This window comes from Propithecus coquereli, unplaced genomic scaffold, assembly GCF_000956105.1.
Source record: "Propithecus coquereli isolate 6110/MARCELLA unplaced genomic scaffold, Pcoq_1.0 Scaffold3, whole genome shotgun sequence".
Classification (NCBI taxonomy): domain Eukaryota; kingdom Metazoa; phylum Chordata; class Mammalia; order Primates; family Indriidae; genus Propithecus; species Propithecus coquereli.
The window spans coordinates 14,191,609-14,262,693 of record NW_012148618.1 but is presented as its reverse complement, the minus strand read 5'-3'; the positions used below and the strand labels follow the sequence as shown (position 1 = coordinate 14,262,693).

At 46.2% G+C, this 71,085-nt stretch overlaps 2 protein-coding genes across 3 annotated transcripts; both read left to right on the top strand.

The window, feature by feature from the left end:
- Nucleotides 1-15,523: 15,523 nt before the first annotated feature.
- On the top strand, nt 15,524-37,817 carry TGM7 (transglutaminase 7). Its single transcript, XM_012649257.1, has 13 exons — nt 15,524-15,538; nt 22,802-22,984; nt 23,473-23,718; nt 24,586-24,704; nt 26,657-26,785; nt 26,866-27,043; nt 29,127-29,265; nt 30,656-30,759; nt 31,189-31,431; nt 32,766-33,092; nt 33,477-33,637; nt 37,106-37,239; nt 37,485-37,817. The coding sequence occupies exons 1-13, from the start codon at nt 15,529-15,531 to the stop codon at nt 37,642-37,644; spliced, it is 2,133 nt and encodes a 710-aa protein (XP_012504711.1). The 5' UTR covers nt 15,524-15,528; the 3' UTR covers nt 37,645-37,817.
- Nucleotides 37,818-41,816: 3,999 nt separating this feature from the next.
- On the top strand, nt 41,817-69,425 carry TGM5 (transglutaminase 5). 2 transcript variants are annotated; one of them, XM_012649232.1, is made up of 13 exons: nt 41,817-41,828; nt 48,162-48,341; nt 48,455-48,700; nt 51,291-51,409; nt 52,554-52,682; nt 53,262-53,439; nt 62,534-62,672; nt 63,302-63,405; nt 63,510-63,749; nt 66,267-66,632; nt 67,566-67,726; nt 68,801-68,934; nt 69,142-69,425. In XM_012649232.1, exons 1-13 carry the CDS (start codon nt 41,819-41,821, stop codon nt 69,293-69,295), a joined length of 2,160 nt encoding a protein of 719 aa, XP_012504686.1. In that variant the 5' UTR covers nt 41,817-41,818; the 3' UTR covers nt 69,296-69,425. The 2 variants fall into 2 exon arrangements, with proteins under 2 accessions (XP_012504686.1, XP_012504687.1); XM_012649233.1 differs by lacking the exon at nt 48,455-48,700.
- The last annotated feature ends 1,660 nt before the right edge of the window (nt 69,426-71,085 follow it).

Here is a 71,085-nt window from a genome sequence, read left to right as displayed (position 1 = left end):
ACCTGAGGAAAAATAGTGTTCAGATGAAGAATGAAAGCACTGCTACTCAGAGTGGAAGAGAAGTAAAATATATGCCTGAGAAGCACAATGTGTAGTTAATGGCAACCTAAACTAATGTTCACTCATCCTGAAGAGCTAACTAGAAAGAATTGTGAAAAAGCTCACACTGGACAACTGAACTAATGGTGGCTATGTAAGTAGTAGTTTAAGTTCATGGGATTTGGAATCAGATAGACCTGGGTTGGAATTCTGACTTGGTTCCTTACTATTGTGTGACCTTAAGAAAGTTACTTAATCTCTCTAAATCATATCTGTAAAATGAGTATAATAATGGTACCGTATTATGAGTTGATGAATTGTGTAGGACAATGTAAATAAAGCATTTAGCACAATGTGAGGCACATAGTAAGGACACAGTAAGTGTTAGCCAAGGACATGACAAAGGAAAGATGGGATAGTCTTTGACCTCCCACAAGTAGTTTATCTTCAGGGTTTAGCCAGTCAGTCCATTTTTTTTTCCCCTATGAACAGTTGACACAGGAAGTCCAATAGTTAATGACTGTTTAACACAGTGCTAGGTCTTATGGAGGAAAACATGGTATCTACCCTCAAAGAAGTTAACAATCTAAAAAAAAATTAATGCACATGAAGCAACTGGAGAACAATTGGTATGGACAGTGTAATGTCCAGAGACGCATAGAATAGCTTAGACTTAGAAGAAATCAGATAGAGTTTAATTGAGAAAGGTTACACAGCTACATAGATGATTCTTGGAAAAATGGGTTTTGATTGGAGCATGAGGGAGTAGTGGAAGAACACCTCAGGATAATGTGGGATGAATGCCCTGCGTGGAAAGAATGAATAAAATATAGATGAACTGAGACAAGAAGCAAGCACTTCCCAGGTATAATTGGGACAATACCTTTGAAATGCTTCCCATGAACAGATTTTCCCTTCTTGATAATTTTTATTTGGTTCCCTTAGATCATTTATTCTTTAATTCAAGGCCATGAGGCTGGACTACAAAAGAAAAGATAAAACATATCAGAAGGACCTTCTAGACAGGAAGGGGAACTGAAAGCCCTCATGGTCCTGGAAGAGAGAGAAAAGAAAGTATGGCAAGACTTGAGATAAGAGTATCCTGATTTCCTACCCTCCTGCCTCCACCTCTAAAGTAAGTAAGTGGTGGTTGAAACATCCAGATGGATTTAGTTAACTCTGAATTCAAGGCTTTCTTCTTGATTCTCAGGGGAAAGTCCGGAAGTACTATAAATCTCTCAGAGAAGCTCCATATTAAACATGGCACAAGAGCAATATGGGGCCACCCAGGAGGTAGATTAGAAATTGCTAAGGATATGAGGATCTGAAATAGCACCACAGTTTCCTACTGCCTGTGTGTGGCATGTAATGGAACCAGAAGTTCCTTCACAACCAGCACAATATGAAAGTACTGAACTATCCAGCAGACCAACAGAGGCCTGGAGTCAGGCTAAGAAAAGCCACAGGGGAGGGACAATGGACTTCGGCAGAGGAAAGAAGGATTCAGCATGAGTTTCAGAGAACAAGGTGGGCCCACCTGAACCTCAGCAGAGACCAACATAGGACATGGCAGGACCAGATGAGACCACACGACATCCAAGACCAGAGAGGAGCCAGAGGTCTGTGCTCCCAGCCCCTGTGAGGGATATGTAAGCTCCTGCTACACTCAGAAGCCATCTTAGGAAGAAGGCAGGGAGTGAGAAAGTCTTGCGAGTGGAGATGCAGTCTGAATAGGCAATTTAAAATTTTGAAATGACCAAAGACACACAGTTACTTAAGGTTATACAGTTAGCTAATGGTGAGCCCCAGAGCCTGTGCCCTCAGTCACTACACTACACCTGGACAGGCACTGAGCAGGGTGAATTCTTGAGGGCCTTAGAAGCTGCCCAGAGGATTGTGTATTGGAAACCATAGGTATTAGGAAGCCGTTATGGAGTCTGAGCTGGAAACTTACATGGTGTTTAAGGAAGACCAGTCTGGCAGAACCCTGCAGGAAGGGATGAGGAGAGGAGAGTCTGAAAGCAGAATAAAATTAAACAGCCGTATCTGTAACCCAGGCCAAAGACGATAAATGCTTAAAATAGAGCAGCTGCAATAAAAATAGAGAGAAAGGAGCACATCCTAGACTATTATAAGAAGAATAAAATTAGTAGCAGAACTGGATCAGAACTGGCACTTACTATGTACCATCACTGTGCTAAAAATTATCTCCTTTAATTATCACAGCAACAGTTATTTTTAGTCTCTTATTTGGTTATTTTTGCTATTTTACAGATGAGGAAATAGAAGCACAAGGAAGTTAAGTGATGGGCCCGATGTCATGTGGATGTAAAGGGTAGCGCCAGGCATCAAACCCAGGATGTCTGGCGATGGAGCACAGGATCTTAACCTGTCTGCTTCACCATGATGCAACAACAGGACCAGATGACTCCTGACCACAGGAGAAAGGAGGTGGAAAAATCAGAGATCACTTCAAGATCTCCAGCTGTGGAGATTAGAAAACGGTAACACCACTGACAGAAATGGGTAGTTGGAAAGGAGAGGTAGTTTAAGAGGAAATGAATTCACAGAAAAGTAATGTAGTTTGGGATATGCTGAATATGTCAACATGGCATGCACACATCAATTTCCTGAGGGCTAGGATGGGATGTAATGGGACACAAGTGAGTTTTTTTCAAGGTCCAATCTGTAAATTTAAACCTTTAGTTAACAGAGGCAATAGTCAAGCCAATCTTCAAATTTAAGGGCATATATTATTAATTTTTAACTTGAATCCTCTGTATTGTACTTATACTAAGATAAATAAGAAAAAGGTAACATTTTTCTCTCCATAACATCAGGGAGATTCACTCAATCAGGTGACAGGTGAATTTAGAAATCTAGAACAGAACAAAAATTATCATCATTGTTCTACATTTCAGCAGAAAACTTCTATGGTAACTTGAGTCCTTTGAGAGGCTCAGCTACTTCTAGATGCTAGACCCAGCCTTGTGATTACTCAACAAACACCTTCACTCTTCCTTATTTATCATATTAAATAAGGTGTCAACAGGCCATAGTCTTGCTTTCTTCACCACCAAAGAACCTGAGTCATTTGCTGAGGTAATCACCATAGGTAATCACCTTTGGACAGACAGTGAACTATCTGGAAATGGAATGGGACAATGGGTAATGAAGCACATTACCAACTGGTCAACCTCTGTAGTGCTTCAGCAAAAATAAGTAAGGCCAAGCAAAGAGGGGGACAGACATATGATTTTTAAATAGTCATAACCACTTCTATTCATGGAGAGCTGACTTTGTGCCCAGAACTGGGCCAAATGCTCCTCACAACCCTGTGAAGAGGTACTACTATCATATCCTCTTTGAAGATCAGGGAACTGAGGATGATGAGGAGAAGGGATGTAATTTGTTCATGGACCCAAACTAATCAAGACAGTATTCAAACTCAGGATCGAGAATCCCATAGTAATCCAGTGTCAAGGTAGCTGAGGCTTGGACTAAATCCAAACCTATTACACTAATCTTCCTTGTAAGAATAACCACCACCACATCTTATAGAGCCAAACTAGAAGAGTCAAGCTGGTACTTGCGGGAAATACCTCTGAGAACATGTTGCTGGTCAGACTGGCCATACAGGCAGCATTGACTCTGCCCCTGAATTGCCAAAACTCCCTTCTCTGCATTGTCAATGCAGCAACCTGAAACCCATTTCTGTTGACTTTGAGAACTAAACCTTACACAACCCTTTACTGCCTCTACTTCTTTTATAGGTCCATGATTTCATGCCACACTGAAATCAAATAATCCAGGCATTGGTTTCTGTCACAGCAGTTAAACACAAGCTATTAAGGGAAACCATTGTCCTTTTGTCCAGAACACCAAACCAAGCATGAAACTATGACAGAGATGTGTGGTATTTCCTGGGGCTGGTGTAGTGCAGACCCGCCCCAGGTGCCTAGTTCTTATCTCAACTTGAAAACTACCTGGGATGATGGTTTGAGGACTGGTGCTGGGGAGTGAGTTAACCTGGAAGTCATTCTCTCATCCAGAAATTTTGCTACTGTTCTACCAAGTAACTTAGAAACCAGACTCCTTTTAGCTTCTCGTTTCCTATCTATGGCCTTGTTTGCTACAGATCAAAAGTTCAGAGTGGGCACTAACTTTCAGATCCTAGGATAACCACGCACACATAGAAGAAATGATGTATTTCCTGATATTAGACCCCTCTATGAGGCATCTTCTTTGCCTCTTCTCGAGACCACTGGAAAGTGTCATTTTCTAGAGGATTGAGTGAATCTCTGGCTTAGGGTTGAGTGGAAATAGCTGCTGCTTTGAACCTTGGAACCTTGCTTAATTGCTCAATGGTTATCCTCAGTGCCTTACCCACCTCAGCCTTGAAGTGTTGCCAAAACCACAGGACACCCCAGGATACCTCGCCTCATTCTTAAATACTGTACAGATGTTCTCTTCCAGGATGCTGTGTTTATATTTTTAAAAAATAGGGCTTCTCATTTCCCTTCCTCTGATGAAAATCCTGACTTTCCACCTTCACAGAAGCTCTATTTCACTGATTCATTTGCAGTTATTAGTGGGGTTAGAAAGGATGGGTCAGGGGAAAAGATGGGTCAGACTCAAGAGAAGGAGACCAAGGTGTCTGTAAAAGTAGGGATGCTCTTCCCTGACCCCTAACCAATACCTCTCAGGAGATGACTCCATCTCTCATCCAGGGCTTCTGGTGAAAGTGTTGAAACATTGACTCAGCCATGTAGCCATCCTTAAATTCTGGCCTGGCCCCTTGCCTAAGTGTAAGGTTGCATCAGTCGACGTTAGAGAAACAGCCACACCTCACCTTAATGATTTTTGCCCAAAGTCTGTTCCAACCAATGAGAATCTAAGCCAGAATAATCATTAACAACAACACCACAGACTGATGCAGAAGGATCTTTTTTTTTGAGACAGAGTCTCACTCTCTTGCCTGGGCTGGAGTGCCGTGGCATCAGCCTAGCTCACAGCAACCTCAAACTCCTGGGCTCAAGTGATCCTCCTGCCTCAGCCTCCCGGGTAGCTGGGACTATAGGCACGCGCCCAGCTAATTTTTTTTTCTATTTTTAGTTGTTTGGCCAATTTCTTTCTATTTTTAGTAGAGATGGGGTCTCACTCTTGCTCGGGCTGGTCTTGAACCCCTGAGCTCAAACGATCCGCCCACCTTGGCTTCCCAGAGTGCTAGGATTACAGGCGTGAGCCACCGCGCCCAACAAACACAGAAGGATCTTAATCTGAATTCCCGTCAGATTCTGAATCAACTTTCCATCACCCATTCTGATTGCTCTTCCTCTGGTTTCAGAGTTGTTCAGGGAGTTGCTCGGGTTCATTCCACATGTGAGCTGGACCTTCCCCAAACAACAGGTAGGGAATTGTCAGGCACAGGTAGAGTCCTAGGGCCTGTGACCATGGGACGCAAATCAGGCAAGGGTATTCCCTATCCTTTTGCTTGTCAAGAGATCAGAGTGGGCTTTGGGCCATGGCCAAAACCTAGTCACAGAAACTCAGCGTGGAATGTACTCAGTCTGAGAATGTCCAGCAACAAGAGAGAAGATCAGAGTGCCATACTCCTTGTGGAGAAATGGTACATGTCCTTTTAATAAAGGTGGAAAAGATAAGCCCCTTCATAGAAGTCACTGGGGGTATAGAAAGATAACACATTTTAGAGCCTGGACCTGAGGGAAGTCACACAGTCTCCCTGGGACACAGTTTTCTCATCTGTAAAATGAGTTTGGTAGTATTACCTACCTCACAAAGTGCTTGTGAGGGTCAAATGAAGCAAGCATCTTGCATGTGCTTGGCAAGTAGGGCACACGCAAAACAAATGCTGGTTTCCATCTCTTATTCTATTTTCTTTTTTTTTTTTGAGACAGAGTCTCACTCTCTTGCCTGGGCTAGAGTGCCATGGTGTCAGCCTAGCTCACAGCAACCTCAAACTCCTGGACTCAAGCGATCCTCCTGCCTCAGCCTCCCAGGCAGCTGGGACTACAGGCACGCACCACCATGCCTGGCTAATTTTTTCTATTTTTAGTTGTTTGGCCAATTTCTTTCTATTTTTAGTAGAGACAGGTTCTCACTCTTGCTCAGACTGGTCTCGAACTCCTGAGCTCAAACTATCCACCCACCTTGGCTTCCCAGAGTGCTAGGATTACAGGCGTGAGCCCAGCCTCTATTTTCTTAAATTCACATTAATCCCAGACCATCTGGGAACTACCATCGTTAGACCTGGGTGCACAAGGCCCTGTACCTCAGAGGGCCCCGTACTTTGGAGTGTCTTCTTCAAAGTTTTCTAAACCCCTTACCAGGGGGGCTGGCAGCACAGTCCAGCCTGGATTTCATCCTACATGGACCCCAATTCCTGTTTCACCTCTTTGGGGCACTCTGACTCTCAATCCCTCTCCCCAGCTCCCACATGTGGGGTTGACCAGATGCCCTGTGAGGCTCCAAGACTCACATCTATGGGTTTGTCTCTGGGCAGTGTGATCAGGAGCAGGTTCCAGGAGGGCACCCTGGTGAGTAGATCACTCCCACTGGCCAACATATTTCTTTGAAAGATTGAGCCACCAAGATTGGTGCTGACGGATTTGGTAGATTCTTGTCTCCCTGATCATCACTTGAGCTTCAGGCTGCCACTGTCTCATCTCCTCATAGCCTAACTTCTCCTTTCCATGATCTCCTGTAGCACAAGCTTACCCATTCAATTTCTTCCATGGGAGCATTTCTTCCACTGCATCAGGATGCCCAGGGAATTAGGTCTCTACCTTCTCTCCGTACATCAGCTTCCTCCAACCCTCACTCTTCTCCCAAACCCAGTTTAGAATCCATGGTCCATCATTTTAATTACTCTCTCGATAGTTCTAGACTCTTGCCAATTAGCACTTTCATATCAGTCATTTGATAAAACTCCAACCCCTGGTGAAATCAACTCCTGGGTTTCTCCATGGCCACATCCTGAGATGAACCCCAGTGGAGAATGAAAAGCACACAACAGGGCAGATCACTGTGGTGGAGAGTACAAGCTCCGTACTCTAATGTATATTCTTTAATAATAGAACCATTATGTCTAGTTGGACACCTTGCTGCCAGGGATAAAAGACTGCATTTTCCAGCTGCTCTTATATGCAGGTATGGTCGTGTGACTAAGGTCCAGCAAATGAGGGAGAATGTTGAGGGTTGCTGCAGGAAAGCTTAAAGATACAGTTGACTCGGCAAGAAGATCCCCCTTTTTCTGCCTTCTGATGCAGCTCCTGTGGCCATCTTGAACTATGAGGTAGGTGACTTTAAGGATGGAAGCCACAAGCCAAGATGCTGAAGCAAAAAGTAGTAGTTTGGATCCCTGATGTAATTATACACCACCTGTACCTTCATAATTCTTTTATGTGAAAGAGAAATAAACTTTGAACTTATTTAAGCCACTATTAGTTTGCTTTTGTTTTCTGTTATATGCAGTGGAACTCAATCCTAATAAATATAATAAATATAATCACCAACCTTGGCAGGGATTGAAGTACTACCTAACAATCCTACCTCCTTTTTCTGGTCAATTCATTCTTGTGTTCTCCTCTGTGGCTGTATCAAACCTTCACCACTCTCCTCAAATAGCTAACTTTCCACTTCCTACTTTACAGTCAGCAGATGACCTGGTCTTCTGCTTCACTGGTAAAATGGAAGTCATTAGATCGGGACTCCCCCCAATGCCTGCCACAAACTTCCCTGCCTTCCTTCACCCCCTCACTGCCTCTCTTCTTGTCACCACAGAGATTGTATCCCTCTCCATCTGGGACAAAGCTCTTCACCTGGGGTCTGGGTCCCATCTTTTCAGAAGTCTTAGACTCTCAATTATCATAGAGGCCATAGAAAGAGATGTTTATGTGCAGATATGCCCCATAGACATGTTTTATTTGGCCCACATAGGTTTTTAAATTTTTTATTTTTATTGTACTTAAATTAAGGAATAATTTTCATATGGGTAAAATCCACTAAAAATAATGTACAATTCTGGAAGTTTTGATGAACATACACATTTGTGTGTATGCTACCACCACAATCAAGAACAACTGCATCATCCCCAAAACTCCCCTGTGCCTGAGCCAAAATTTAGAGGGAACCTGCACTCTCCAACCTCTTGCAGTCCCTGCCACTCTGTTTCTTTTTTAAATATATTTTTATTTTTAGAGACAGGGGCTTGCTTTATCACCCAGGCTGGAGTGCAGTGGTGTGATGATAATCTCACTCCAGCCTCGAACTCCTGGGACTCAAATGATCCTCCTGCCTCACCCTCCTGAGTAGCTGGGACTACAGGCTAGTGCCACCCTGCCCAGCTGATTTTTCAAAATTTTGTGTAGAGATGGGGTCTTGATATGTTGCCCAGGCTCCTGGCTTCAAGCAATCCTCCTGCCTCAGCCTCCCAATACTCTGTGTTTCTTGCATCCCACTACCTCACTCATTTAGGTTATCTGCCTGTCCCCTTGGACATTTGAGTTTGAGGTCCCTGGCTTTTCCTTCTCTTTCCAGTATCTTTTAATCAATCCTTTCCTACTCATTCTTTCCTATCAACACTTAATCATGCTTAATTCTCAGACATTAGGGAAAAGTCTCTCCTTTGACTTCTGCAGGTACCTCCCTTCCCTCACAACCAAATCCCTTGAAAGAGTTGTTATTTGGGGACACTCTTGGTCAAATTCCTTCTTATAGGCCTGAAGTTCTCCTGATGCTCACCATATAGGTAAGAAGTTTTCTCTATTTCTTTGGGGGAAAAAACAAAATAAATAAATAAAAGCACATTATGCCAAGATCTGCCACATCTTTCTCAGATGGTAATTTTCTTATGTTGCCACAAATGGAACATGTAATGCTTCAGAATTTTGGTAAGAAAGTTCTCTCCAAATCATGCCAACTTGCTCTTTTAAGTTAGAATTTTAAAATAGTGCAAGACCTGTCCAGTGAGATGGTCTCCAGTGAGGGAATGGGGTTTAAATCCAATGTTACGGCTACACATCATATCATCGTCTCTTTGAAGGAATTGCCAAGGTATGAGAAACTCTGTGGGTCTTTTCTCCCATAAAGTGAGGGATCCAGACCCACGCAGACATTTGGAAAAGAAAAGAAGGAGAAAAAAAACAACAACCCTGAAACCTCATTCACAGAGGGTTGAAACAAAGATGGGCAATATTTAAATATTATTGAATATTTTAGTAGAAAATAAAGGGACAATAAAACGATTCCCTGCAACTGGCCTCTGCCTCTTGGTATCCTGAAACTCTCCCTTCACTGGTAATTTTTAAAAGAAGGAAAATGAAGCCCAGCAAAAGGAAAGGAAGTCAATCCTCAACTTTGCCTAAATTCACCGTCTCTTTCCTCCTCTCCAAAGCACTCCTCAACTCTGTCCGATATCTTTTCCTATCCTGCCATCACGCCATCAAAATCTCCCTCACTAAGGCACCAATAGTCTCAAACCACAAGCTGATGAATACTTATCAGACTTTGTGTTATTTGGTTGCTTGGCAGCACTTTATACCGATAAGCTCCCTGTTTCTCGAAGCACTATCTTTCTTTGGCTTCTTGGGACAATTGACCCCTGGTTTTCCTGCTACCTCTCTGGCCGCTGTTCAGCCTCCATTGCCTACTTACCCTCCTCTACCCAACCTTTAAATGCTGGAGTTTCTCAAGGATCCATTCCAGGTTCTCTTCTCTTCTCACTCTGTAACCCCTCCCCTGGTGCCCTCACCCAAACCCTTGGCTCCCAAGACTATTTGTCTCTAACTCAGACCTTTCCTCTAAGCTCCAGATCCATCTGTTCAGCAGCCTAATCAACCTCTCTGCTGTGTGTCTCATGTGCCTCTCAAACTCAACCACTCGTCCTGAACCTGGTCCATGATCTGTCTCCCCTATTCCCCAAACGTGGTCCTCACCCAGTGTTTCCTATTTCAGAGGAAAGCATCACCCAGAGCATGGAGCTGGGAACCTGAGACTCATGACATCTTCTTCTTCCTCACTCCACATATTCAATTAATCACCACAGCCTGTCAATCTTACCTTCTGATGCCTCTAGAATCTTCCACTGAGAACACCTCTAATGCCGCTACCCTGGCCCAGGTCTCCCTTGTTTCTTACTGGATACAGCAGAAATCTCCCAACAGTCCTCCCTATCTACAGGAATAATGAGAATATTTGGCCAGAAAAGCTCATGGGGTTGTTGGTAGCAGAATTAGGCATTAACCTCTATCTCATTAACCTCTATCTCTGTTTTAGATAGAGAAGCTGGGAAAAACTCCTCTATTATTCTTCCTCCATCGTTTTTAAGGGGCAGAAGAGCATCCTAGAAAAAAAAGGGATTGGGGGATCAACCATGGCTACCCTCCGTGGATATTGTGTTCTTTACTTTTTTAAAAAAGAGAGAGCCTCGCCATGCTGCCCTTGCTACAGTGTGCAGTCGCTAGTCATAGGCGCAATCATAGCTCAGCCTCCAACTCCTGGGCTCAAGAGATCCTCCTGCCTCAACCTCCCGAGTAGCTGGGAATACAGGTGCTTGGCACCATGTGTGGCCACCTTGAGAATTTAGTTATTAAAACAAATGTGATGGTCCTGGGAGTTCCAGGCTGAGGTCAGACGGGCAGGTGAGGACAAGACGAGTGTGGCTCACCACCAGGAAGGGCTTTCTGGATAGGAACTCATGACTCGACAGCAGGGGTTTGGGAGCTGATCCTAGGCACAGGGTGTGGCTGAACTCATCGACCCCTCCTGCCTCACCCTCCTGGCTATATAACTGAAGGCCTCTGTAATCCTCCCAAGCTTATGGAGTTGGTCAAGAATATCTAGCCTGGCAGAGCTGGTCAACCCATCCTTGAAGAGTGCAACTGAGTTTTCCTTCTCCAAGCAGGTACCAATTGGTTACAAAAGCAGGAACCAATTTGTGGACAAAAGTAAGCAACCCTGGGGATTCTCTGGGACTTCTGGGGAGGAGACCCCAGGAAATACTCAACTTCTAGCTAATTTCCTAGGGGAAGGATTGATGATGTTGTAATTCAGATATTCTGGAAAATTGGCTTTATTTTGTAGATGGCTTAGCCTGTTCATGTGTCATCTGACTGACACATAGAAAACAGGGAAGACAAATTATATAAATGACTATTTAGCGTCTGATGAGTGCTGTAGAGGAGAATTGCACCATTCCAAGAGAGTAAACGTGGGGACCTCAGCTACTAGGGAAAGCTATGAGGAAGTGACATCTCAGCTGAGTCTGATAAGAGGGTAGAAAGAATGGCCAGGAAAGGAAATGCCTTGGGGAAAGATTTTAATTTGGGAATTTTGTAATTGGGCAAACAAACAAAAGATCATCAGCAAGCTAGTGAGTGGGAGTTACGGGTGACGTGGCCAGAGACGTTGTAAGGGTAAAATAAGATGGTAGAACCTGTGGACCACGTTAAGATTCTAGACTCTGGAGCAATGTAAGCTGTCAATGAGTTTTAAGTAAGGGCATGACCTAATCAGTTTACATCGGATATGATGTTATCAGTTCCCCGGGAATAATCAGGCCAGGAGCACTGACAATGAATGAGAATAAGGCCGGACTCTATGAATGTCTTCTTGGGCAGCTTAGCAGCAAGTCTTGACATATGTTCTTTCACTCAACATGAATCTCACCTTCTGAAGGATCATAAATATTATCATTATTGCCAATGAAAGTGGCTCATGTTTGTATATCATTTTAAGGCTTCTACAAACATTATCTATTTGATTCTCAAAGCAACCTTGTGAAGTAGGCATTACTATCAGCCCATTTTACATGGGAAGAAAGTGTGACTTAGCAAGAATAACTTGCTTCAGATCAAACAAGTATTAAAGCCCAAAGGGTCAGAACAGAGTCCCGAACCAGGTTCTCTTAACTTAGAAACCTGTGCTCTGTCCATTTGGCTGCACGACCTTCAAATAATAGGTTCTAAACAACTAATGAAGTTTTGTGATGTTTGTAACGATGAGTGAAAAATAACATGAATGAAGGGGTGGAGTTTGTGAGTTTAATTTTGAACATGTCGAATTTGAAGCGACTGCAGAATCTTTAAGTGGAGAAGCCAGTAGGCACATACAAGGGTGTGGAGCCAGGAAAGGATTACAGTGTGTCTGCATTTACTTTACAGTTAAAGGTCCTCAGAGAATGCTGTCTAGTTGTGGAACAAATTGAGTGGATTAATTCACCTACCAGAGCCTGGTCTATAATCAACATAGAGATGATTCTATAGAAGAAGGCCCTTTTTGTTCTGGAAACTAAAATTAAAACTTGACTGTATCAGGCATTGCTCTTACAGGGAAAATTTATAGAGCACATTGAGTATAATAAGAACAATTAAAGGATGTGATTTGTAATGCCAGGATGGGTATCGATCGTAAGCAATTGATCATAACTTAATTAAAAAATTAGCTGACCAATCGAGCAGAATAGCTAGAGTGCCAGGTAGGGAAGACAATAATGGGTAAGAAGCCAATGTAGGGTAGTGGTATGAAAAAAATCTAGGGGGTCATAAAAAGCTCAATTTGATCAGTGATGTTTACGTTTTAAAACCAATCACCCACAGCTATAAAATTCTAATATCTAAAAGCAGTATAGGACAAATAGCTCTGATTTTGCAAGTCTGAAACTCTCAAGCCTCTGACTCTTTCTTTTTCTCCCCGTTGAACACAGTTGCTTTATAAAGTGAGTTTTGGTAGCTGCAGGCAATCTTGTGACAGTTTCAGAAGCCCTGGTTGTCCCACCATCGCTGCTTTGCTCATGCTGTGCCTTAGGCCTGGAATGCCTTTCTCATTCCATTCCTCATCCTTCAGGGGCACATCACAGATCACAAGGCCTTTCTGGTGCTTCTCCCTGGAGGAGCAAACTGAATGAAGAAGGAATGAAAGCAGCAGTGGAAATTCAGACACTCAGTCTTATAATGGGGGCCTTAGGATTGATCAAATGGAATTTCTCCAGTTAACCTGGATGATACCAATAATATTGTGGCTACTTTTATTTTGACATGGAGAAAACTCTCCTCCCATCTAAGCCCCTAAATAAAAATTGAGGGTTGAAATAAATACATAATATTTGAGATGTGAATGCTTATTTTCACAAGGCAAAAGTTGTGACATTGTCAAACCTATATTTTCAAATAGGATGGCAAATTGTTTTATATGGAAATTCTCACTTTAAAGAAATACTGTCTTCAAGACACAGTATGATTGCAGCTATGGGAAAAAATCCCACCAGTGCACAGACAAAATAACAGGAAGGAAATTTACCAAAATGTACACCCTTCTGTACCATTAAAAAAAAACTACGTTCAAAGTATTTTTAATATGATTAGGACTTGTATTATAAAAAAGTTGTTTTAAATAATTCTGCCTTTCTCAAAACAGCGTATATGTCTACTACAAGAGATTCTTGGCACCAGTAACCAGTTATCTTTCTGAGCCGAAGTACAGTAACTTTAGTAAAATAAGGCTCACAGGGTGCTCAGTAAACACTTCGCAACGAGCGAGTTTAATGTGTCAACTGAGGACCATTTCCCAAATACACTGAACACATTAAAAAAGGCAGAGGATGTGACAGTAAGTTTTAGTCACAATAGGTGTATCAATTTGCAATGGATCACACAGACTAACTCAGGGAATGAGGCACTTCTTACATACCTTTGACAGTGATCAGTAAATGTTTAAGCAGCTCTAAGTTTTCTCTGCAGCACTTATTCTTTGACCAAACTGAATTCCTCCTCCAGGAGTGCTGAATGGGTACTTCTGCCTCTCTCTTTAAATTGTGAATCTGGTAAACACATATACACACGTCCATATCTCCTGCCATGATCTTCCTACTCCTTGTCCCACTTTAAAAAAATGGGGTTTTCTCCTCTCTGATTAAAAACATCCTACTGCAGAATTTTTAAAAAATTCAGTAAAATATAAAAAAGGAAATAACAATCATTTACAATGTCACCAATCTTAGATGGCCACAGTTTGTTATGTTATACTTTCTTCCATCTTTTTAAAATGGGTCTATCTGTGTAAATAACATTTTTAATACCATTGAGATAAACTACACCGGTTTTTAAAAAAAAAAATTTTTTTTTTTCTTTGGAGACAGAGTCTTGCTCTGTTGCCCAGGGTAGAGTGCAGTGTCTTCATCATAGTTCACAGCAACCTCAAACTCCTGGACTCAAGCTATCCTCCTGCCTCATCTTCCCAAGTATCTGGGATTATAGGTGCACGCCACCACACTTGGCTAATTTTTCTATTTTTGTTAGAAACATGGTCTCACTCTTGCTCAGGCCGATCTCAAACTCATGGCCTCAGATGATCCTCTCTCCTTGGCCTTCTAAAGTGCTAGGATTGCCAGTGTGAGCCGCTACACCCAGCCTACACTGGTTTCTAAATTTTTCTTTTGTCTTATTTTTAATTGACATGTAATATTGTGCATATTTATGGGTACAGAGTGATATTTCAATACATGCATACATATGTAATGATCAAAGCAGGATAATTAGCATCATCCCAAACATTTATCATTTCTTTGTGTTGGGACTATTCAAAATCTTCTATTCTAGCTATTTGAAAGTATACAATAAATTATTGTTAAGCCTAGTCACCCTATGGCTCTATAGAACACTAGAAGTCATTGCTCCTACCTAGCTATAATTTTGTATCCCGTAACCAACCTCTCCCCATCTCCGCTCCTGCCAACCCTTTCTAGCCTCTAGTAACCACAATTCTACTCTTTACTTCTAGGAGCTCAACTTTTTTAGCTCCGACATATGAGTGAGAACAGCTGTACCATTTTTGTATCCTATTTCCTCCCCACAGTTGACACCGTACCGTGGGTTCCCCTTGTCACTGGAAAATTTGTAAATTTCCATTTTTAATCGGTAGCATTATAATTCACCATTCCAAATACGTCTTGTTTTCCTTCAAGACGCAATGCTCTCTGGGTCCTAATGGGCTGTGCAAACCTTTTTTCATGACTATTTTTCTACAACCTTCCCCAGGGCAGCTCTGTTCCTTCCTCATCCCAGTCTCAACACCAACACTGTCGGTGGATGCCCAGACCGAGCTGGCTTAGATTGAACTAGGTCCCAAGCCTTGACCGAGGTACAAACGGACAGATTCAAACAAAGCTTTGCCTTCCACATCACTCAGGAGTCTTCTCAGCTTAAAAAGGAGGCCACAGAAATAAATCCCTCAGCAAATTTTTTAAAGGCTTAAGCCAGAAGCTCCTTTCCTTAAGCTAAGATGCACCCGGAACAAGGGGAAATTTAAGAGGAGTGGGAGGAGGAGGAGGAGGAGGAAATGGCAGCCCCACCCAACTCAGGGATGGAAGGGAAGGTTCTAGTAGGATGACTGTAAATGCTCAGAGAGGCAATTAGATCTAGAATCTTAATGCTGACTAGTTGAAGGGCCTTGGCTGACAGGAGAAGGAGGGAGATGGATCGGGGTAAGTACTGGGAATTTATTCAACTTTTCTGAGGTGCTAAGTCAAGAGAGGAGAGAAGTTTGGAGAGGTTAGAGGGTGAACAGAAGAGACAGGAGAGCCTAAATTGATGGTTGCTGGTTGATTGTGTAATCTGGCTCCTTCCTCCCATTTCCCCACCTTCGCTTGGACCTTGGGGCAGAAATCATACAGCCATTCATTTTCTTTCCTGAAGCTGTGAACAATCTTTTCTTTAAAATCCTGGGGCTGGAATTGCTTTGAGAAGTCAGGGGAGGCCCACACCCCAGGTGCTCTTGGGTGCTTGGGAGGCATTTCTGTGGCTAACCCTGGAGCTGTGGGAGGACACCTCTCAGCTCCTAGACCTTTCTCTTACCCAGCTTCTCCTCCAGCTCCCAGCTCCCAATTGGGAGTTGCAGCTCCTGTCTCTGAGCTTAGGTCCCTTTTTTGACTGTCCTAGAGCCCCTGCCACTCCTGCTGGGAGTGAGGAAACAGGCTTCCACAGGCTGGGACATCTGGCTGACTTGGGGATTGCTGGAAGAGGGCATTAAACATGGATCATCCATTTCTTAAAATGATATTCTAAACCGTATATCACAGAAGCTATTAGAAATTAGAGATGTGACTGGTTTTTTAGTACCAGCCAGAGTATAATAGAGAAGCCTCAAGAAGTTTGTGTGCTAGATTCCAGGGTATTTTTGTGGTAGATTCTAGGGTATCTTTTTTTCCTCGGTTATCCTTACCTGGAGTAAACCTAAAATGTTACATAATATTTTAAAATAGTATGCTTTAATTAAACAAGTAATACACAAAAATGTATGCTTGTTGTAAACAGTAAAAAATTCATACAGTAGAATTAAAAAAGTCCAAGTTCCCCTTTACATACATAGATACTCCCAACCCTGCTCCTTCCCGAGAAGAAACACCATTAACAATTTGATCAACTGTTTCCAAATAATACTAGAGTATACAAAACCATTTGTTTTATACAAATGAGATTACATAATACATATCATTTGATGACTTGCTTTTTAAAAAAACTTAACCATATATCTTAGAGATCTTTCTGTGTCAGTACATATTGATTTATCAAAAATTTGTAGTAACTATAGTTTTCCATTCTGGGCATATAAGCACAATTTATTTAACAAATTTATTAATTTGTTTAGTTTGTTACTATCCCTTATTTATGGACATTTTGATTGTTTCTAATATTTTGCTCTTATAAACAATGCTGCAATGGATATCTCTGTTGATATAAATTTGTATACATGTGTAAATATTTTTATATGAATGATTTCTAAAAGAAAAACTGTTGGATCAAAGGCAATATCTGCTTTAAGTTTTAATGAATATTAATTGATTTCCTCTAAAAAGTCTGTATGAATTTACACTCTCACCATCTCACCATTAGTATATGAAACAGCCCATTTTCACATATGCTCAACAAAATAGGTTATTGTTATTCTTTTAAATATTTTTGAATGGATCAAAGATGGATTTCATTGTGGGTTTAGTTTGCATTTCCATGATCATAGCAAGACTTCTTCATATTTATAGCAACTTTTATATGTTATGAATATTAAACCTTTCTTACACATGAAGCAAAAAATCTAATGATTTAACCTATGCAAACAACCTGGGAATACTTTTCTCTTGCCAGCAACTATTTGAATTGCTGGGTATTGTGTGCAAACTATCAAACAATATAGTTAATCATGTAGTCACCATCAAATGAAAATAATGTTTCAAGGAAACAACATAGTAGTAAGTGATTAACTAAATAATAACTCGGAGTCTAAGAAAATGCAGAGTAAGAAGACAGATCAGGTGGGTCCTGTAGCTGGTTCTGTCCTGACCTGCTGAGCCACCTTAGGGCTTTCACCCTCTTAGTCATCTTAGGATGAGGAGGTTGAGTTGGAGCTGTGGTTTTCGTTTTGTTCTTTGGACCCCTAGGGCTCTACAGAGAAGCCTGGGGATAGGCAGAACCCCTGCCTCATTCTTCCACCAGAGCAGCTCCTCTTAGGTTTGTTTATTATGCTTTGATTTGAAGAAAGCTTAATATTCACTGACTTGGAAAAAAAAGCTGGAAAACCTCCAGACTAGCACCACCAGCCAGAGGCTAAGAGCTGGGTTCTAGAGTCAAACTGTCTAGGTTTAAATGCCAATTTTGCCACTTACTAGCTAGGTGACACTGGGCAAGTTACTTAACCTCAGTGATCATCTTTCTACACATCCGGAACATGGGGTTGATAAAATCTCATTGCGTAGTTATAGGGATTGAAGGAGATAATGTACATAAAGCCAGGAGCTTAATAACAGTTAGTACATATTAGCTAGATATAAAACTCTTGTTGCAGGGCTAAGATATTCCCATGTTCTGAAATGGTTGGGGAGGATTTCATGGAGGAGGTGGATGCTGAGTTTTGCTTGAAGAACAGGTACAATGGAGACACAAAGAGATTGAGGAAGGGGCAGGGGCCATCCAGAGGTGGAGCTGGGCATGCTCTATTTGAAGGCCACCATACAAGTGACACAGAGTTTATGGGCTATTCGGAGATAAGATTGGATGGATATGCTGGCTATGCTTGAATATGGATATGAATAATGCTTGGCTAAGCATTATGGGCTATTGAGAGATAAGATTGGATGGATATGTTGGGACCGCACTTTGAATGCTTGGCTAAGGAATTTGGACTTGAATTTTTAAGTAAGAAGACATTTTTATTCTTACACGCTTAAAGAGGCACAGAATACTGCAGTTAATCTCATTTTACAGGAATCTCGTCATATGCTCTCACACAGATTGTACCTTTTCACATTTTTTAAAAGAGAAAAAATGAAAAAGAATGAAATATTTGTGAAAGTCCCCAAATCGACAGCAATAACGAGAAGTGGAAAAAGAAAAGAAGCTGGAATAAATGCAGGAACAAAGGCAGGAAAAGGGAAGGAGCTGAGTCCATCTGCCATTTGGCAGCAGGTGCCAATCCTCTCTGCCTGCTGCTGGGGAATATCTCACCCTTTGCTGTCTCCACCTGGTGTTTTCCACCCTTCGCCCCCCGCCCGACTGCCTAAGACCTTATGGCAGACCTCACTCCTTTAACTTACCCTGTCTGCATCCACACTAGCTGGGGCCTTAGGAAGCCCAGCAATTCAAGCAATTTCAACAAGTAAAATTTATTAGCCTGTCACATGCCCAGGGATGCTGGTCCCTTGCACAAGTAGGTGGTCCCTTTTTTCCTCTTACCAACATCTGTGTTTATGTCCTCATCTCCTCGTTAGCCTTTGGCCCAGATCATTTCGACAGAGCTTCCACTGCCCTTCCCACCCTTGTCTTTTTTCCCTGCGGTCTGGGCTAAATACCACAGCCGGATTAATCCTGAAGTACAGCTTTGATCCTGCCACTCCTGCTCAAAAACCTGCCTTTAATCAAATTAACACATTCCCCTAAATACAAAAAGAATACACGATCAAAGCAAAAGCTTGGAAAACACCAAAAAACTTAAAAACTTCCCCTAATTTCACCACCTAAAGATAATCTGTAACCTACTGATTTTTAGTCTTTTTTATTTTTCTTTTCACTATCTCATGGATTATCTCCCCATATTCTTTGTTCTTTTTTGTTGTTGCTGTTGGCGTCCTCTTTGTTGGCTACATCAGATGACGGGAATAAAGTTGATGTAGCCAACTCTTATTGTAGGACATTGGGTTACCTTGAAATCCTTATGTGTCCATTTTTGCACACAAATGATGATTTTCTTAGAAAAAATTCCTACAAGTATTTGTATTTTCAGATTTTCTTATATTTTGTGATAAACACTGGTAAATTGCCCTTAGAAAGATGTTAACATTTTATCCTCCCATCAGGGGTAGATCTACCCATTACTACTGAACAAAGCAGCAGCATCTTGGCCTGGGGTCAAGCCCCTCCTCGTCCTGGCCCTGTTGCCCTCACAGGCTTTGCCCCCAGTTCCCCTACAGCCCCACTGCCCTCCGGCTGGGCTACTCTCCTGGGACTTCATGCACACGTGCATTGATCCATCCAGCAAACATCGCCACCAGGGAAGGCAGGAGACTGTGAAGGTTCAGGGGCAGGCACTGGAGCCAGCCTACCTGGGTTTAACTCCCAGCTTTGCCCAGCACCTTCCTGCATGTCAGGAACAGTATTTACACCCCCATTTCAGAGTGGTTGTGAGAACATAAATGATTTCAGAGATGTAAAATGCTCTAAATGGTGCCTGGAATATAGTAAGTATTCCATGAACTTTAGCCATTGTTATCTGCAATTAGGTACCATGCTCCATGCTAGGCATGGGGGATCCATGCTAGGGAAGATGGCCAAGGTCTCTGCTTTTGTGGAACTAATTCTAGATACTAAGTGCTCTGCAGAAAATAAAGAGGGTGTTGTGACAGCAAGTGATCAGGGGGCAGGAGGTAGAGCATCATATTCAGTGGGCAAAGAAAGCCCCTGTGCAGTGGTTACCTCTGAGCCAAGACCTGAGTGGAGAGATGGAACCAGGCATGAAAGCATGGCTGTGTCAGGGTTGGTCTCTCACAGGACAGGAGCTTCGCAACTCATCGCAGACAGATGACTGTTTTTAGTGTCTCCTTTTTTTTTAAGGGCTGATAATACATTGGGATATATTTTGATCGTTTTATACCTTTGTCTTTGTAGTAGTCAAATAAGCGCCAGGAGTCTTGTGGCTGGGGCTTACCTCTCTTCTTAACTCGTGTCATTAACTCAGTGGGACGATGGCCAAGTCAAGAAGGCCGTGTGGGTGCTGACATGTTTTTACTAATTTATTCTGCTTGATTTCCTGCTTTGTGGAACCTCTTCCTGATCCTCTTGGCTTTCCTTTCCTGCTCCCTTAAAAGCCCTTCCTTTTGTTGTTTTAAGTCATTGTCTCCTTGACATGAAAAGCACTTCGGTGAACCAAATGCATAATTATATTGAGTGGAATGAAAAAGGAAACCTGAGTGTCCCATGGAGAATGAGTTTCTCCATGCACTGCAACCTTGGGCATCTAGAGAGGAGGACATCTTCCTGCTTCCTCTTCTCCTTTCTTCCCCAAATGAGAGAAGCCTGGGTAAAGGGAAAATAGGGTTGGCTGCCTTAGGAACTATGCTTTGAGCTGTGAACCACAGCTGGGAAAAGGCTGCTCTGCTGTGGCCTCTTCCGTCCTGTGGAGGGAGGAAGGGCTCCTGTGTGCTCTTTACTGCCTCTTTTGGGTCTATGACCTTTCAGGGTGGGAAGGCCACCAGAGTTATGCATGGGACGGAGAGGCTTTCTGTGAAGGCTCAGTGGTCCTGGTATGAAAATTTCAGGCTCTTCAGAAACAAATAAGATGCAACCAGTTTCCAACAGGATCTAGGCCAGCTGCTTTCAAACTTTGACCATGACCCACGATTTACATCATGACCCAGCTACACATAAAATTATCTTTGTTCTTCCTCTGCATGATGCATTGTGATATTTTCCATTCTATTCTATTTTTCTTAGTATTTGCCACCTATCTCTAAATTGATTCCACAGACTACCGAATGGGTTAGATCTGAAGTTTAAAAAATGCTGTTAAATAACTCAAAGGCATTTTAGATCTTTTCTGAATTTTCTGGTTCCAATAACATATCTATTTAAGTACCCAAATTACATCAAGAGGCTTAAAAACTTTTTACCATTTGATCCGGTAATTTACCTTTCATGAATCTACCCCAGGAAAGATTGTTATTAGGAGGGGGATCAAGGGGCCATCGGGCACAGTCTGTTTTCAGCCAGACATTTGATAAATTTATGGGAAAGATGAAAATATGAAAGCTGAATTTGATTTTAGACTGTGAAGGAAATTCAAAAATACCTAATTCAACTTCTTAATTCAAAGAATTAGATGTAGTCACAGCTGTTGAACAGCTACACCCAAAGAGTATTTCTTAACAGCTCAGTGTAAACCTGGAGGAAAGCTCTTGCTCCACTGGCCTCCAACTTAAGCCTTGATGCTTAGAACCATCTTATTATCAATTACTCGGATGAAGACATGGAAGACAGTTTAGCCAGTCTACAGACAGCAAGGTAAAGCATTTGGGTCAAAGAATTAAGATCCAGACAGGTAGGAAAGATGCAAAAACATAAATAACTTATGTGGCCATTCAAAATGCAAATGGTACAAAACCAGGACAGGAGCAAACATGAGGTTCTCCTCTGGGGTGCTGTTTAGCAGTTTTCCTGGCCTTTACCCAGTAGATGTCAGGACCAGCCTCTTCCCCAAGTCAAAAAAGGTTTCCAGACATTGCTCAATGTCCTTCTGGGGACAAATTTTCCCTGTTGAGAACCACTGAGATAAACTGATGTACTACTAGGCAAAAGACCTAATGGATTTTTGTTGACAGTAGATGTGATATAAACATTGCCAGCAAAAGTAGCAAAGCAATGCAATCTGAGGTGGCATTAATACTACTGTTAATACTAACTGATCATTACTGAGTGCTTACTCTGAACCTGGCACAATGCCAAGGCCTTTATATGTGTACCCTCATCACTTAATGCCCCACAAACCTTATGCGGTAGCAGTGCAATTGTCTCCATTTTTCAGAAGAGGACACTAATGTCTAGGGACGTTAAGTAACTAGCTCGAGGTCTCACAGGCAAGGTGGTCACTCCAGAGCCTGCACACTTGCCCACTGTGCCATGAGAGTTTTATAACCATCCACTAGGTGTACACATACGGTGGCGCCCCATGAAGCAGCCAATGCCCTCCTCACAGACCTGGAACATGGCTGAGAAGCAAGAAATAACTTACAAGCAACTATCCTAAAGCAGGACTTGCCCTGTAGCGGAGGTCCCAGCCTCTAGTCAGCTCGTTGTCATAATTAATGTAAAATTCTGGTATGTTTATTCTTATATCAGCAGCATAATAGAGTGACTCTTAGAAGGATATCAACAAAAGTGGTTAAGAGCATGTGGTGGCACTTTAAGGGTTAAATTTCAGTTATCTGGAATCATTTTGCTTTTGGGGACCTGAATCCTTGAGCTCTGTGGCTCCAGGTGCAGAAGACACCAGGATCAACTTTCCCCTCCCCAGCCAGAACCTGCTGAATTGCCCCCTGAGGCTGAGGCATGAAATGAGGGGGCAGGGTGGCAGAAGGCCTAAAAACTGGACAGGAATCTTACCTAAGTCAGGGCCAGGTGGCACAGAAATGACTGAGAAGTGTCAGGGGACACATGAGCATAGGGAGTGGCAGCTGGGCAGTGACCTGTCCCCTTCCCTTCCCTAGTGGCCACCTTGGAGCTCAGGTCTGTGGACCTGCAGAGTCCCAGGAACAACAAGGAGCACCACACGCAGGAGATGGGCCTGAAGCGGCTCATCCTGCGCCGCGGCCAGCTCTTCACCCTGCAGCTGGGCTTCAACAGACCCTTCCAGCCCCAGACTGACACCATCAGCTTCGTGGCTGAGACTGGTGAGTTCACCCTGCCCCAAGGCCCTGCAAGTTCCCTCAAAATGGGAGTGTTAGCAAAGTCCACCTGCAGGGCCCCTGCCTCTCCCTCTGAGACACCCTCCCCTCTGTTCTCCTGGGAGCACCCAGGACCCTCATGCTCAGGACCCTGTAGTGCTGTTAAGGGAAGATCTGGCCAAGTCAGCACACAGAAGTAGTGGCAATAACAGCCAACTTTTAAATACACAACAAGCACTGTGCTAAAACTGCACATACGTTATCTCATTTAATCCCCATGACAAGACTTTCAGGTGGGTACTGTTACAATCCCCATTTTATAGCTAAAAAAACTAAGGCCCAGAGATGTTAGTTTGTTCAAGGACACCCAATGGCAGTAAAAAGGCAAAAGGATTAGCAAGTAGTGGGAGATGGGAGGGTCCTTTCAGGCCCCCTGGGATCATATACCACATAGATTTTTGAGCCTCACTTTGGGATCATTCTCTCCTACACAGGACCTGAGCCCTCAGAGCTGCTGGGGACCCAGGCCACATTCTTACTCACCCAGACCCAGCATGGGAATGTCTGGAGTGCTTCTGACTTCACCATTGACTCCAACTCTCTCCAAGTCTCCCTTTTCACACCAGCCAATGCAGTCATTGGCCCTTACACTCTGAAGATAGAGATTTCTCAGGGCCAAGGTCACGGTGTAACTTACCCTCTGGGGACTTTCATCCTGCTTTTTAACCCTTGGAGTGCAGGTAGGACTTGCTCACAAGTTGTAATGCTGACCTGATCCATTGGGAAGGCTCCGTGAGGTTCCTTGGGGAAAACCCAGAAGATAAATCGCTGCATGTAATAAATGTATTACCATGTGCTCTCACTAAGAATCATCTTTACAAAGAATTTTAACACTATGATGAAAATATTCATGGTGTGACATTAAGTGAAATAGCTCAGGAAGTAGAACATGGTGATCCTAACTGTGTTAAATATATGTACATAGAAAGAGAGCGGCCAGAACACACAATGTAATGGTGGGTGTCCTGAGTAGTGGGAAGGAGTGATTTTCATTTTCTTCCTTCTGTCCATCCATATTTTTTGAATCTCTACAATAAGCTTGTCACTTTTACAATCAGGAAAAGATAATCTTTTTTTGAGACAGTGTCTCACTTTGTCACCCGGGCTAGAGTGCAGTGGCATCATCATAGCACATTGCAACCTCAAACTCCTGGGCTTGAGCAATCCTCCTGCCTCAGCCTCCCAAGTAGCTGGGACTACAGGCACATGCCACTACACCTGGCTAATATTTCTATTTTTTGTAGACATGGGGTCTCGCTCTTGCTCAGGCTGGTCTCTAACTTCTGGCCTCCTAGAGTGCTGGGATTACAGGTGTGAGCCACTGCACCCAGCCAAGATAATCATTTCTTAAAGTATAGATTATATTGCTGGCCTCTAGAAAAGCACATATTAGACTTTTAAGGGGGTCCAGTCTTAATTTCTGTTGCCATCAACCCACTGACTGCTCCTCCTGTCTTCCAGAAAGATACTGTCATTACTGGTTTTTAATTTTATTACTCTATTTTCTGGTTGGGGTTTTTCCCCATGCACTACTCTTAACTGCTCAGAGGACGATGTCTACCTGCCAAGTGAAATACTGCTGCAGGAGTATATCATGAGGGATTATGGCTTTGTCTACAAGGGTCATGAAAGATTCATCACCTCCTGGCCCTGGAACTTCGGGCAGGTAACACTGTCACCTGGATGTGGGCCTGGGGTGGGCTCGTTAAGGCTGGTCCAAGACAACTCTGTTGGATCATGAAGGGCTGCTGACAGGGGCCGGGTGTGAAGTGCTGGGCCAACTTTCCTTCCAGTGAGAGGGGGGAGGAAGGATGGGGAGAGGCCTTTCCTCTTTAGTTTTTAATATTTTATTATGAAAAGCTTAAAGCATAATAAAAGTAAACAGGCTGCTGTAATGAATCTCCATGGACCCATCTCTCAGCTTCAATAGTGATCAGTTTATGGTGAGTCTTATTTCCTCTACCCCAGGGATTTGTAAACCATAGCCCATGGGCCAGATGGGGCCTACTATCTGCTTTTGTATGGCCCACAAGCTAAGGATAGTTTTCACATTTTAAAATAGTTGAAAAGGAATTATGAAAGAACCGTATTTTGTGACATGTGAAAATTATATGAAATTTAAATTGTGGTGTCCATAAATAACATTTAATGGAACACAGCCATGTTCATTTGTTTAGAAGTGTCTGTGGCTGCTTTCATGCTACAACAGCAGAACTGAGCTGTTGAGACAGAGACCCTGTGGTCTGCAAGGGCTAAAATATTTATTCTCTGGTCCTTGGCGAAAAAGCTTGCCCATACCTGGTCTATACTCCTCCGTCCCCCTACCTCACCACTGGCTTTTTGGGAAGCAAATTACATATCATTTAATGCAGTAATACTTCAGAACATAGCTCTGAAAGATAACTCTTTCTGAAGAACTTAACCACAATACATGATCATAACTGGAAAACAATGAACAGTGATCCCTTAATAACATCAAACATCCAGTCCATGTACAGAGGAGGACTTTGGCTCCGGGCAACCTTTCCACTATCAGTCATGGCAGGTGTAGTTTCTCTTTCCCCCACTGCCATCTCAGTCCTGTCCCCAAACTCCAGGAGGGAACAGTTGGGGGAAGCGGGGAGCCTCGCTGAGGAAGATCACATTTTCTCCATTCTCCAACTGTGGCAACTTGTGACATTTTTTAAGACAGAGATGAATACCCGTGCATTTGGCAGCCAAAAGGGCTGTGCACATGTCATGAACATGTGCTGTAAATGTGTGTCAGGAGCCTACCCTGCCCTCTCCAGGGCCCACAGCGTCTACTCTGAGCCCCTCTACCTAATCTTGAGACTCTCCACCATCTTTTTTTTTTTTTTTTTGAGACAGAGTCTCACTCTCTCGCCTGGGCTAGAGTGCCGTGGCATTAGCCCAGCTCACAGCAACCTCAAACTCCTGGGCTCAAGCAATCCTCCTGCCTCAGCCTCCCGAGTAGCTGGGACTACAGGCATGCGCCACCATGCCTGGCTAATTTTTTCTATTTTTAGTAGAGACGGGGTCTCGCTCTTGCTCAGGCTGGTTTCGAACTCCTGAGCTCAAGCAATCCTCCCACCTTGGCCTCCCAGAGTGCTAGGATTACAGGCCTGAGTCACCACACCCGGCCACCACCGTCTTTTCTCTCTCCTCAAATGCCTGGCCCCACACCTAGCCCTATACTTATCTGATCTTTTTCTGTCCCCACAAGTCCTCCATATAGGAGATTAAGTCCTTGGTACTCACCGTGCTCAAAGGCCTCAGGTAAATGTCCCCACTCTCCTCTCTTCCTGTCTGTCCCATCCTTCACAGTCCCTTGGCTCCAAAGCCTTCTCTGATCTCTTCAGCCAACAGGGATCTCCCACTCTCTGAATTCTGTCTGTATTTTCCATCAGAGCCACATGGTTTAGTTGTCCAGAATTCTGAATCTAACACATTCCCAAGTGGATTTATAAGCTCTTTGAAGGCAGGACCTTGTCTTATATTTAGCCCCTCCTCCACCTCCCCACATACACATCATCCCTAAAAGTCTATTAGTGACTTGAAATTTCAGAATTCTAGACATTTTTGCTCTTCTCTTTTATCTCTCTTGAAATCATTTGGAAGTTTGAAGAGGACATCATAGATATCTGCTTTGAGATCTTGAACAAGAGCCTGTACTACCTAGAGAACCCATCCAAAGACTATTCGCAGCGGAACGACGTGGTATATGTGTGCAGGGTGGTGAGCGCTATGGTGAGGACGGAAGCTCCCTGCCCTGAGAACAGTCTGTGCTTCCCAGGCACTGTGGGAACCCACCTGTCTGTCCTTTGCAGATCAACAGCAACGACGACAGTGGCGTGCTGCAGGGGAACTGGGGCGAGGACTACTCCCGAGGGGTGAGCCCGCTGGAGTGGAATGGCAGCGTGGCCATCCTGCGGCAGTGGTCGGCCAGGGGCGGGCAGCCCGTGAAGTACGGGCAGTGCTGGGTCTTTGCATCTGTTATGTGCACCGGTGAGTGAAGACACTCACAAGTCCTTATGATAACCCTTTGAGGTCAGGCTGTGATGGTCTCCATTCAGATAAGTTAACCGTGGCTGGCCCATGGCCCCATAGCTAGGGACTGGTGGGCCCCTGCGCTCCTAGCCAGCTCATTGTGCAGTCTCCAGGAATCCTGCACGTTTACATTTACTGATGGAGAGTCAACCTGTTATAAGGGTCGCCCGGATAGAGGAGCTTGTGGTCCTAAAGCAGAGGCCAAACAGCTTCTTTCTGCCACCTGCTCAGGCTTCTCAGCTCAAGGTGAGCCTGGAGGCAGGTGCGAGCAGATGGTCTGAGACACCCTGACCTCCCAAATGCTTCTCTGAGATTCTTGACAAGTTATAAGTAGAGATGTGACACTTTGCTAACTGCCCTTAAGAAGCATGAATGTTTTATGCATTATCAGTTATTTACAGTTCAGAGAAAAGTTGTTGATCTGTGAAAATGAGGGCAAGAGGGAGAGTACTGAGGTACCTGCCTGTCTCCCTTTGCAAGGCCAGAACGCCTCACACAGGGTGCCTGTCACACTATGGAGGAGGATAAACTTTTGCTGAACTAACAGGTTGACTCTGAGTTGGAGAAGGAGGGAGCACAGAATGGGGAGGACAGAGACAGGCACCAAAGACAAAGTTCTAGACTTTTCTGAGAGGGGCCACATAACCTGGCAGTTATGTATAGGTGCTGCAGACAGAGAAGAGGTTTAAATCTGAGCATTGCAATCAAGTGACCTCACTTTGCTCATTTGTGAAATCGGGCTGAGACTACTCTGGCCCTTAGTTTTCCCTATTTTGCCTTGGGCTGGGAAGTCCCCAGACAGTGGCCAGGTAGGTGTTATGGAGGAGGCCTGGGATGAGTGGGAGGATGAGGTCCATGACCTTGCTCCACCTCCTCGCTCCCAGGCCCTTGAGTTCTGGGGCCACTGAGCCCTGGGAAATTGGCTCCAGGCAAGCTGCCTATGGCCACTTGCAGCCCAGGTCCAGCTTCTGCACCTACTAAAGATTTGTGATGAGCCCAGGAGCTGAGCTGAGTGGACAGGTGACTGCAGGAAGGTGGCCCTCTTGGGAGCTATTCAGTGAATCAAAAGATTGGTTACTCTCAATAGTCCTTTTGCTTTTCAAAGCATTGTAATCCTCCCAGCAGCCTCAGTGGGGGCTGCCTGTTCTTCCTGGGAAGGAGATGGGTGAAATAAACCTCTCTTTGAACTCCCTGCCGCACTGGCAGAAGTGGGAACCTAAGTACCCAAGGTCATACTTGGCTCTTGGCTTAATTTCATCTGGCTCTGGGCACGGAGGTGTTGGGGAGGGGGGCAGTTATGTCTGCTTTGTGGGACTAGCTCTGTGAAATCTTAACTCAGCTTTGAAAAGCCTTAGTAGCACTATCCTAAAAAGCCACAAGGGGGAGCTGCTGCCTTATTAAAGATGATCGCTGCCACTGGTATGTGGTTTCCCCTTGTCTCTGATAATGTCTTCCTCTACAGTCTCTAGAAGTCGATCCTACCCTTCTATCAATTCTCTAATTTCTTTCTTGCTTCCCCCCCAACTCTTGTCTTTAAATAGAATTACAGATCCACAATTTCAGAACTGAAAATCATCTGGTCCCATTCCTCATTTTGTTATACACAAAGAAACTAAGGACCAGAGAAGTTACGCCACTTACCTCAAGACACACAGCTTCTCATTTGAAACTGGCCACAGCATAGGGCTAAAGTTTTTAAAATTTTCTTTCTAATTATCAAAATTTTTCAGTTCTCTGTTTTTAACTTGGAAAGCTGCTGCCAAGTGGGAAAAGCCCTAAATGATAAATTGAGTTGTTAACTGTTGTTTTAAATGATCCTCAAATTACTTCTTTCTCCTTGGGGGATGGAGACCATTGATGGGGCACATGGGCAGCAGGGTTTTGGGTTCAGGTGCAGTGCTCTGGGAATAAAGAAGTTACAGGTGTAAATCTGCAAGAATCTTGGCTTCTTTCTCTACCTTAAGTTAGAAATTATGCATGGAAAACCAATAATTCTGCTTGAGATGAACTCAGTGATTCTCTGTTCTTTTTTTCTCTTTAGTAATGAGATGCTTAGGTGTTCCAACTCGTGTCATTTCCAACTTCCGTTCTGCACACAATGTGGATAGGAACTTGACCATCGACACCTACTATGACCAAAATGCAGAGATGCTGCCAACTCAGAAACAAGACAAAATATGGTGAGGGGTTTTGTCTTGAACAGATCTATCTATCCCAGACAGGGCAGGAAAACTTTGACCTGGATCTCTCTGGCTGTTGAAGCAATATTGCCCTGTGCGTAGCTGCTGACGCTTGGAGGATAATGCCCAACCCAGTAGGTGGTTCTGGCTAATTAGATCATCAAGTCAAATTCCCTTCAGAGGTAGAAGACAATGTCATAACATTCTGAAGCCTTGACCAGTAATTTGCTGTGTGTCTTCTGAACACTGACCTCAAAAATCTTTACTCATCTTACTGTTCCTTCTCTGAGTCTTTCTGTTTGTACCAATCTGTTTCCCTGTCTGGGCCAGGGCTGGGCCTTGCTGCCTCCGTAGTCCTCCTCTAGTCACTGGTGCCTTCTCCCTCCCCCGCCTCACTCCCTCTCTCCATGCCTCTGTATGTGTGTGCATCTCCGCTCTCTTTCCCTGGTTCCTTTCTCCTTCTCTGCTCTACCCCAAATCCAAATCTGGTTTCCTGTTTTTCCTCGTCCAGCTGGTTTCCAGGTGAGACTCTTTGAGTTGCATGAGAATTAGCCGGTGTCCTTGGAGCCCCCCCCGTCCTTGTTCTGAGCTTCAGTGTCCTTGTCTGTAAGAGAAAGATAGTGTCTACTTCACAGGGTTGTTAGCGCAAAATGAGAGAAAGGCAGGTGAGCAGGGGTTTTCAACCTCGGATCCACAGATATACTCCTAGAGGGCTGACTCATCTCTGATTCAAGAAGCAGTGGTAGATGTAAGAAGGATATAGCACCCATGTAGAATTCTGCCTGGGAATGTACAGCCTGAATCTAATCATGAGGACACATCACACAAGCATCAAAGGGGCCCTCACTGGTATAAATACATACATACATACTGTTTTAAATGTCAGTGTAACAAAATGAAGAAAGGCTGAGGAACTGTTCCAAGATCAAAGGAGACTAAAGATACTGAACAACTAAATGCAGTGTGTGATCCTAGACTGAATCCTGTACTGGGTGGGACAAGAATGCTATAAAGGACACTATTAGGTCAACTGGCGAGATTGAAATACAGACAGTAAATAGATAAAAGTATTATATCAATATTAAATCTGCTAATGATGATTAACTGTGCAGTAGTTATGTGAGAGAAGATCCTTATTCTTAGGAAATACACACTGAAGTATATGTATATGTCCATATATCCATATTGAGAGAAAGTAAATGAGGCAAAACGTTGACAATAGATGAATTGTGTATATTCTTTGTACTATTCTTGCAACCTTAAGCTTGAAATTACTTCCTAATAAAAAGTAAAAAAAAAGAAACAATTCTGTAAATCCCTCTGTGTGGTGTCTGGCACCTGGCAAAACCTCAGCTAATGTGAAGCCTTGCCTCCTTACTCCCTTCTGCAGGAACTTCCACGTCTGGAATGAGTGCTGGATGATCCGGAAAGATCTCCCGCCAGGATACAATGGGTGGCAGGTTCTGGACCCCACTCCCCAGCAGACCAGCAGCGGTGAGTGTGGGCCACTGTGGCAGGGCGCGGACTCCGTGGGGAGGCCTATAGGGTGACTTACCATGTGAGCAGTAGGCCAGAGAGGAGCGGTGTCTTCCCACTTCAGTCCCTTCTGGAAGCCGTAGCAGAACAGCTTTGGATCAGGACTCTAACCCTGCCATCGACAGCGGGGTCAACTGGATAAGTCACGGGCCCTCGGTTGTTTCCTCACCTGTAAAGTGGGGAAGATGATAATTGCCACTCCACAGGGCGGCTGTGAGGGTTAGATGAATGAATGGGAACAAAAGTGCTTGGTAGACTGGAGGGCACCCCGCAGGTGAGAGTCAGCGGTGTCACTGTCCATGCCATTGCCCTACCTCCCCTTGCCACGACCAGCTGCCCCTGGCCCCCATGTCCCCAGCCATCTTCCAACTCCCGTTGCCTCCCCAGGGCTGTTCTGCTGCGGCCCTGCCTCTGTGAAGGCCATCAGGGAAGGGGAGGTCCACCTGGCCTATGACACCCCTTTTGTGTACGCGGAGGTGAATGCCGACGAAGTCATTTGGCTCTTCAGGAATAGCCAGGCTCAGGAAGTCCTGGTGCACAACACCAGCTCCATCGGGAAGAAGATCAGCACCAAGATGGTGGGGTCAGACCAGCGCCAGGACATCACCAGCTCCTACAAGTATCCAGAAGGTGCCTGGACGCTGGGGATTTGGGAGGGGGTTGGTATAACCTCCTCTGGGCCAGCTGGGGTGGCTCCAGGTCAAAACCATCACCATCTAATCACCTCGTCCTCACGGCAAACTCCCAGGGGTCTTTCCTGGACCCTGGGTATATAGCCATAAGGTAGGGTTACCAGACTTAGCAGATAAAATTCAGAGTGCCAGTGAAATTTGATTCCAGGTAAACAAATATATTTTATTAGTATACGAATGTCCCAAATGTTGCATGCCATACTTACGCTAGAAAGTATTCAAAAATTCAAATTTAACTGGGTATGATTTTTAATATAAGTATGTTCCAAATATTGCATGCAACATACTAAACTAAAAATTATTCATTGTTTATCTGAAATTAAATTTAATTGGATGTACTGTGTTTTATCTGGTAACTCTATCCCAGGGTCACATGCCATATCCCCATGTCCATGGTTGTAGGGGCAGCAGCAAGGGGAGAGGTGGGTGCTCAGGAGGGATGAGCCCCGGGCATCCCCATGGAGAGTGCTTGGTGGCTTCGGCCGCCTGAGTAGCAAGCAAGGCTCTGCTGTGTTCTAGCTGTGGAAGCCTGGACACAGCCTGCCATCCCTGTGCCTCCATTTCCTCACCTGCAAAATGGGATAACAGTACCTCAGAGGGCTGTTGTGGGGGTTAAATGAGTTGATGCGCAGAAAGGACTGGGCGCAGTGCCTCTGGCATGTAGTAGAAAAGTCCACAGTGGGGCGTAAGTGTGAGTTAAGCCTCAATATTGAGTTGCCCCCAAGGGCAAGAGATGAAGCTCTGTTTAAAAGGTCCAAACATATATTTTAGAATAAGGATGAGGATGCTGGAATTGGGGAGAGAAGCCTCTGGCTTCTATGATGATGACAGTGATGATGGTGGCAATATTAATGACAAAGAACACTGCTGAGTGCCTTCCTTCAGCAACTCCCTTAACCTAACTTTCCTTGGCAACTGTATGAGGGAAGCAGATATCATCCCTGGGTTATAGATGACGTGACTAAGCACTGAAATTGTGATAGGGGGAGGATTTGAACCTAGACCTGAGCAGCGCCACCAATGCCTGTGTTCTCAGCCAGGATACTGCACCCCTCCCTATGCTGTGCCCCCTCCCTATGCTGCGCCCCCTCACTGTGCTGTGCCCCCTCACTGTGCTGTGCTCTCTCACTGTGCTGTGCTCCCTCCCTGCACTGCTATTCCTATGGCTTCAGGATGGGGCTGAGAGTTGCTGAGTGGCTTGTTCCCTCAAGAATGTCTTTGGTCCTCTCCACTCTTCACCACTGCGGCCTTCCTGTCTCTCCTTTCCATCAGGATCCTCTGAGGAGCGATCTGTATTCATGAAGGCTTCCAGGAAAATGCTGGGCCCAAATAGAACCTCTTCATCCTTCCTGGATCTCTTGGGATCTGGGGGTTTTGAGGGTCATCCAGTGCGGCTGCAGCTTCACCTGGCCAGGACGCCTGAGTGGGGCCAGGACGTGCTGCTGATGCTGCGTGTCCAGAGGGTATCACACAGAGCCCACCTTCAGGGGCCCATCCGACTGGTGGTGCGCTTCTGTGCCCAGGCCCTGCTGCACGGGGGTGGCACCCGGGAGCCCCTGTGGAGGCACATGATGCAACTGAACCTGGACTTTGGGAAGGGTGAGTATGAGGCAGGCCTGAGAAGGCACCTCCTTGGGGGGAGCTTTGGGCCGTGAACAAAGCTGGGATGGCCCAGCCGGATCACGCAGAGACCCACCCCCCAACACATACACATTTCGGGCAGTGAAGCTGCCAACTGCTGTACTTCTGATGCCACCTACCACGTGAGACACAGTAGTGAGCCCTGGGGCACTCTGTGTAGGGTAAGCACACTGTCTGTCTGTCTGTCTCTCACATACACACAAATACTTTCACACACATAGATTCACACATGTATTATCTCTCATGTGAAAACTCTCCTTTTTCCTCTCTCACACATACACATTCTCTCCCTCTCTCTCTGACCCATTCCCTAGACTCAAGATGTTTTTCATCTGTGCTTAGAGACACAGTGGCCACTCCTGCTGCCCTACAACAATTACAGAAACAAGCTAACAGATGAAAAGCTGATCCGTGTGTCTGGCATCGCTGAGTTTGAAGAGACAGGGAGGTCCATGCTGGTCCTAAAAGATATCTCCCTGGAACCTCCCCACTTATCTATTGAGGTAGGCGTCTGGGCAGAGGCGGGGCCCCGGGGCTGTCTGACTCACCCAACCCAGGGGCTGGGTGTGCAGCAGCAAACAAAACGCTGTCCCTGCCTCAGACACACAAAATCGATGATACAGTGCAGTGCGGCGTGGTCTCCTGTGTTCTGCACAAAGTGCAGGGTGGGGCATGGAGGCTTCTCAGAGGAAGTGACATTTTGTGGCAATGCATAGGAAGGCACCGAATAGAGAAATGAGATAGACGTGAAGGCATTTTAAGTAAGGAAATAGCTTTGCAAAGGCAAAGAGACAAGAAAGGTAGTGACCAGGAGATGGAATAGAGCAGACAGATTGGAGAGAGAACATGAGGTCAAATTCTAAAGGTGACTGCTGATAAGATGGGGGTGACAAGAAAGAAGGAAACAAAGGAAAGTGAGCTCAGATTTTGAGTTCAGATGCACGAGTGGCTGGTGTGGCCATTACATAAGACAGGAATTTCGGGTGGAAGAGAGGTACATGGAGGAAGGCTTGTTTGTTCCCCATCTCCTATTACCAGGGGTTTCCTTCCCTGAAGCCTCAGCTCCCCCGCTTTCCCTCCCACTACGAAAGACTTGCCCACTACCTTCGCCAACAGCATGCCCCATCTCCACCCCTAATGAGAACTGGGCAGCTCTGTTATCATAAATCAGCTGGCCCACACTGTGGTTTCCACCTGGGCACGCTGTCAGGTTGTCGAGCCAGCTGCTGCCAGGCATCCTCCATGGTGGGGCACGCAGTGGGCAGAATTGCAAGTGCAGACACACTCACCCGAAGCAGAGCCCTGGGATCCAGGTGCCAAGTAGCTTGTTAATTGGTCCCTGTCACTAAAGGACCTATGGATGATTGTGTGACTATGCTGGCTTCCACAGTTATTATTATCTTTTCTTTTTTTAAATTTCAAAATATTAAAGGGGTACAAGTGTTTTTGTTACATGGATGAATTGTATAATGCTGAAGTCAGGGCTTTTGGTGTGCCCGTCACCAGAGTAGTGTACATTGTACCCAACAGGTAAGTTTTTATCCCTCACCCCCTCTCCCCCTCCCCACTTCTTGGTTTCCGATGTCCTTTACACCACTTTATGACCATGTGTACCCATTATTTAGTTCCCACTTATTAATGAGAACACGTGGTGTTTGTTTTTCCATTTATGAGATACTTAGGATAATGGTCTCCAGTTGCATCCAACTTGCTGCAAAAGACATTGTTTCATTCCTTTTTATGACTGAGTAGTATTCCATGGTATTTATATACCATATTTTCTTTATCTACTCATCAATTGATGGGCATTTAGGTTGATGCCACATTTTTGCAATTGTGAATTGTGCTGTAATAAACATTTGGGTACAAGTGTCTTTTTGATAAAATGACTTCTTTTCCTTTGGGTAGATACCCAGTAGGAAGATTGCTGGATCAAATGGTAGTTCTACTTTTAGTTCTTTGAAGAATCTCCATACTGTTTTCCATAGAGGTGGCACTGATTTGCAGTCCCACCAACAGTGTATACACTTTCCTTTCTCTGCTTCCATGCCAGCATCTATTTATTTTTTTTAATAATGGCCATTCTAACAGGGGTAATGTAGTATCTCATTGTGGTTTTAATTTGCATTTCTCTGATGATTAGTGACTTTTTTCATATGATTGTTGGTCATCTGTCTATCTTCTTTTGAAAAACTTCTATTCATGTCTTTTGCCTACTTTTTAATGGGGTTATTTCATTTTTTCTTGCTGATTTGTTTGAGTTCTTTGTAGATTCTGGATATCAGTCATTTGTCAAATGTATAGTTTATGAACATTTTCTCCCATTCTGCAGGTTGTCTACATACTCCATTGATTATTTCCCTTGCTGTGCAGAAGCCTTTTCATTTAATTAAATCCCATTTATTTATTTTTGTTGTTGCTGTATTTGCTATTGGGGTAGTAGTCATAAATTCTTTGCCTAGGCTGATGTCCAGAAGAGTTTTTTCTGTTTTTTTCTAAAAGTTTTATGGTCTCAGGTCTTACATTTAAATCTTTAGTCCCCAGTTATTTTAACCCGCTCTACTTTGACACCCTCATTAAGGCACATGGGACTTTGTTCTTTTGTTTGAATCCCAGGTAAGTCAGGGTGTGTACCTCCTTCTCCTTGGATCTCTGGCCATGCCAGAACACGTCCCTAGTATGATCTGGGTGGTCAGAGCTCGTTTCAATTCAACACACATTTACCAATGTCCATCATTTGGCTGGCACTGTGCTAGGCACAGGGAATCCAGAAGCGAGCAGGACAGAATCCCTGCCTCCTGCTCACAGGCCATGGCTATGCTGCCCCATGACACAGACCTCACAAGTGAGGCACTGAACACACTTCTGTGATGTATACGAAGACATAGCAGTGTGGGGGAAAGATCTTGGTCTAGGGTCTGGGACACCTGGGTCAAGTCCTGGCTCTGCCATTGTTTCCTCACTGATGAAGCAAAAGGGTGAAATGACATCACTGATCGCATATGGCTGGCACACATGACACCACTTTCTTATCCTATGCCTGTGTCAGACATTACTAATCAATCATGATTCTCTCACTGACTCTGGATTTGTTCTCAGGATCCTTTTTTTTTTTTTTTTTGAGACAGTCTCGCTCTGTTGCCCGGGCTGAGTGCCGTGGCGTCAGCCTAGCTCACAGCAACCTCAGACTCCTGGGCTCAAGCGATCCTCCTGCCTCAGCCTCCCGAGTAGCTGGGACTACAGGCATGTGCCACCATGCCCGGCTAATTTTTTCTATATATTTTTAGTTGTCCAGCTAAATTTCTTTCTATTTTTTTTAGTAGAGACGGGGTCTCGCTCTTGCTCAGGCTAGTCTCGAACTCCTGAGCTCAAACGATCCACCCGCCTCGGCCTCCCAGAGCGCTAAGATTATAGGCGTGAGCCACCACGCCCGGCCTGGTGGTGGCTTCTTGAAGTATTGTGACCTAAGATAGTCAGTATATGTGTTGTTGTTGTTGTTGTTTTGTTTTGTTTTTGAAACAGAGTCTCACTCTGTTGCCCTGAGTAGAGTGCCATGGTGTCAGCCTAGCTCACAGCAACCTCAAACTCCTGGGCTCAAGCAGTCCCACTGCCTCAGCCTCCCAAGTAGCTGGGACTACAGGTGTACACCACCATGCCTGGCTGCTTTTTCTGTTTTTAGTAGAGATAGGGTCTTGCTCTTGCTGAGGTTGATCTTGAACTCCTGACCTCAAGCGATCCTCCTGCCTCGGCCTCCCAGAGTGCTAGGATTACAGGCATAAGCCACCACACCCGGCCCAGTATATGTGTTAATATCAAATATCTCAGGTCATATTTTTCTCTCCCAACTGTAGCATCTTAGCTCTAAGTAGCAGTCCCTGGTGGTCACCAGAAGGATAGGGAGGCAGGTAACTGAATCGGAGTGCAGAAGTGAAGGCAGCAGCCCACAGTGTCTCCGTCTTCTCTCCACACAGGTGTCTGAGAGGGCTGAGGTGGGCAAGGCACTGAGAGTCCACATCACCCTCACCAACACCTTAACAGTGTCTCTGAGTAACTGCACGATGGTGTTGGAGGGAAGTGGCCTCATCGATGGGCAGATAGTAAATGAGTAAGTGACACCGCTCATCTACCTTGCTCATGCTGGTCTCTGATAAGGGGTACCTTGTGGGGTCCTACGACCCTCCTCAGTCTCCTGAAAGGTGCCTCCTGGCCCCCACTTTCCCACCCTCCTCAGCAAAAGTTGAGCTGGGTGGTGTTGGTGAGTGGGAGGTATGTACCCACCCAGAAGGGGAACAGAGCACCCACCCAAGTGGTGACCCCTCAAGGCTCTGACAGTCTCTTTTTGACTTTCAGCCTTGGGACTCTGATGGCTGAACACACCATCCAAATTCAACTGGATCTCTACCCCATCAAAGCTGGACCCCGTCAGCTACAAGTCCTCATCAGCAGCAACGAGGTCAAGGAGATCAAGGGCTACAAGGACATCCTGGTCGCCCCAGCTAGAGCTTCCTGAGCCTGCTGCCCCTGGTGGTCCCCAGCACCCCTGGCCCTGCCGTGCTCTTTCCTACTCCTGAATATGTTGTCCTTGCTCCACTTCTGTCCTCTTCCCAGACTGCCTGGGACTGAATGAAGCTTTCTTCGAACCACTGTGCACTCTGGGAAGAGACAATAAAGACGTCTTTGTTTATCACCCGTGTTCTCGCTCCTGTGCTGACAAGCCACTTACTGCTATTGGCTGGTCCTCTTGGCCTGGCTGCCAGCTGTGTGGCTGGGCCCTGCCTGCTCCTCCTATCCTCCCTCTCCTCCTTTAAGGGCCTCAACCACAAAACAAGCCCACCACCATGGCCTCTAAAGCAGCTTCTCGGGACTGCAGCATTCCAGGTTTCTCCATTTAAGTTGTCTTAGCGAGACTGCAGGCCTGAGGGGAGCAGCCCAGATGTGCTGGGGGACAGCGACTGCAGTGCCATGGCCACCGACTACCCAGAAGTTGCCCAGCAGGACTTCTCTGCTGCCACCTAGAGCATCCCAGGAGGGCTGGACAGCCACCTTTCCACATGCATTCACTCAACAAACATTACCTGAGGGCCCATCTTGGAGGCTCAGGATGGCTGGAGCCACTCTAGTATTTTTTTCCCCTGTGGTTACCAAAATCATTCCTGATCATTCTAGATGATTTGGAAAGAACCAAAAGGTGAAAAGAAACTAAAGAAAAATCACCAATAGCTCCCTCATCCCAGAGGAAATCTCTGCTACCATTTTGCAATAGATCATTCTGGTCTTTTCCCCTCTTGTATTTTCCTAAAGTCATTGTTGTAAATTGATCCGTCTGCATCACAGATAATTCAGAAAATCCAGAAATACAGAAAAGGAGAGCACTTCCTGTTGGTTTTCAGGCATGGGCCCTTTGCCCTCATCCACTCCTCAGGTGCTCCAGGGCTCCTCTCCCCCTCCTCTTCTCCCTTCCCTCCTCTCTTCCCACTCCTCCCCTCCTCCTCCTCTCTCCTCCTCTCTGGTGTGATATTTGTTTGCTTGCTTTCCCCATCCTCCTCCCCACCTCCCACTCCTCCCCCTCCTCCCTCCCACCTCTTTTTCCTTTTTCTCTTCCTCTTCCTTCTCCCTTTCCTCCCTCTCCTCCCCTGCCCCTCCTCCTGTCCATGTAGTATTATTTGCTTGCTTAGTCCTCCTCCTCCTCCCTTCTATTTTCTCTCTTGGGGGCCTCCCAGGCCTGCACCTCCCCCAGGCCTGCTTGCTCCCAGCTGCTTGGGGCAGGGAGGACGGGAGCCTGCACGCCCTCACCCCTCCCTGTGTGCCAGCTACACCTGTCCCCATTAAGTGCCATTGGGCATTTCTGTGGCGCCTTGTCACTGCCTTGTCACACAGTGTTCTAGGCAGTTCTCCACCCTCAGGAGAGGGGCACCTGCTCTGGCTCTTGCAGAAATGTGACACCTTGCTTGTCTGTGGAGTGCGGGTCCTCCTATGTTAGTCACTGCCCTCCTGTGCTGTCCCTGGTTGTGTCACTGGGGGGCAACAGTGGGCAGCCTCCCCCTGGGCTTCTGAGGGCCTTCCAAGAGATGTGGATGTTAGTCATTTCTGCCTTCCCAGTCCACCTTTCCAATTATTTTCCCTGTCTCCAGCTAAAAATTGACTTTTAACATCATACTTGAACTGTGTTTTCTCCTATTCCTCCTCCTCCTCTTTCTCCTCACTTAGGCAAGCCTGTCCGCTTCCTCTCCTTTCCCTGCCTTGGATGGACAAGCTAGACCATCTCAATCCTCTCTTCCAGTTTGACATCCCTAGGGCCCAGAACTGCTATAGTGCACCCTGAGATTAGATCCTGAGTGACCCGCCCTTTGCCTCACAACCCAGCGGGGCTCCCATAGATAAAGTGTGGCAAAAGAAATGTTCAGCTGTGGAGCAGGGAGGCAGCTCAACCAGGCCAGCGCCCCCAGCTCCTGGCTTCTGGTCTTCCTGTGCCCCGGTGGTGTGCACAGAGACCGTCATCCTTAGGTCCTTTTCGTTGGTAGTTTTGGGGTTCATCATGTCCTGCATCATTGCGTGATACAAAGCAAAGAGCTCTCAACTCCCTCAAGGTGTGACCCTGATTTCCCCAGGTGTAAAATGATCACCTAACAACAACAGTACTGCCAGCCCTGCCGGCCCTCACAGGGCGCTGTGGACCGGAGGAGGAAGTGTATTCTAAGGTGCTTTGTAACTTGTGATGCACAAGCACATCCAGAGGCCCTCTGGTCAGTTAAATCACTTCTCCTGGGTGACTGTCTCCATTTCTGGGGATGAGAAGAGGAGAGGAACAGAGGAGTCCACTTGGATCTGCCCACTGTGGCTTCCCTTTGAATCGTCTGTGGGGGAACTCCTCACTCTCCCCTCAGACCTGGGCCCCCACGGCGTCATGGGCCCTGATTGGACAGACGAGGAAACTGTAACCTGTTCAAGGGCATGCTAGGAAGTCATGGCAGGGCCAGAATTAGCACTCAGAGCTCTCTGGGTCTTAGAAAGCTCTGGAGGTTTCCCGCCCCCACCCCCTTGCTAGAGCTGGCCTGCCCCAGGATGATGGTTGGTATGTCCACGTCGCTGCTCAAGGGTCCCTCCCCTGCAGGTCACACCCCTACTCTTCACCGCTGCTCAGGTTCCTGGTATCTTCGTGTCCCTGCCCCTGGACCGAGGGACAAGCTTCTCTGATCAGAGCTGCCTCTCTGCCCCAGCACACCGGCCCTCTCATTAATCTTTCACAGAATTGAAGGAAAGGCTGAGCCTGTACGTCAGCTCATTAGGCGCAGAGCCCAGGTCTGGTTCAGCCCCGGGGTCTAGGAAGAGGAGCAGCCAGGGCTCTCCTGGCCCCGTAAATGAGCTTCGTGCCCCCATGTTGCTTCCATGCCTCTCCTGCCTGGGGGCTGCCTCGGACCCATCTTCTCTAAGTGCCTCCTGACCTTGCCAGGTCCTTTGTGGGAGGCCCAGGCCTGCGAGGTGCACGTGAATTCCCTGCCTTCTGATCAAGTTTGGGGGCAGGCAGAGCTGCCTGGCGTTCAGTCCACCCAGCTGGCACAACTCAACGAGCTTTACTCACAGTGGCTGCCTGATGGCTCCAAAATCTCAACTCTTCCCAGCTGCTCCAGGCTGGCCTGAGGGGCGCCATGAAATAGGCCACCTGCACATCTTCCCCTTTGGCCACCACACCTGTGCAGACCCATCCACCCTGGCTGTACTCACCTTCCTGTCCCCCTCACGATAAGCTCTCCTGTCCTTGTTCCTGCCTTCTCCCCGGCTAACCCTTCTCAGCGAGTTCATGCGTGGATCATCTGTTACTTCATTCACTCCAACAGATCAGAAACAGGACCTGGAAGAAGACCATGTTTCAGTGACTGCATCAAGCACTTACGGAGCACTTGGGCTGTGGAGTCTGACTGCCTGCAATCAAAATCTGGCTCCACCAGTTCTTTGTGAGTGATCTTGGAAAAACTATTTAATGTCTTTAAGCCTTTGATTTCCTCATCTGTAATACAGGAACAGTAATAGTACTTAACCATAGGGCTGTTGTAACATTAAGTGGAGTAGTGCACATAAAGAATTTAAAACAGTATCTGGTATTAAAAGCTATTACCAGTTGTATTAGTAGTTTTATTACTATTAGCCACTGCCACTGTTAAACACTAGGAATGCTTTAATAAGACACAGCCCATGCCCTCGAGGGCGCCTGGGGGAAAGATAGGTAAGTATTTATAATGTGAGGTATGAGTTGGCCAATAGGAAATGCAGAAGAGGAAGCCCCAAATCAGACTTCCTGCAGAGGCGCAGCCCCCTCCATCTCCCTGGAGACCCTGTCAGCTCACCTTTCCCTCCTGGCTCCCCCACGACAGCACAGCACCTGCCAGGGAAGGCCCTGTTGCTCAAGAGCTATGCAAGGCCACATGGCACAAGACTGTGACAGTTCATCAGCCTCCACACCTCCTCTCAGCCAAGCAACACTGCCAAGAAAAACCCAAGGGCAAATGAGAAAACCAGTTGTGATCTGCCCAGTAAGCAGGTGGCAGTGCAGCAGTCCGGCCCCACCTACAGTGTCTCCTGGAGTCTGAGGATGCAAGGGGAAGCAGACATTCTGGCACCAGTTTCCTGAAGGTCCAGTCCATCCAGCTGTTCTGCGGGGAGCAGCCCAGGAACCGGAGGCAGCCACCATGGCCCAAGGTAGGGAAGGCCGGTGGGGTTGCTGAGTGCAGGGACGAGGAGGACAGGGAGAGACTGCAGGAAGTCAGGGGGAGGAGGGTGGATTCAGAGGTGGAAAGGAGTAAATATAGAACTGAGACAAGACCAGTAAGAAGCCCAGAAACCTCAGAAGCCTCTGGTGGCCTGAGAACCAGGAGGCAGGGTGGAGGCTGGCAGGTAAACACAGGCAAACAGCCCTGGCTTCCACAGCTCTGTGGGATGGGGCAGGGACAGGGATTTGGGGGTCAGGGTTCCTGTCCTCTGCCACTAGCTGACCCTTTGACATTGGGCAGCTCATTTCTCCTCTAGTGTCCAACCCCGTGCCTGAAAAATGAAGGGTTGGACCAGATAATCCTGAAGTTGTCTTCCTGCTCTAAAGTTCTCTGAATCGTCGTATATTCTCCTCTTCCCCTTTCAGAGGGTCTGTTTTTATCTTAGCTAATCTTCCCACCACCAACCTTCTCTCTGTATCATCTCCCTCTCTCTGGAAAGAGCTGCTATGAAGATTAGATGGTTAGTTGAAACCATTTATAGGAATAGGGTTTAAACTTGCTCCACAAATGTAACAGCCTCACCTTCCCTTACTACTTTTTGTGTTTAAATTTTTACCTTAAAATTTTTATAACTTTTAATTACACAAGAAATATATGAATACATAGTTGGGTGATGGAATTGTTAGGTCATATGGTAACAGTAATCAAAAGAACTTAAAGATGTTTAAGAAGACAAAGTTTGATATTTATCATGGTATTTTGGTGCAGTTGATTTGCTTCATATTTGTTTATAAAAGCTTTACTAAGACACAATTCATACACCATAAAGTCCACCCATTTAAAAGAAATATATGAATACAAATCAACAATTACAGATAAAGCTATAGTTCCCTAACTTCCACCCCCAACTGCAGACTCGTCTCTAGAGTAACCACAGTTACCTGCCTTTTGTCTACACATTTACATTCATATATTGTATGAACGAATATACTCGATGAAATACGTAGGATTAGTGCATGTGACTTTTTTCAGTATATCCATGGCATCAGCATATTGTATATATTTTTCTACAACTTAATTTTTTCACTCAACAGTATGTTTTGGAGCTCTATCCATGCCAGTCAGTACCTAAATCTCTACCTCAATATTTTCCATAGTTTGGGTGTACATAATTTATTTATCCAGTCCCCTATTGCTGGTCATTGAGGTTGTTTCCAATTTTCCAGTTATGTAAGCAATATTGCAATGAACACTCTTATCCATGCATCTTTGTGCTCATGCGGGAGTCTCTCTCTAGAACAACTACTAAGATCACTTACTTTAAAAGTTCTTCCGACAGTCTCCTTTCTATTTCCCTGATCATTTTACCCCATTCTCCTCTCACCTCAAGGAGAGCGAATATGCCCAGTACTAAATGAACCTCCTATGTGAACAGCTGGTATCTGGGCTGAAGGATCTTCCCTGTTGTAGGCAGAGATTAACATGCCCACGATGTCTCCAGAGGATGAGACTCCACGGCTGTGCTTGCTGTCAGGCAGATGCTGCCACACCTGTTGGGTAGTCTGGGTCATGTGCCCAACCTGAACTGGAGCCAGTTAGTCAACTGGTCTCCCAAAGGGGTGAGTTTCTTTTTCCACTATTAGGAAAAACCTGAGTGTTTTCCCAATGGGCAGTGGATCAGGATGTTCCTTCTGAGCACAAGTGAAAGTGGTTGGGTGCCGGAAAGAGTCCTGGACTTGGATCAGGAATCCTGGTTTAACCTTAGGCAAGACATTTAATCTACCTGAACCTCAGTTTTCTCATCCCCATGTGTAGATGACATGACATTTTGTCCCTCCAAGGTTATGGTGAGGATTAAATGAGGTAACTGTCTCAGAGTGCCCAGCACAGTGTCTGGCAATAGTAGATAGGCCCTCGATACAGTGTTGATGGACTCTGAAATCTGAAATAAGTACAGAGTGATTTTGCAAAAGATAGAGAACCCTATTCAACCTGGCAAGCCTTTCTGAGTACCTACAATGTGCTGATCTTTATGTTTTAATTTCTTTTGTAATAATAATAATAAACTACATTATGAAAAAGATGTGTGTGAGTCAGGTGTTGTGTAAACATGTTTTCATTTCTCTTGGGTATATACCTAGGGATGGAATTGTTAGGTCATATGGTAACAGTAATCAAAAGAACTTAAAGATGTTTAAGAAGCCAAAGTTTGATATTTATCATGGTATTTTGGTGCAGTTGATTTGCTTCATATTTGTTTATAACAGCTTTACTAAGACACAATTCATATACCATAAAGTCCACCCACTTAAAGTCCACAACTCAGTGGTTTTTAATATATTCACAAAGTTTTGCAAACATCACCACTATCTAGTTCCAGAACATTTTCATTGCCTCAAAAAGAGCTAGCAGTCACGTCCCATTCCACTGTCCTCCAGCCCCTGGCAAACCCTAACCTGGTTTCTGTCTCTGTGGATCTGCCTATTCTGGACAGTTCATATCAATATAATCATACAATGTGTGCCCTTCCATATCTGACTTCTTTCACTTAGCATAATGTCTTTAAGGTTCAACCATGTTACTGCATGCTCAGCATTGCTTTTTACAGCCAAACAATACTCTATTATGTGGATATACCCCATTTTGTTTATCCATTCATCAGTTGATGGACATTTATGTTGTTTCCACTCTTTGGCTGTTAGGAATAATGTTGCCATGAACATTCAGGTTTTGTGTAAGATATGTTTTCATTTATCTTGGGTGTATACCTAGGGATGGAATTGTCAGGTCATGTGGTAACTCTATGTTTAACATTTTGAGGAACTGTTTTCCAGAGTGCTGCACCATTTTGCAATCCTGCCAGCAATATATGAAGGTTTCATTTTCTCCACATCCTGACACTGCTTATTGTCTACCTTTCTTATTATTGTCCTCTTATCATTGTGCATGTGAAGTGATACCTCATTTGCATTTCTCTAATGACTGATGATGTTGAGCATCTCTTCATGTGCTTATTGATATATCTTCTCTGGATAAATGTCTGTGCAGATCAGTTGCCCATTTTTTATTTGAGTTATTTGTCTTTTATATCAGAGTTGTGTAAGTTTTTAAAAAATATTCTACATACAAGTCTCTTATGAGATACATGATTTAAAATATTTTCTCATATTCTGTGGGTTATCTTTTCATTTTCTTGATGGTGTTCTTGAAGCAAAAGTTATTAGTTTTGATGAAGTTCAATTTATCTGTTTTCTTCCTTTCACTGCTTGTGCTTCTGCTGTCATATCTAAAAAAAAAAGAAAACCGTTGCCTAGAGCAAGATCATGAAGATTTACCCCTGTGTTTTCTTCTATGAGTTTTGTAGTTTTAGCTCTTGTGTTTGGGTCTTTGATCCATTTTGAATTACTTTTTATATGTGGTGTGAAGTAGGCATCCAACTTCATTCTTTTGCATATTGATATTCACTAGACCTAGCACCATTTTTTGAAAGGAGCATTCTTTCCCCATCTCATTGTCTTGGCACCCTTGTCAAAGATCAATTGAAATGTGAGAGCTTATTTGTAGACTCTCATTTCTATTCCACTGATCAATATGTCTATCCATATGTCACTACCACATTGCCTTGATTACTGTAGCTGTTCTGTAAATTTTAAAATAGGGAAGTGTGAATCCTCTATCTTTGTTTTTCTTTGTCAAGATTGTTTTGGCTGTTATGGAGCCCTTATATTTCCATATGAATTTTAGGATCCAGTTGTCAATTTCTGCAAAGTGGCAATTAGGATTTTGATAGGGATTGTGTTGAATCTGTAGATTAATTTGTCATATTAATGATACTGTCTCCAATCATGCACATGGAATGTCTTATCATTTATTTAGGTCTTCTTTAAATTTTTTCAATGATGTTTTGTCTTTATTTCTTTTCTGTGATCCAGTTTTGCACTTCTTTTGTGAAATTTATTACTAAGTATTTCATTCTTTTTTTTTTTTTTTTTTTTTGAGACAGAGTCTCACTGTGTTGCCCGGGCTAGAGTGCCGTAGCGTCAGCCTAGCTCACAGCAACCTCAGACTCCTGGGCTCAAGCGATCCTCCTGCCTCAGCCTCCCGAGTAGCTGGGCTAATTTTTTCTATATATTTTTAGCTGTCCAATTAATTTCTTTCTATTTTTAGTAGAGACGGGGTCTCGCTCTTGCTCAGGCTGGTCTCGACCTCCTGAGCTTAAACGATCCACCCACCTCGGCCTCCCAGTGTGCTAGGATTACAGGCATGAGCCACCGCACCCGGCCTATTTCATTCTTTTTGATGTTATTATAAAATGGAATTGTTTTCTTAATTTTATTTTCAGATTATTCATTGCAAGTATATGAAATATAGTTGATTTTTGTATATTGATATTGTATCCTGCAACCTTGCTGAATCTGTTTATTAATTCTAATTTTTTGGTGAATCCCATAGGATTTTTTATATATAAGATCATGTCATGTGTAGAGATAATTTTACTTTTTTTTTTGATCTGGAAGTCTTTGATTTGATTTCTTTTTTTTTTTCTTTTTTTTTTTTTTTTTTTTTTTTGGTGCTTAATAGCCCCGGCTGGAACCTTTAGTACAATGTTGAATAGATGTGGCCAGAGCAGATATCCTTGTCTTGTTCCTTGTCAAGAAAGCCTTCAGTCTTTCACTATTAAATATGGTGCTTGTTGTAAGTTTTTCATAGATATCCTCTATCAGGTTGCAGAAGTTCCCTTCTACTCTTAGTTTGTCAAGTATTTTTACCATGAAAGGGTGTCAGATTTTGTCAAATGCTTTGGTTCATTTTTTAAAAATCTAAATAAAGCCAAGACAAAGCAATGAAGTCTCTGTACATATTGGCTTACATCTAGTGGTAAAAGGCGGACAAATTTAAAAGCAACTAAGAAAAACATTTGACTACCTCATGCTGAGCCTAAACTTGGTAGAAGTTTGTTGCTGGAAATGAACAAATGAGCACGACATGTAAATTAACTTGTCAATTAAGCAGCTAAGATTATCTATGAGAGATGCAGTTAAGTGCTGCAGACCAGTGGGCCAACTGGGGCAGGCTTCATGAAGGAGGGCAGGGAGGATTTGGTTAGATAGTGAGGGGCCATTCTGAGTTGAGGCTACAGCAGAAACGAAATACGCAGACAGGTAGGGGTACCATTTACTTAGGGACAGATTGTCTACAGGAGAGGGCCCATGCTGGGAGTGGTGAGAAGTGAGAATGCAAGAATAGGTTAAGGCCTGGTATGGAGAGTCATAAGTGTCAGGGTAAGGAGTGTGCCTTTTATATGGTGACTGTAAGACATCTCAGAACTTTTGAAGCAAAAGGATGGCATGATCAGATTTTCTCGAGGAAAGGTAATCTGTTGATGCGTTATGGGTGGGTAGTGGGGAGAGAGACAGGAGGCAGGAGACCTCATGGGGACTATTACGGTCACTAGGTGTGAAGTGAGGAGGTTGGAATCATGTGAATGTGGAAAGGCACAGAAGGACACCAGAGATGTTTTAATGGAAGGAGTGGAGGGACTTGGTGACACACAAATGGATGCAGGCTAAGGAGCTGGGTGAGCCAATTGTGATTTAAAGACTGTGAGCCCACCAGGTGACTGGGGACCAGGGCAGGAGCACGTCAAACACAGAGGAGTCAGAATCAGAGCCCTCTGGGAGAGGCACACTTGGAGAACAGTGAGGTCAGTCTGTGTCTTAGCAGAAGCTCTAGAAGGCAGGGAATGGAACTTTCTTTGACTGTCACCAGCCTCCAAGCTCCCAGGGCATTGGGCACATGGCATTAGTGGTGGTCAGAGAGCCATAAAATTGCTAAAGGAAAAGCATCTAACTCAGGGGCAGCTGACCCTGGGACAGCTAACCCAGGGACTTGCACCCAGGTCTGGAGGCTGGTACAGGGGCAAGTGAGACTATTAACTTGAGTCCAAGAAAGTGGATACTGGGGTGAATCTGAAGATATGCTAGGTTGAAGGGGGCAATCAGACTTGACCAGGTCTACGAAAGGAGTTGGACAGAGGCAGAAAACCGTGCACCCAAGGAGGGTGTAAGGGAGAAGGGGACAGAGCATCAGAGAAGTAAGGGAGGAAGGAAGGAAGGAAGGAATGAGGGGGAACTTGCACGCATGGAGCCTTGTTTAATTCTCACTAATCCTGTCAGGTTGGCATTATGGATTCTATTTTACTGATGTGGAAACTGAGGCTCAGAGATTAAGTTACTTTCTCAAGTTTGCACAACTAATAAGTGGTAGACAGGATTGGACCGGCCTCCAAACCCTGAGTCTGCCTCTGGCTGCCTCATTGCAGGGCTAGAGGTGGCCCTCACAGACTTCCAGAGCTCCAGGAACAACGTGCGGCACCACACACAGGAGATCAGCATTAACCGCCTCATCGTTCGCCGGGGCCAGGCCTTCAGCATCACCCTGTACTTCAGTAACCGGGGCTTCCAGCCAGGCTTGGACAACATCATCTTTGTGACTGAGACTGGTGAGCCCCAGCTGGCTCACAGGGGCTGTGTGTGTGTGTGTGTGTGTGTTGGGGGGACTTTGGGAGGGGCTGGGAGCTCACCACAGAGGGTCTCAGCTCTACTTCCTTCCCAGGACCCCTGCCAGACCAAGCCAAGGGGACTCAGGCTGTGTTCAGCCTGACAGGCCGTGGTGGCCCCAGCCCCTGGATCGCCTCTCTAGAGACCAATGGGCCCACCTCCCTGGAGGTGAGCCTGTGTGCTTCTCCCACAGCGGCTGTGGGTCGGTACCTCCTAAAAATTCACATTGACCCCTTCCAGGGGTCTGTCACGGCCTACCAGCTCGGGGAATTCATCCTGCTCTTCAATCCCTGGTGCCCAGGTAAGGCAGGGTACTCACGAGGGGTCCCTCATCTCTATCTGTGCTGTCGGAGAAACAGGCTTGACAGTTTCTAGACCCTGCTCCACCCACAAACCTCCCCAAACCCATGCACTCAGCATCCACCCACGACCACCCACAACCAGGGCAGGGAGACCTTGCTATTTATTTAGTTATTTAGAATTTCCAAATTTTGAGCCAAATCATCTTTACTTAAATAGAAAACTATTACAATCAAGTTTGACCACTGTTAACATTTACCTTTATCATGCATTTTTAAGTTAACTTGAATTTTTCATTATAAAAAAAAATGTACTACATTGACTATTTGTGGAATAAAGTAAAGGGTAAAACCAAAAAAGAAAAAGAAAATAAATGAAAGGTATAAGGCAAAAAGTAAAACCTCCCAATATCCAAGTCCCATTCTCTAGTGCAACAATGAATGTTAACATTTTCTTGTGAAGCCTTATAAAAGTGTGCTATGCTTAATCAAATATGTGTGCATGTGTGTGTATGTGTGTGATTTACAATGCATACCACAAACAGGTTTATGTATTACGTACTATTCTCCAACTTGCTTTTTTCATTTAACAATTTAACTTTGGATATGTTTTCCCATCAGAACATTCTTCTTAATGGTTACAATTATTCTACCGTTTGGATGCACCAAATGTTTTTAACTAGTACCCTATTTTTGTCTGTCTCAAGTTTTTTTCTTCTACAAACAAAGCCACAGTGACTATCGCATACTACCTGTCCCACAAGCCCTGTCCTCTAAATCTACCTGGGGGCATGGGTAGATACATAGACAGACATAAGGACATGGTGTGGGCAGAATGGAGCACAAACCAGGAGAGAGTCAGAGGACAGAAGGAGTCAGGGATAGGGAATGGGTCTGGTGTGCCTTTCCCCAGAGGCCAGACTCAACCAACTTTTGCTTCTGACTTAGAGGATGATCTCCTTCCTGTCACCACCTCCTTCTAAGTTCTCCCCCAGTCTTATCCCTCTCCTTGGGAGGGGGCCTGCTGGGTTGCGTCAGGACTCAGAACCCCGGCTGAGTTCTAACACCTCTAACCACCTCCTACCTCCTTGTCCCTGAGTGGCTCAGAATTCTTGATCACCAGCCAGGGGAAAAGGCCCAGCCACTGGATCAAGAAGGGCCAGTCTTCTCTCTGTCTCTGCTTCTATCTCTCTTACATACATACACATACACCCCTCCTGGCCTCCAAGACCATGGGTTTCAGATTTGTACTGAGGACTTTCTGAGGTGTGGGGAGGAAAGCAAACTGCAGGGACTTCTCTCCTGAGCTTATGCCGCACCTGGTCCTAGGGAGACCCAATGCTGGGGCTGGGGATTGGTATGAAGACAGGATCAGCTGCCCCATCACAGTGCCCCCGTGGCACTGTGGGAGGGGGAGGATACTGGTTGGGAAGCCCACCCTGTAGCTCAGGACACCGCTGGCCCTGGCTGTGAGGAGGGATGTGTGTGATTTTGACTCTGACCCTGCAGCTTCTCACCATACCAGTCCAAACCCTCAATAAAACACATCTCAGCAAGGAGTCCTCCTGTACGGGTTCCTGTCAGGCTGTGTCTAAGGCTGCCTCTGAGGACGCGAGGGGGCCCCTTCCCCTTAGGGTCAGGCAGAGCTTCCAGACAGTTCCAGGACACTGCAAAGAGAACATCTGCCCCCATGACCTTTTGTTTGTTTGTTCTTAACTTGAAATAGCTATTTTTTTATATCATAAAAACAGCATGTTCGTTTCAGAAAATCTAGAGAATACCAATAGGCAAAAAGGAAAAAAAATACAATTACAATTAATGTCTTGGGATAGGCTTGAAAATCGTCTATTCATATACATATATATTTTTAACAAAAGTCATTTCATGGTGTACACGTTGTTTTATAACCTATTTAAACTTCATATATCACATGTGATTTCCACGTCCATATATACAATTTTGCCACCTTATATTAATACCATGCAGAATTCCGTGGTGAAGATGCCCTGAAGCTCTTTAACCAGTCTCCAAGAACGGGGCACGTAGGTCCTTCCTGGCTTTTCAGTATTATAAACAGCATTCAATGAACAGTTTAGTATCTACACCTTTGTGCACATCCTAAATACTTTCCTTAGATTAGATTTCTACAAAAGGAATGCTGAGGTCAATGCCAAACCTTGAGTTCTGGTTTGCTCTTTTCCAACCAAGATTGGTATAGCAGAAAGAGCACAGAATAGGGAATTGCATGGGCTGTGCTCAAATTCCAGCTCTGTTATTTAGGTGTGATTTGGGCAAGTTACTTAATCACTCTGAGACTGTTTTCTCAACCTTAACATGGGGCCAGGGTGTAAATGTGATTGGAAACCAAGAAATTCCACCAAAGGTACATTTTTTATTATTCCACTTATGTTTATATTGAGCCTGGTTTATATTGCTGGTGCTGAGGGCATGGAATCCCCAAGACCCGCCCCCTCGTGCCCCTCTGGTGTTGCAGGGTGCCCTCTCCACAGTTTCCATGGAACTGCGGGGATGGGAATGGGCAGGAGGGGCAAGATGACTTTTCTGCTTTGCGTCCTCCCACTTGCTTCCTAGAGGATGCTGTCTACTTGGACAGTGAGCCCCAGCGGCAAGAGTATGTCATGAATGATTACGGCTTCATCTACCAAGGGAACAAGAACTGGATACGCCCGTGCCCCTGGAACTATGGACAGGTGAGTCTCAGCCCCTTCGTAGCCATCCAGGCCCTGGGCTGGTGTGGAGAGGGCAGCGGGATGCATGCAAGTTTCACCAGAACTGCTGACCAGTGCTAGCTAAAGGCACCAGGGAGACGTGGGATGCGAGCCCAGGTGGCTGCAGGAGCAGCCATAGGAAGTGGGGAGACATGAGGCTGGAGAGATGGGGATCCAGATCTGGGAGGGACTTCTAAAGGAGGTTGGATCTTTGATTTTCTAGGCCATAGGGACCTTTGAACATTTTAAAGCAGGAAAGTGAACTGGTCAGACTGTCCCCAGGGGAAGACAGGTCAGAGAAGCCTCCTAATTCTGCTTACTGCTCAGCATTTCAAGGGAATAAATGCAGTCATTTACAGTCATTCAATACACATGTACCAGGTCCCTGCTGTGTGCTGGGCACGGTGCCAGGTCTGGGGTCTAGGCTTGTGAAGACAGCTGGATTGAGATAGAACATCACTCAGGCAGGAAAGATGGACGTTTACCACAGCACACAACTGAGTCTGATGAGTAGAGGGGACGCACCCAGGGCTACAGAGCTAAACCAGGCTCAGGACTGCGGAAGGCCTCAGAAGGCATGGCAGTCACACCCCGTCGGAAGGACCAGGAGGAGCCCGCCTGTCTTGGGTGGGAAGTTTCACATGCCATTAGTCAGTCTAGAGCCCCACTGCATTGCGGGTGCCATGGCAGGTTGGTGCCATCACCTCAGCAGTAGCTGCCAATGACAGGCTGAGTCAGCAGGTGAGTGAAGCAATGTGGTTCTAGTGAGAACATTCCAGGGGCTCCAGGAGTGTGGAGATTGAGGGGAAAAGAGGGAGAAACAGGCTTTTCAGCCAGTCAGACTCACTGGAAATAAAACAAAACACGGCAGTAGCAACAGTGACTTCTAAATGAAGGGGGAGGGACTTGACATGCAGGGCACACACACCAGGTGAGTTGCGACCCAGAGCTTCAAGCCCCCACCCCTGAATGGGAGGCAGGCCATGGCTGTTGTATTGGACAGTAACCTTCCAAATGGGTTTGTATTCCACAAATACACTCCCTCGGAGAGCTGGGTGGGGCAGGTCATGTACATTTTACTCACTCCCACGTGCCAAGCCTCCCCAGTCTGCATCTCCCCCTGCAGTTTGAAGACAACATCATAGACATCTGCCTGACGCTGCTAGACAAGAGCCTGCACTTCCAGATTGACCCAGCTACAGACTGTGCCCTGCGGGGAAGCCCCGTCTATGTCAGCAGAGTGGTGTGCGCCATGGTGAGGTCCCTGGGGTGCCCAGGGCGGCTGGAAGCTGTGGGGGGGAGCCCTGCCCACTCATAGTCACTTGCTGCAATGAGGGAATGAGGAGGTGAGAGGAGGGACCCCCTGGCAAAGCCATTTTGGATGAGACTGACACCAGAACGTAGGTAACAAGTTTCTCAATCGAGGTCTGAAATAGCTGAGTTCAGGCTATCACCTCTATTAATTCCAAATTGTATATTTTGAGAAAGGCTGAGTATAGCTCCGGTTTGGGAAATGATCTTGTTTCTGAATTTCCTTTGTTCTGAGTATTTTTAAAAGCTCTCAGAGCCAGGATCCAGTTTTGCAGGGGATGGGAGGATATGGGGTAAGGGGGCATTTAGAAACAGAATAATAAATTAATTAACAGTGGAGCACAAGTCAGAACAGCCAGCCCCCACCTCCAGCCCTTCCCTAGCAGATCTGGAAGTCCCCAGTAAAAGGAGGTCAAAGGTGTCCTCTGTGTGCCAGGCCACGGGCCTTCCAAGGCAGCCCCCACATCACATCTTACTGAAGAAATGGATGTTTCTAACACTTCCCCACGTGGGTGCCCTTCAGATCAACAGCAATGATGACAGTGGGGTGCTCAATGGAAACTGGAGTGAGAATTACATGGACGGCGTCAACCCTGCGGAGTGGACGGGCAGCGTGGCCATCCTGAAGCAGTGGCATGCCACTGGCTGCCAGCCCGTGCGCTACGGGCAGTGCTGGGTCTTTGCCGCCGTCATGTGCACAGGTAGGAGGTGGAAAGGGCCCCATGGAGAGACGGAAAGTGTAGTAGCGCATGTGTGCGCCCTCTGGGCTTTTCTTGTCCCAGTCTCACGCAGTGCCCACCCAGGCGCATTTGGAAGGAAGCCCCTTCCCTCCAAAATGCCTCATCACAGACCTCAGGCTTCACACATTTGGGCTTATTTCAGACCATGGCTCTGAAGGGACAATCACACTTCCCTGGACACCTGGTGCCCTTCTGAGCTTGGGCAACCTAACATTCCTAAGAGCCTGGCTGGGAATTGTCCAGGTCCAAGGTAGACATGAGACCAGAGGCTGAGTAACTGGAAAACTTGCAAACTGACTAGTACTCTTTATGAGCACAGAGAACAGGCTTAATGAAGATATGCGCATGGAGGGGAAATGTGCGTCTGGGCTGTGCTGTGGGCCGTGGGGCTAGGGCGAGATGGCAGCCAAGTAAAATGACCTTGAACTTGGAGTTGTCACAAGGTCAGAGGACCTGCCCACCTGACTCAGGCCAGGGAGTTAAGGATGCCCCCAGTCCTCACCCTCACCTGCCTCCACACCTAGCCCGGCTCTCAGCCTCTTTCTTGGCATGCATGTCCTGACTAGGGTCACAATCAGGAAGTTATTAGTCGTGTCAGCTGGGATTGAGGCCAAGTAAGGCTTTTGCTCACGTGACTCTGTAGTTGAATCCAAGGAGGCCAGATCTGCCCATAACTTGGAGTTTATTGAGGGCTCAGGCCTCCTGTGTAGGTATTCCCTGTTTGACAAAGCTTCATGCAATCTATGTGCTGGGTCTGTCTCTGGGCTCTTGGAAGAATGTGACAGCCCTGGAGGAAGCTCAGAGAGCTCCAGGCTGCTGAACAGATGGTGCCAGCCTTCAGACCAAGGGCACAAGGAGGCTTCTGTCAACACCGACAGAGAGTGACCACACAAGTTGATGATGATGGTCAGTAAGTCCAGAGCTTACTCTCTGCAGCTGCAGGGCCCAATTATGAGTTGGATGGATGCTTTGAATGCCTAGGGATAAGAAACAAGGAAATCAGCAGCTTTGAAACCCAAAGTCACAGAGATCTGTGTGAGGTGGGAGGTCTGAGTCATTCAGGAAGCAGGCACAAGACTGCAGGCAGAGAATGGATCTTGTAACAAGATAGGGAATTTTCCAGTGTGTGGAAAAGCTTAGTGTCTAATGGGCCTGGCGTGTGTGCAGAGGGAGTGAGCGGGTTTGGGTGTGGGTGTCTGGAACTGAGTGATGAGAGAAGTGGAGTCAGTGAATGGAGATTATGTGAGAGCAGACCAATTAAAATGTTTATTAAAATCATGGCCCTTTGGTGACCTGATAAACAAAGGGAGGGGCAGGATGTGTCAAACGTGGCCCTGTCCAGCTCCAGCTCAGTCAGCACCAGCCTTCTCTCAAAGGGCCACCGTGTCATATATTAATAAATATAGCAGTTTGAAAAACTTGTTCATTCCTCCAACAATACTTACTGAGTCCTTATTCTATGCCAGGCACTGTGTTCCAAGTACTCTTGGATACAGAGATGGGTAAGACCTAGCCGCTGTCCTCCACCAAAGTTGAAGTTAAGGATTTAGTCAAACTCCCTAACTCAATACAGCCACCAAACCATGTTTTTAAAAAAATATTATTAGTTCATAGCCACAACAGCTAATGTTTATTGGGGACTATGCTAAAAACCTTGACAGCCTAGAGTAGTGGCGAAGCCTGTGGCATCTGGAGGCAGACTGTTTGGGGTTAAATACAAGCACTACCATTAGCTGGTGGAGTAACCTTGGGCAGGTCACTTAACTTGTACCTCAGTTTCTTTATACGTATGACGGGGAAAGTTATGAGACTTACCTTACAAGGTTACTGAAAAGATTGAGTGAGTTCGTACATGGAAAGTGCTTGAAATAGTGCCTGGCTATAGTGAGTATTCAGCAAGTATTAGCTAGGGTTGTCTAGTTTGATCCCCTAAATGACCTTAGGAGGTAGGGTCTATCATCATCTCCACTTTACAGATGAGGAAATTGAGTGGCAGAGCCAGTCTCACTCCCAAGTCTGGCTAACTCTGCAGGCCATGCTCTAACCACTGTGCCATACCACCTCATGAACATTGCTAGCAGCTGCCATTTATCCACCACCCACTAGGTGCTTCAGGAATGCACTGGGCACTCTCATTATTTCCAATCCTCACAACCACCTGCACAGTAGAGGTCATTACAGCCATTTCACAGATGAGAAAACTGAGGCTTAAAGTGACTAAATGACTCTTGTCTGACTTAAAAGTGCATTCTCCTTTCTGCAGCCCTGCCTCCTGGTGTTGCCATTCAAAATATCAACATATTAACTTCAGCTTCTCATAGGAAAATCATCAAAGATGCGTGCATCAAAGATACAATTACAATTTTTTGCACAGGCTGTTGTCTTGGCATTCATTTAGTTGGCTGTTACTTGGAAATTTCAGAGAAATCCCTGGCACTCAGGGCCAGCTAGCCCAAAGCTCCAGGTCATTGCGCTCTTCCCGCTCTGGCTGCCCACTCCTTGATAAAGTGACCCTCAGCCCTTGGCTGAGGTCTGGGAAGTAGCCAGGATGCTTTGCACGATTGCAAGGGAACAGAGGGGACAGTGATGTTCTGTTGCCTGAAAATTCTCCCCGAAAGCCAGGTGTGAAAAAGCCTCATAGTATATGATTCCATACATATGAAATGCCCAGAACAGGCAAATTCAGAGACAGAAAGTTATAGTGGTTGCCTAGGACTGGAGGGAGGGGATAAATGAGGAGTGACTGCTAATAAATATAGGGTTTCTTTTTGAGGTGGTAAAAATGTTCTGAAATTAGATAGTGGGAATTGTTATACAACCAGTGAATACATTACAAACCACTGAACTGTACACTTTATGAGGATGAATTTTACGGCATGTGAATTATATCTCTCGAGAAAGTTGTTTAAGAAAAACCCAGGCATCCTGGGAACATGCCTGGTCTTCTTGCTCATACCTGCATGGGTTGGAGGTTGAGGTGGGGACAGCAATGACTTGGGCTGACATTTGGAAGACACTAATGTGTGACTATGAGCAGGTCTTTTGGCATCATTCCTTCCTCTGAAAAACAGGGTCCTAGGTCCCAGGAGTGGCTGTGGGCAAGGGAGGTGGGAAACAGTGTGGGAGCTGGAAGACTGCATGGTTGGGACTGGGCCCCCTCTTCAACCAACGCAATCCCACTTGTGTGCCTTTTATACATTGAATCCCCACTTATGATTGACTTGCATATAGGGTCCTCTGCTTACAACTTCTTTGAAAATTCCTGAGATAGATTTTATCAAGATTTCTTTTCTTTTCTTTTTCTGGCTAATTTTTAAAGGTTTTGTAGAGACAGAGTCTTGCTATGTTGCCCAGGCTGGTCTCAAACTCCTGGCCTCAACTGATCTTCCCACCTTGGCATCTCAAAGTGCTGGGATTATAGGCATGAGCCACCACACCTGGCCTAAGAATTTTTTCTAACTCAGTTGTGTAGTGGCCTCTATAAAGTAGCTCAACTTCATTTCAGTTCAATAACCCTTGTTTTCACTGAGCCCTTAGTCTCAAAGAAGAACCTCAGCCAAGACCGTGGTGCGGTATTTTGCCCCAACCTTTCTTTAGATCCCAGTCTGAACTCTCTTTTGTGCGATGCCCTGGCTTAAATACAAATCTACCATTGTTTTTCATTGATTTATGTGATATCAAGATTGTATGGAATGTTCCCTCATAGGGTCGTTGATTAATACGTGACAAGTATTTACAAAGATGTCTGGCACGCAGTTACTTTTACCTAAATGTTAGGTATTATAATTAGTCTGATATTGTTTTACTTTCTGCCTCTTGGTCTCCAGAGGTGTGGCTGGGTCTTGTTTAAAAGTTGTTTCTAGGCCGGGCGTGGTGGCGCACGCCTGTAATCCTAGCTCTCTGGGAGGCCGAGGCGGGCGGATTGTTTGAGCCCAGGAGTTTGAAACCAGCCTGAGCAAGAATGAGACCCCATGTCTACTAAAATTAGAAAGAAACTAATTGGACAGCTAAAAATATATAGAAAAAATTAGCCGGGCATGGTGGCGCATGCCTGTAGTCCCAGCTACTTGGGAGGCTGAGGCAGGAAGATCGCTTGAGCCCAGGAGTTTGAGGTTGCTGTGAGCTAGGCTGATGCCACAGACTCTAGCCTGGGTAACAGAGTGAGACTCTGTCTCAAAAAAAAAAAAAAAAAAAGTTGTTTCTAGCTATTTCCCAAATTTCAGTTCCCCATCTGCTCTACCACTTCTTCCTTCTATTTTCATTCTTTCTTCCTTGGAATGTTTAGGGTTAAATTAATCATGTTCCTCATTTCATGGTACTTATCATAATTGATCTGTGTCAGGCCACTCTTTTTAAAAAATTAATTAACTTATCAATTTCTCCCTTTATCTCACCTAGAAGTTCATCTTCATGCTTGCACAGATCATCACTCAGCCGAAACTTGGAGGGATCCCTCTGCGGATCTCTGAAATACTCTCTGTTCAGCTCTCTCCCTTCCATACAACTCTACCCTGCAAACTCTAGGCACTTTAACTTCCCTGAATTGTGATTTCATCTCCTCAACCCAGTGAGACTTCTCAGCTCTGCTTGGGGTTCTCTTTCCTGTGTTGTGGCATGGGAGCTGCCTCTAGGAAGTCCCTTGGTTGGAATTTGTCCAATATTTTTCTCATGATTGGACTAGAATGATGTGTTTTGGAGAGGAAAACCACAAAGGTGGAGTGTCATTTTCATCACATCATCTCAAAGGTACACACTATCAACATGGTTATCACTGCTGATGTTGACCTGGATACCTGGCTGGGGTAGTTGGGCCTTTGCTGGCATGGACTGGCAGGGGTGAGGTTACAGCTTTTGTCTGTACAGTTAGTTTGTCCAAACCAGAATCTAATTTGGAACGAAGCATCGCACCTGGCTGCAATGTGCTTTGTGTCTCTTTCAATCTAGAAGAGACCGTTTGCTCAACATGTGACTGTTGAAGACACTGAAACAGTTGTCTGAATAACTACCTTTTGGAGTTATCTAAGCCTTCATTGTATTGTTGGTCTTCTTGTGCCACTGTTCCTTGTATTTTGTAATTGAAAGTTAGAAACAAAGGCTCGAAATATGCAAATTAAACATTTTGGCTAGAGGCTGCCCCTTTTAAAGCAGCCTTCTGATTGCTCATCAGCACAGAAGCAGCTGGAGTCTTTATCTTTTCTCTTGGTCCAGATGACTGACTGCTGTGAGCACAGAGGGAGTAGATCTAGGAGTGCTCATTGTGCAGGGGCCTCTTTTACCATTTAAGACGCCCCAGGTAACTTTCCAGGTCTCCCGCAGAGCCTCAGAGCAGGTCTCCCAGTTCTATGGAAACTGCCCAGTACCATCCTCAGGACTGTCATCTTTGTCATTAGACAAAGTAAATGTAATGACTTTGACTCTATGAGCTGGAGCTGTGACCATATTCCTCAGTATAAGCCATGCAGGTGTGGCAGCAAAGCTGACAGAATCAATTTCAGCAAACTGAACTGTAACTTTCCACTGATTTATCTTATAAAATTGGAGCCATGTTTCGACATAAGAGGAAAAGGAACTTCACAGCCAGTCCTGAAACATATTCGGTGTTTTAATACACCATCAGGACAGTATCACCACCAGTCAGAGGTGAAGTTGTACTCCTGAGGGCAGGAATGTCGCATTTTTTTATCCTCTGCATCTAACCCACTGCCTCGTCCACAGCGAGGGCTCAACATTTATCACTGAATGAGTGCTGAATGGCTGAACGAAGTAACGTATTTATCAATAATCAGAATGTGGTGTAATAGACCTTGGGAACTCTGTAGTCGTTTTCCAACTCTGACATCTTGTCTGCCTTTGCCCAATCACCACAGCATGAGTGTGCGTGCGTGTACACAAACACATGTGCCCCATGTGGTTTTCTCTTTTTTTGAGGGACTCACATCCCACAAAATTATCCATGACAGGTCACCTAAATCTCATATTAACCTGTGAGTTATCAGGACTGATAATCTGCAGAAATCTTGTTTACAGGTTAAAGACACCTTACTTTAACAGGAATTTAATAAGCACTTACTCTGAGCCCAGCACTGTACAAGGAATGAAGAAATGCAAGAAAAGTGCCTGATATGAGCCCAGCTCTAGGGGGATTTGTAATTTGGCAGACAAGATAAGACAGATATGTTAAATTACAGAGAGCTTAATCCAGTGCTAAAATGTGTGACACAGGAGATTGGGATAATGTGAGAGCAAGAGAAGGGATTAGCGTGGAGGGAGTAGCCGGTGAAAACTTCAGAGAGGAAGGAGCATTGACACTGAGCTGTGGCTGGGGTATCTGATGATGTTGCCATGGTGTGGCCTGTAGCTAAAGCATGGGAAGCTTTGAGAACAGAGAAATGTGGGTATAAATCCTGCCGCAGTTTTCCTCTTTCTGCCACATGACCTCACCTCTCTAAACTTCAGTGTCTCATCCTTAAAATTGGGATAATCATAGGGTTATAGAAAGAACTAAGGGAGCTAGTGCCTGTGCAGTGCTAGGTACCTATGGTGACGATGATGTCCTTGCCTAGAAAGGAAGATTGGGAAGACGGAAAGACAAGTTCAGTTGGGGATGGGTTTAGTGACAGCGAGGTCTCTAGGCGGGCTCCGGATTCAAATCCAGTAGTCCTGGGCACAGACCTGAGAGACAAAGCCATAGATGGGCTGAGCTCTTTGTGAGAGGACAGAACAAGGAGGACAGAGAGATCAAGGCCCCTGGAAACATGTATGTGCCTGATGTTGGCTGCACAGATCTGAGCCATTAGCTCCCTTGGTGTGACATTGAAGCTGAAGCCTTGGCTTCAGCCCCTAGGTAAGAAATCATTCTTGCCCTCTGTAGCTTCATGCTGTTCCACTGTGACAATCCACCCCCCACCCAAGTCCTCTCACAAGCCATAATGAGAAAAGAGTGAGAACGGATCAATGCAAATCCAACACCATTCAAAGCTTATGCTCTACAGACAGTCGAGCTTGGTACCCAAAGCATAGCACACAGCCATCAGGACAGCACTGTGCTGAAGTCAGAAATCACCAGAATAGGCAAAAGATTCACAAGACATCATTCACTCATCCATCCAGCAAAGACGGACCAAGTATCTGCAAAATGGGTCTTGCCCTGTATTGTTAATGGCTGTGTAATGATAAAGATGAGTAACACTCAATTCCTGCCCTCAGGAAGACAGACTTGTAAACAAATCAGTGCAAGTCCTATATTCTGTTCTAACAGAGAACTTCAAAGTGCTTTGAGAGCAATGACTTGTGTTAGGGTGGAAGAATGCTCATCGAGCCATGGTTAGCAGAAGTCGACACCACTATTGACTCTTCAAGTGGCCATTCACGAATTCACCTGCCAGGCTTCTCCCTGCTCTCTCTCCCTGCCCCCGCCTTCTTGGCACATCCTGTTGTTACCATGAATGTTGTCCACCCTCCTGACTGCACTTCTAGTGCAAAGGTGCCCACGTGATGCTCCTCTCTGGCCTCACTCCTGTTTCAGGTTCCTTCAGTGGCAACTTTTCAACCTTCAGCCTCCCCTCTGAGGCTGTCCTTTGTCACCTCCACCTACAACCCACACATCAGCTCTGCCCACTGGCTGCCCTACTTATCTGGCCCTGTTCAGACCTGCCACTCATGGGAGAACTCAGGCTGTCCTCTGGGCTTCTCTCCTCCCTTTCCCGGGCCACATCCAGAGTGTGTCTCCACCCTGGAGACTTTGTGCCTAAGAAGGAGCCTAAGCTAAAATCTATAAGCAATTAAATGTTTAAACTAAAAATTATAAACATTTATTTTTAAATGACAGTAATATGTGTGAAGAACCCTTAGAAATATCTATATTTTTTGACTTAGTCATTTTACCTCTTAGAATCTGTCCCAAGCAAGGGGAAATATTGATCTATAAAGATATTTACCACAGCACTATTTACAACAGGGGAAAAATTGGAAAACAACTAAATGTCTAAAAATAACCACCACTAAAAATCTTTCTTCGGGAAAATATTTGATAACATGGGAAAATGCTTGGGATGGAAAAATCAGGTGAAAATACTAGAATACTGAATTCTGTTCATACTACTGAGAGGTGGACTCAGCATTGACTGCAGGCCTAGCAGTGAAACCAGACTTGAATGACAGCTGTGCGCCTCACTAGCTGGGTGCCCTCGGTCGAGGCAGCAAACTTAGCTTTCGATTCTTCATTTTCAAACTGGAGATAATAACAGCAGCTACCGTGTAAAGTTGTCATAAAGATAATGTATGTGAAATATTTAGCACTATGCCTGGCTGGTAGACACTATTGTTAGTATTATTACACTGAGTAGGCCATCACTGCTGGACTAGAGGGGACAGGGATCCCCAGGGCATTTGGTAGAGGGGTGGGCCACGGGACATTCCTGTATTTAAAAGAGCACACAGAATGGGGCAAATATGGCAGAGAATAAAGAAAAAAAGTTGGCTGGCAAAGGGAATGTATGCCCCTCAGACATAAAGGCAACACTCTACCTTCTTTTAGGAATTTCCTCTACCAGGTAGAGACTCTCATTTTTCTAAGCTTTGTGACATGGTTTCCTTTCCTTCCTTGGCTTGATCTATGATCCTTTCCTTGAGAGGCTTCCAAGATATTAATAATATACCCAGGGAAAAAAGAAAATCCAAGCCACAGAACTCTTTGCCCAAGAATCTAATGGTCTCTACCAATAACGCTAACCACAGACAGGAATAGAATTCAGCCTTGTCAAAGGAGAGGCATCCTGTCCCACCCAGCTGGCATGAGCAGGAAAACCTATGACATGCTAGACTTTCTGTTGGCTCTGGCAGTGCTTGTCTGAGCAGCCAGCATCCTAACCTTTGTACGGAATCTCTCCCATGAGCTCAGGAAGCGGGGAAGGAGGCTGGAAATGTCACCAACCCAGTGCCGCAGACAGCTCCTGCCTGGTCCTGCAGATGCCAAATAAATGATTCCCCTAGGTCCAGGAATCCACAGCGTTCCTGGATCCAAAGCCCACACATGGCTTTCCTGCCCTCTCTGCAGTGATGAGGTGCCTGGGGATCCCCACCCGCGTGATCACCAACTTTGACTCTGGCCACGACACGGACGGAAACCTGATTATAGATGAGTATTATGACAACACAGGCAGGATTCTGAAGAATAAGAAGAAGGATACCATCTGGTGAGAAACATTTCCAGGGCTGCAAATCAGGGCCCAAGCCTGTAGCAGGAAGGAGGGCAGGGCTGTGTCCGGGAGGCTGCTGCCCTCCTGTTCTCCGCCCCACCCCTCTTGCCAGTCTTCAGCTGGGAGACAGCTGAACAAAGCCACTTTGCGGTCTAGATCCCTCACATCTTAAGAGCTCTCTGCCCTGGGTTGGGGTTTTCCTCTCTGTCCCCTCCCTGACCTAATACTCAGCCTATGGTCCTGCCACGGGAGGGCCTTACGCCCGGACACAAAGACAGCGAATGCCTCTGTGAGTCAGCAACACACACAGTAAAGGGCCACGCGGCCTGTTTCGTGGGAGAGAGTGAAGGATTTTTAACTTCAGCGGACTCCGGAAGCCTTCACTTACCGTTCACAAACCGCGTCAGCCAAGGGAAGCTCTTTTCCTGGGAGGCGAATGGAGGCGCACGGGAGGAAGCGCCCTCACCGTGCACCCGCGGGGGTTTCAAGGCGTGCGGTGTGCCGAGTCTGTCCCTCTGCCTAACGGTTCACTCACTCGCCCATCCCCTGCCCTGCTCGGGGAAGAGCGGGCGTACCACCTCTCCCTCAGCTCCCTTTCACACCGACGCTTCCGGCTTCTCCCTCAGGAATTTCCACGTCTGGAACGAGTGCTGGATGGCCCGAAAGGACCTCCCCGCCGGGTACGGAGGCTGGCAGGTGCTGGACGCCACTCCTCAGGAGACGAGCAATGGTGAGGCTCTCCTGGAGGAAGGCCGCACCCCTCCCACAGAAAGCGCCCCCGCCCCTGCCCAGCCTGCGGCGAACGGCCCAGCCAGCCTCCCCGTTCTTCCTCAGGCCTCTACTGCTGCGGCCCTGCCTCTGTGAGAGCCATCAAGGAAGGAGAAGTGGGCCTGGACTACGACACGCGCTTCGCGTTCTCTATGGTGAACGCCGACTGCGTGTCCTGGCTCGTCAGTGCAGGGAAGGAACAGAAACTTCACCGCGACACGAGTTCCGTGGGCAATTTTATCAGCACGAAGAGCATCCAGAGCGACGAGCGGGATGACGTCACCGAGAACTACAAGTACGGAGAAGGTAGGACGGAGCCAGGCCTGCTCGGGGCCCGCGTTCGGGGCGCCTTCCCCGACCCCCGGGAACCAGAGAGCGGAGGTGGGCAGGACCCAGGTCCACTGTCTTGTCAGGTGTCCAGTTTTAAGGCCCCGGTCGGGGTGTCTTCACTGCCTCACGCCCGTCACCGCCCCACGCCCTGCAGGCCAGCGAGCTCCCTCCACAACACGTTCGCGTTGACTGTGGAGCCATTCACACGCTCCACCCCAACACAATATGGATTCTTCGCCCCCACTTCCGCCCAAACCAGCCTTTAACTGTAGACGGCAGGGGGTTTAGTAGACCGTCTCCTATGAGTTAATTTAATTGACTATTTAACTCATTGTGTAATTAATTGTGTTTCACTGTGTGTTTGGGCGACAGGCCAGACCAGTGCTAGCCCCCGGGCTGACGAAGGGCCGATGTTCACTCCCACCCCCGCCGCTCCGGGCTGGCAGGGCCGGGGGGGGGGGGCGATGCTGAGGTGACAGCCCTGGCGGGGGCTTCTCACCACGACAGCAGGACCAAGGGGGAGGCTCAGGTAGTCAGGTATAGATGAACTCCTGGAAATTGAGAAAGGCCGACCACCGGGTTCAAGTACCAGGGAGCGAAGCAAAAATATCCAGTTCGTGAGGGCCAGAAGCAGGGTGAGGGGCCAGAGCTGGGATCTGACGCGGGAAGATCTGAGCAGGAGCAGGGCAGAGTGGATGCAGGGCGCGGGGCTGAGCAATTCTGGGGGCGCTGGTGAGTGGCTTTCTGTGCTTTGCCTGCGTGGGCCTTGGGGGCAAACACAGGAGGCTCCAGCACTCCCTGCATGGGCATGGGGTACCCAGTAGGAGACTAGCACTGGACACAGCCCAGCGGTGCCATCCTCCCTCCAGCCACCTCTTGGCTCTGGCCTCATCTTAGTTGGGTTGCCCCAGAAACAGATGGTGAGGCAAGGATTCAAATACAAGTGGTTTATTTATGAGGCAATCATGGAGTACTGGTAGGAGAGCAAGGATGTGAGACAGGGAAGGGGAGGAAGTGAACACAGAGTGCGTTTTCAGTATTAGCCCCGTGGACAGCAGGAGCTTACTCCTGCTGGGAGCCCTGGGAGTAGGGTTGTCAGGGGAAATACGGGACAGTAATGCTTTAGTATATAAGCATGTCCCAAATTATTTGTTGTTTATCTGAAATTCAAATTAAAGGGCCCTGTATTTTTATTTGCTAAATGTGGCAACCCTACCACCGATTCGGTGTAAGGTGAAGTGTTAGCAACACTGCAGATTTACAGAGAGGCAAGGGGGCTAAAGTATTTATCTACTGACTCCTGCTGGTCATGGGTTGAGGGCCATTCCTGGGGGTTGTAAATTCCCTAGCACTTCTGGCCCACCCCATGCATGGACTGAGTCTGCTCTGGTGGCAGAAGAAGTCTCAGACAGAGTCTCAGGGGCTATAATTTGAAAACAGGGGTTGCGGGCACTGATGTGGCAAGTGCCAAGGGGATATGGGCCAGGCATTGACAGGTTTGCTGCAGAGATCCACAGGGTCCCCTGTGAACTTGGGGGGATTGGAGTTATATCCCGGTGAGCCTGAGTGTCCTGCTCAGATGTAGTTCCTGGGCCAGCAGAATTCTGTCTCCTCCCATCCAGCCTGACAAGATCAGGGGTCGAGACTACAGATGATGCACTTAACCTATTCACACCTCTCTGGGCCCACTCTTACCGAAACAAATGTCTCAAGATCTTCTTCTGCCTGGAACTGGGCTTACAACAACCCCCAGAGCAAGGAGATAAAAGTGTCCTCTGCCTCAGGAGGTTGTGGTAAATGCATTGAGGGGAGACCCAATCCCTGGGGATAGTAAGTTCTCAGCAAAGGTAGCCTCTGGAATTATTAGGGACACGGGGGAGAGTATTTCTGCACGTCCTGCCCACAGGGATCCCAAAACTGAGCAGGGAGGCTTGGACCACTCTGGGAACTCTGCTTGCCTGAATAAATTTATTTATTTTTACTGTACTTCTCAGTTCCTCAATTTCTAGGAATTAGTCTATACCTGACCAATCATCTGGTTCTGGAAGAGGAAATCATACCACCCCTGCTGTCTTTAAGATGTTTGTTCCTCTGCGTTTGTGGACCTTTGTCTTCCCCTTGAGGATCAGGGTAGAAGGGATGGTCGCGAGCACAGGTTTTGGAGTCAGGTGTGTTTGGTTTCCACCTAGACTCTGCTCCTTGCCAGTTGTGTGACTTGGACAGGTGACATGGTCTCTCTGAGCCACCTTTTCCCCATCTGTATATGGAATAATAGTAATAACAGCGCATCTCTCTGATGGTTGATATGAGGATGAATGGTGTGAAGTGCTCAGCAGAGCCCAACTCTTAGAAGCACCTGATGAACGGGAGGGAGTGCTTGTTATTGGAAATGAAAGTTCCAAGCTGTCGATGGAGATGCTGAGGGCGGGGTGTTCAGCCAAGGCTTCCCCCATGTCAGCCTGGCTCACAGCTGGACTTGTGCTCTGCCCTCAGGTACCCCCCAAGAGAGGCAGGCCTTTCTGAAGGCTCTACAGAAGTTGGAGGCCAGAAGGTCCCAAGGCTCCCTACGAGCAGGCTCGCAACCTTTCAGGCCCACACCGAGGAGCCAGGAGGACCCTCGGAGGCTGGATACACCTTCCCTTCGACCCAGTGATGTTGTCCAGGTCTCCCTGAAATTCCAGCTGCTCGGCCGGCCCAACATGGGCCAGGACATAAGATTTGTCCTGCTGGCCCTCAACGTGTCGTCCCAGTTCAAGGACCTCAAAGTGAACCTGAGTGCCCAGTCTCTGCTGCACGATGGGAGCCCTCTGTCCCCATTCTGGCAGGACACGGCATTCATCACACTCTCTCCTCAAGAAGGTAAAGGTTCTGGGTGTGGACGTGCGATGGACTGTGTACACAGAGTCAGTTAGGTCTGCAGTCCCCAACTCCTGGGCCATGGACCGGTACCAGTCCACACAGCAGGACATGAGCACCGGTGAGTGAATGCAGCTTCGTCTGTATTTACAGCTGCTCCCCAACGCTCACATCATCACCTGAGCTCCGCCTCCTGTCAGATCAGTGGCGGCATTAGATTCTCATAGGAGTGTGAACCCTACTGTAAACTGCATGTGAGGAGTCTAGGTTGCACACTCCTTATGAGAATCTAATGCCTGATGATCTGAGGTGGAGCTGAGGCAGTGATGCTAGCGCTGGGGAGCGGCCGTAGATACAGATTATCATTAGCAGAGAGGTTTGCACAATGAATGTAATGCATTTGAATCATCCCAAAACCATCCTCCCCATCCCCCATCTGTGGAAAAATTGTCTTCCATGAAACTGGTCCCTGGTGCCAAAAAGGTTGGGGACCACTAGGTTAGGTCAATGCTGGTGGGGTCAAGCCAGTCAACAGGGTTCTGGGGGAGACCCCAGACACGGTTCTTCCTACCATCCCCTTCAGCACAGATCCCTCTGTCCCTCTGCCTTCCTCATCCCCTCCTTTCTCCTCCTCCTGCTGCTGCCCCTCCCCCTCCTACTCCAAGGAAAGTAGCCAGTTTAGTGGGAAAAGCCTGAATTTGGAGTCATCTAGACCTTGGCTGGAGCCTCAACTCACCCATTTACATCAGAATGACCTTGAGCAAGCCATTTTTTTTCTCTTTTAACCTCACTTCCTTCATCTGAAAAGCCAGTACCTGCTTTGCCAGGACTCCGTACATGTTGGCTCCCTCTTCTCTATGAAGGGGTCACCAGATCCAACCCAGGCCCAGCTGATTTCCTCAGCTACTCTCACCTTATCCTGTGTTCTCTCCCTAGCAAAGACCTACCCCTGCACAATCCCCTATTCCCAGTACAGCCAGTACCTGTCCACGGACAAGCTGATCCGCATCAGTGCCCTGGGTGAAGAGAAGAGTTGTCCTGAGAAAATCCTGGCAAACAAGATCATCACCTTATCTTATCCAAGCATCACAATTAATGTAGGCAAAAGTCCTGCAAAAGGCCCGCAGGGCCCCTTGGATCTGGCTGGGAGGGAGTGGAGCCTGCTGAGAGGGCAGCCTGGGGCTGCTCAGGAGAGCTTCCTTCCCTTTCCTTTGGTGCCCCAGAAGGGGAAGATTTATCTGAGAGGTCTTCATCCTCTTGTACCACTAGAGGCGTTATGGATGGTTCCTTGAGCAGATGCCATGGACAGTGAAAGAGAGACCCTTCTGCTGGGGGCCTTCCCTAGGGTCGACATAAGGAACATGAGCCCAGACGGGAGGGTCTGGGATGGGGGAAGAGCCCTGCCTGCAGGTCAGCTCAGACTTGATTTGTCCTTTTCTGGGTGTGTATCCAGGGACAAGTCCCTGGAAAAGCCTCTGCTTCATGAACCGTCAAAAGAGAGGTTTAGACTCTATGGCCTTTGAAGACCCTTCCTGCTCTGACATTCTGTTGTCTTTTGCGTAGGAAGACATAAAGGGCTCCCTTCCTTCCAGTGCTGTCTCCCCAAGGCCTATGAGCCTCCTAGGCCCTGCCAGCTGAGCCCAAGGAGACCCCTGGTGGGGAAACTCCAAGATTTGGTTAGAACTTGAGCTTATATAGCATCTTAGCAAAGGAGGAACACATTTTTAGAGAAGTAACAATAGAAAGGAAAAGGACCTTGCGTCTCTAAGGGCAGCAAATTGTGGGAAGGCAAATACATGGGAAACTCATGGTAGATAAAGGCTAGTTAGTAAAGTTTGCTGTGTAGATTCCTCTGGAGCCATCTCCAGGCTGACAAAGGTCTAAACTTGTCAGTGATTAAATTCTGTCCTTCCTGGTAGAAAGGGGAGGGGGAACAGCTCTGTAAATTTATGTCCTGCTTTTAGGCAAATAGGGGTAGACCAGAGAGCTTTTATTATATATCTGCTTCAGCTCAGTTGTCTTCAGCTCAAAATGATCCTTATGCCAAAGTGGCGTATTTTGGGGTGGCCTATCCTGGCACGCTACAGGACAGTGCCCTCCATAAGTGTTCGGTAAGTTGGGGAATGAGGACTAATTCTCTACTCCTTCCCTGGCTCCGGGTCTCTGTTTAGGTTCTAGGACCTGCTGTTGTGAACCAGCCACTCTCCATAGAGATGATATTTTCAAACCCCCTCTCGGAGCAGGTTGCAGACTGTGTGCTGACTGTGGAAGGAAGTGGCCTCTTCAAGAAACAGCAGCGAGTCCTGTAAGTGCGGGCAGTGCCCAGCCTTCTCACCCATGTCATCCCTGGATTAGCCTCTCCTTCTTTTCGGACATGGGCTCCTAGGCCAGGCCCAATACCAGGGAAGGGAAAGTGGAAGCACTCCCTTCCACTGAGGAAACTGAGTGGAGAAGGACTTTGGGGTTATCATAATGCCTACAGTTATTGGACATTCTCCGTTCTCTGTTGCAGCATTGGAGTCCTCAAACCCCAACACAGAGCCAGAGTCACTCTGAAGACTGTCCCCTTCAAGAGTGGCCCAAGGCAGATCCAAGCTAATCTGAGAAGTGACAAGTTCAAGGACATCAAGGGTTACAGGAACGTATATGTAGACTTTGGGTTATAAATCCTGGGACAGTGAGCTGGACATGTGGATTTTAAGCTTCAGGAAAAGGAGCAAGTTCAAATGCAAGCTGTGCCATTCTCCACCACAACAGAGGCTTCACAGGGCTCTGGCGTGAGCACCAGGGCGGATGCCCACAGTGGATAGTTTCCTGGGCAATTTGCACAGCTCCCAGGACTCTGTTTAGGTCCCAGGGATTCCATGGTGTCCCATCCAGAAGTCTGATTTGGCATAGAGGTCAGAGGATACGGGTTGGACCTGACCATGACTTACTGCCTGCAGATTTCAAGGAAAGAAGACTAGCTGAGCAGCTCCCTGTCATTTTGTTGTCGCAATAGCTTATTCTCTAGTACCAATAAACTTCAGTCCTTAGCTCTCATCTCCTTTGTCCCGTGTAATCATCACTTTCCCTACAGCAGCCCCTATCCACTCCTTGGATGCTGGGAGTATACTATTGTTTCAATGCCTGAACCTATTCATTCATTCAGAAACATTTATTGAGTGCCCAGTATATGCCAGGTACTGTTCTGAGTATAGGGGACAAGGCAGAAAATAAAGTACAGTTCCTGCCCTCATGGTGCTTACATTCCAGCAGGGCCAGGGGAGACAGACAATAGACATGTCAACAGATGAGTAAGATACTTACAGATGGTGTGTCAGCCATGATCCAGTTAGGAAAACAAAAACCTCTGTAGGTATTTCTACATACTACCTATCATCTATGTGTCTTGGCAAAAAACCTGGGAGATATTTCACTCTTAGCGTCCTTTGAATCCTTTCCCATGTCACATCTAAGAGGTCCCTCAGTCCTAATGCGACCAGCCTCTTCACTCAAAGCCCATTGTGGTCTTGGATGGCCTTGGATTGGCTAAGGTTCAGGAGATAAAGCCAGTGGAATAACGGAAGGAAGTAGATTTTTGGTGAGGAAAGCTTTTCTGGGTCCTACTAAACACAAAATAGCTCCAATCATTATCTCCTCTTGGACACACCTGCTTTCTCCCGGCGCTGTGCAAAGTCTTGCCTGAAGAAAGGCATGATGCACCTGCTGTCCAGGTGCGGGCTACGTGACCGAGACAGCTGTCCTATTAAATGCACACAGGTTAAATAAGGACGCTAAAGACTTCCATTATATTTAAACAAAAGGGTAAGTGTAGTTAATCAGAGGGAGAGAAGGGGATGTGGTGGGAATTGCGTAGTGGATAAATAGTCCTGTTAGAGAGTGACCAGGAGCTGATGGAAGGAAGCTGGAAGTAACCTACAATTATTTCATCCTATAATTATTATCTGACAATCATCAGAAATAGTTTAAGGAAAACACTGTAAGAGACAACAACCTCTGAAGCACTTGGAAGATTTCAGTCCCTGCACCCTTGACCTGTTTCATGAGTCCTGATTTTAACACCATAATCATTAACTTTTTCGCTCAACACATATTGACTGAGTTTCTACTAGTGGCCAGGCCCTGAGTAGGTAGACAGTGAGGACACAAGAAGGACCAGGGCCTGCACTCAAGGAGCCCACATGTAAGCATGTGAAGAATGAAAAATAAACATGAGGTTGTAACACAGAGTGGTGAGATCCACCACTGGGGTAGCCCAGGGTGTTGTGGGAGCACACGGAGGGCTAACTAGTCCAGTTTTGGGATTGTGGATCAAGGAAGGCTTCCTGGAGGAAGTGGCATTTAAGCAGAAAGCTAAAAGACTAGCAGTCAAAGAGTAGGAGTTGGAAAGAGAGGGGGTGGAGTAAAGCAGCCAGGAACTGCAAGTCATTCAGATGGCTAGAGGTCAGAGTGG

Bases quoted from the DNA above. Each gene is read 5' to 3' on its own strand.
- TGM5 (XM_012649232.1), top strand. The intron at 48,701-51,290 runs GTAAGGCAGGGT...CTTGCTTCCTAG, and splicing joins CTTCAATCCCTGGTGCCCAG to AGGATGCTGTCTACTTGGAC. The intron at 66,633-67,565 runs GTAAAGGTTCTG...TTCTCTCCCTAG, and splicing joins CACACTCTCTCCTCAAGAAG to CAAAGACCTACCCCTGCACA.
- TGM7 (XM_012649257.1), top strand. The intron at 22,985-23,472 runs GTGAGTTCACCC...TCTCCTACACAG, and splicing joins CAGCTTCGTGGCTGAGACTG to GACCTGAGCCCTCAGAGCTG. The intron at 27,044-29,126 runs GTGAGTGAAGAC...TTTTCTCTTTAG, and splicing joins TGCATCTGTTATGTGCACCG to TAATGAGATGCTTAGGTGTT.